Source organism: Bombus affinis, unplaced genomic scaffold, assembly GCF_024516045.1.
Source record: "Bombus affinis isolate iyBomAffi1 unplaced genomic scaffold, iyBomAffi1.2 ctg00000743.1, whole genome shotgun sequence".
NCBI classification, from domain to species: Eukaryota; Metazoa; Arthropoda; class Insecta; order Hymenoptera; family Apidae; genus Bombus; species Bombus affinis.
In genome coordinates, this window is record NW_026109326.1 from 1 (window position 1) to 51,885 (window position 51,885).

At 36.7% G+C, this 51,885-nt stretch overlaps 3 protein-coding genes and 1 long non-coding RNA gene across 4 annotated transcripts; 2 read left to right on the plus strand and 2 right to left on the minus strand.

The window, feature by feature from the left end:
* Window positions 1–13,190: 13,190 nt before the first annotated feature.
* LOC126928250 (immediate early response 3-interacting protein 1-like) lies at window positions 13,191–15,045 on the minus strand. Its single transcript, XM_050744075.1, has 4 exons — window positions 15,036–15,045; window positions 13,744–13,866; window positions 13,440–13,541; window positions 13,191–13,365 (listed from the first exon to the last, which is right to left on the minus strand). Exons 1-4 carry the CDS (start codon window positions 15,043–15,045, stop codon window positions 13,310–13,312), a joined length of 291 nt encoding a protein of 96 aa, XP_050600032.1. The 3' UTR covers window positions 13,191–13,309.
* Window positions 15,046–16,276: 1,231 nt separating this feature from the next.
* On the plus strand, window positions 16,277–25,265 carry LOC126928252 (uncharacterized). Its single transcript, XM_050744077.1, has 3 exons — window positions 16,277–17,497; window positions 22,433–22,594; window positions 23,503–25,265. The coding sequence occupies exons 1-3, from the start codon at window positions 17,278–17,280 to the stop codon at window positions 23,526–23,528; spliced, it is 408 nt and encodes a 135-aa protein (XP_050600034.1). The 5' UTR covers window positions 16,277–17,277; the 3' UTR covers window positions 23,529–25,265.
* Window positions 25,266–30,192: 4,927 nt separating this feature from the next.
* On the minus strand, window positions 30,193–35,864 carry LOC126928251 (neuropeptide CCHamide-1 receptor-like). Its single transcript, XM_050744076.1, has 6 exons — window positions 35,646–35,864; window positions 33,305–33,453; window positions 32,293–32,492; window positions 32,018–32,196; window positions 31,029–31,243; window positions 30,193–30,259 (listed from the first exon to the last, which is right to left on the minus strand). Exons 1-6 carry the CDS (start codon window positions 35,862–35,864, stop codon window positions 30,193–30,195), a joined length of 1,029 nt encoding a protein of 342 aa, XP_050600033.1.
* Window positions 35,865–48,166: 12,302 nt separating this feature from the next.
* Window positions 48,167–50,136, plus strand: LOC126928249 (uncharacterized). The gene is made up of 2 exons (XR_007716474.1): window positions 48,167–49,686; window positions 49,815–50,136. It is a non-coding gene; the product is annotated as an uncharacterized LOC126928249 (long non-coding RNA).
* Window positions 50,137–51,885: the final 1,749 nt, after the last annotated feature.

Consider the following 51,885-nt stretch of genomic DNA (forward strand, 5'->3'; position numbering starts at 1 on the left):
TATCTTCAGACCGCTCGTAAACTACGAGTCAGATAAAGGAGGTACTTCTAAACTCACGCGAAGATTATTAACGCTGTTTCCAGCAGAATTATCCAAAATCCGGAAGTACGTCAACGTGACAGTGTACTTTATCCGAGAAGAAGATTATTTTTTATTTCTATAACGTCAGAACTATCAGAAGAGCCAAGCGATCAATTCATAATTCTTCGTAGACAAATTTCGTAAATTTACAACGACGCATTTTTTAAAGAATATTGATTAATTTCAACTTTGGTTCATTTCTTTGTATTATATATTTTTTCATCCTGATTCCTTTAATACGAGTTTCATCTAATTCTATACGCGATCCTCGTTAACAGATTATTTGCGTTTATAATCTTCCAATTTCACGAGAACACACTAATCACCGTCTCTAGTCATTGATTTGCCATTAATTTATACATTTTGGAAAAATTGGTATACCATTACCGCAAGTGCACATGGCAATTCAAATGGTTCCGTACAATAGCGTATATTGCCTATTAAAGATGTTAATTTATATTTCGCCGGCAGGCTTCATTTAATTACTTAATGGAGATATTGAAACGTCATATTGACATGCAATCTCGGTACTGCGCCGAATATCTAAATTTTGTGGCGTACTAACCACATAAATGTTTTCTGGAATAATATCGCAGTCTAAACAACAGAATGTACACTGGTGGCAATGCGCAACCCTCTATTGGCAGTTATAGAGGGTGGATCAACGCCGCCGACGGTCAAGAGCAGCCACTTTCTCAACTTTACGATCCTCCCGCTCGATGTTTACTCATAGCCTGGTGAAAATAGCTTTAAGACTACCGGAGGCTTCAGTTCGATATTTTTATGGGGGCCACCCTCAAGAAAGACGAAAGTCAACCTTACCGTCACACTAATTACGCAAACATCGCTGATGATTCAGTTTCTTATCTAAAACTGTTCTTTCAGTAATCGCGAGAAATTTATTTTTACGGTTAATAATTTAGTAAACAATAGTTGTGGACTATATAACGATACATATATGTAATATCTAAATGGGTCTTTATGTTGGGTAATGATGGATTATTATTCGAAGCAACGAAATGATTACAATGCTGTCGTACGTCTTATTTTCATACGCGGCTTTCGACTTCCCGATTCACACTCTCCGGCTTCTACACTCGCTCGCTCTCGCTTCTCACTCACACTGCACGCTTTTTGCATTCGTTCTCTCCGGCTTCTCAACTAACACTGCCTTTAGCGTTTCTTTGTCTTTTCTCGTCCTATCGGACACGTGTCCCGAAACGCCCGTGACCAGGGTCACGCAGCCCCTTTCCGCGAAACTATCCACTTGAAAGGACCGCATTGATGTACCCGACGATGCCGCGGCTTTCGCGACTTTGTTTACGGTTCGGCCGATATCTTAGGCCTTTTGTCCACGATATTACATATATATTCCGAACGAAGTTTGTTAAATGTTACATAGGAAAAATATGATAAATGCTTTTTTGGTGATTTTCTAACTTTTACGCTACTTGATGATCAAAAGGAAACGCTTTAATATAACGGTAGAATTTTAGTGAAAGTAACGATTTTTCGAATTCAAAGAAATCTCGTTTGGAAAGAATGTTTAAGACACTGCCAAGATGTGACAGATGTACTACAAATTAAAATGCATTTCTAGATTCGTTAAATATCAACTAACAAGTCGCTTGTTATCAAAACGTTCGTGTTCACAAAGTAAATAACAATTGATTAAACTGTGTCATTAACTATTTAATCCGAGTTCTTAACACTTAACTCGATTCTTCGAACGAGCTTTTCGAGACGCTTTAATTAAACGAAAAACCAGTGTTCCGTATTCACGTGACTTTCTAGTTAGCTCTTTGTACAATCTAGAATGTATTAATTAAGCCAGAAAGCGTAGAATTTGCTTGTAACTTTTGTTGTAATGTAACTTCCTCGGATGTAGAGATGGCGTTTTTAATTTACCCCCGTCACGATGCTAAACCGTAAACTCATTTCGCTCGCGTTTCCCTCGTCCATTGTTAAAGGTACGTAAATACCACTGTAATAAGAAATTTAATTCAATATGCCATTCCCCCACACGTTTCATTATGTTTCGAGCTTTCCATTTTCGCTTAAAGATTCTACAATGTCAATGATGTCCATCAAATTTTGATAAACTGGTTGAGAAAATGAGACGTTTAAAATTAATTTATCAACGATAGAAATGATATTTGCTGAGGGATAACCAGACAGAATTATTGGGGCGGCTTATTCGATTTCTCGAAAAACATACTGCCAAGATGTTTCTATATATATTACATATTACATACTAGTTCGTTGTCCGACGAATACAAAGAAAAAGTCGAGCAAACCTAACTAATCCTTCTACTCGTTATGGTGTAGCACAGTCAAGCTCGTAAGAGGGGTTAAGAAGCTTAGGTTAGTTCAACTTTAAGCCTATCGACATATTTCCTCAAACCAAATTGTTTTTTTTAACGGCATGGTATCTCCGTGTCTTTTGTGATTCTTTCGAGAAGATATCATCGTCTTACTGGGATTAAATTTGTTTAACGTCCTCGGAACTCCATTTTATCATCTACCTTTACAGTGAACGCGTCAATCGAGAAAGGATTGATGGATTGAAAAAATTGCACTTGCGTGCGATGAATGGCGTTGACGCTTGACGGCCAAATATCGTGATATTTTTCAGTTTAAAAGGACCAACATCTTTCTCAATTTCCCGTAAACCTCTCTTTTTTCATTATAATATTCAAAATATTCGGACGTTGTGTTGTCACGAATTACTCAACATTTTTATCCTTAAATATATGATCTTTTAAGGTACATATAAAACGTCTGTGTCAACGATTTTGTGCCATAAAATCATAGAGAAATAGTTTTACAGGCCAGTCTCGTTTTTCTTTACTCGCGATTAAAAAAAGAAGCTACAGTCGTTTGAATAAAAATTATTTTATATTACAATTTTGAATTACGTATCCGAGAGATATAAATAGGTTACCTGATGACAAATTGAAACAATTGTATTCGAAATCCGAGAATTTCCGGAGTTTTTCTTCAATCAAGCTCCAAATAAGCGAATTAAAATATAGAATATTAAAACCAGCTGTGCCACCGTAATTATAATCAGTCCGGTCAAAGAAGCACCATTCATTCGACAGAATTATTAAGCTCCGGAAAAACTTGCACGATCACAGTTCTCTCAGATGATGACGGAAGAATTCAATTTGTTAAATTTGATACACACTGTAATCATTTTACCCATTTATTACAATTATCCTAATACGATGAATAACAAGAGATCAGAATTCAGGGGACTAGTTCAAAGGATAGGTTCCAGTACAATGGATATCGGCGAAGCTGGACGAGATTAGTAGTAGAAACCGATATTAGTCAGACGGAAGACAAAAGCGCTGACAGTGCCGTTTAGCAATGAAACAGAGGATTCTTTGTACCCAAGGGAGAGTGGACACTCGAAGACTGTAAATACTCGAAGACTGGATTACCTTCTCCTTTTCTTTCTTATACTGCAATTTCATAGAAACCGAGTCTGTAAAATAATCTCGGTTCTCCCATGCTGCTCTTATCTTCATATATCCTGTCGACCACAGATAGGAAATTTTGTTGCACACGCATATCGTCCGACTATAAAGATAGGTAATACAGTGGAATCTCACTTGTCCGAGTAGGGACCATGGGATTTCGGATAATCGAGCAGTTCCAATGAAAAAGGTTCACCAGCTAATCCTCTCTATTTCTTTTTATTAGTTTGGGTAATAGGAACTGTCCACCTTGCACGATTGAACTAATGATACTTTACAAGTGATCGATAATAATAAATTATAATTTTAAATGTAAATTTTGGAAATTGCATGTTATGCAATTATCTTATATCGCGTAAAACTGTGAAATTGTAAAAAATACATGTACAATTTGCAGCTTGTCAATTGGCTAATAGCATTAGGTTGCTAAATTATTCTGTATGGAAGAAAATTGCTTCCGCATCGCGTTCTTCCGCATCTTATTTACTTTTATTCTACTCGACAAGAACAATAATGCGGCGAGCAATAAACTCGATTGTGAATAAGTCTTCAAAATGAAGTCTCTTTTAATCGAATATTGATTGAAAAGTGTAATCTTCTCTGATGATTTGGAATTATACAGTCGCTGGAAAAATAAGACTATTTCTTTTCTGTTTCATCTCTATTCATGTTTCCAATCTCCATGGTTACTGACCGTTTACTTCGCGCGTTTACACTTAATATAATATTTAAAACAGTACTATTTTTAACTATTTTAACAGGAAGAAAGGAATCAAGGATTTTACTAATCGATTTGACCGGTTGTCCGCAACTAGCAATTATTTACAAATTTAGCAAGTGCAAATGAAACGAATAACGTTGCTTCGATTCGACCATGTGTCCGATGCATGATTATTTTGCCAACGCCCCAATTAGTAGCCCCCATGCGATTTCACGATTCTTCTTCTACGAAATCGAAATCGATCATCGGAAGTCGTTAAAACGTTGCTAATCTTGTGCGGTTCTTGATAGGAAATCCGAGTTTTTTCTCGCAATCTGCTCTCATCCATACCAACCACGTGTAATCCAATTCAATTTTCATAACTCGCGTCTTTGAAATAATTTTACAACTCACGGGTATTGTATCTGGTATAAAAGAACCACGTAATAACAAAACCTCTGCGAAATAACAATGTATTGTTACATCGGCGGGACGCACGTGCATCGTTTCGCTGGTATTGGAAAGAATCGTAGTTTGATTATTTCATTTGTGCCTGTATGGAGAACCACGAAACGAAGTAGAGCGGTGCAATGCAACGTTTTCAGAATTTTCCGCCGCAGTAATTAATCGATTTTCACCGGGTTTTATTAAAACTTGTTAGGTAACATGCGTGGTACCGTGCAACGCATTCTACACGTGCCTTTTTAAATGATACACGAGCAATTAATTATCAAAATATCCAGGAAATGTGGTGCTGTGAAGATTTCCATGGAAATTAACTTGCGTACAGGTGATACCGGGAAGATTGAAAATATCAATTCGACGAATTAATACCAACGATGTAAATTATTTTCCCAATCGAGTTCTATCTTTGCTTATTTAATTGAAAGTTAACTCGTGTGCTTCATGACGATCGTGATAATTCTAAATCCACAACTTTTCCGTTCTTCTGTGTGTAAGGATTCGAATATTCCATCATTCGACAAAAATGAATTCTGCTCTGTTATTTTGAGGGCTCTTCGCCCAAACTATATTTCTCTATTATTAGAAAATTTATCGAAAGTGAGAGAGGAATTATTATCAATAAGCGCGCCCCCGTTTCAATATACTATAATAATTTTTCCATATAGTTGAAAGTTCTTTTTTCTCGGTTGAAGCTAAAATAAAATTCAATTATCCAAAATTTAAACCGTAACAAAGTTAAATTGCAATGTAGAAAAAGCTCGAAAAATAAAAATTCTCTATTAGTTCCTCTTCTAAAACAAATAGGCGCGATTGTATTAATCGATAAAGCGAAATTTTTATGCCCCGGGGAATGACGTCGCAACGCCAACCGACTTGAAAATCGATAGTCGAAGCTTAATGACGCCAATGATATTCCACCAACGTACGTAGCACGTTCCACGAAACTTCCTAGTTCAATTTACGCACGAAAAAGACTGCTATATTCTCGAACGAACGAAATCGATATTTCCAAGCGTGAATCACATCAACCAGAGAAACTGTATCTATGCAGAATTTTATTAACTGCAGCCGTGAGTTGAAAGATAGAGAGAAAGAGAAAGAAAGAAAAAGAGAAAGGAAGAGATTGTCCAGAAGTATTTTACCCGTTTTAAATTGTAATTTCCATTCACGTTGCTAGATTGAACAACAGGCTTTTAGTAACAGCTGCCATGGACGCTAGTAAATTGATTAAACGAACGTTTTCTTCACGCATTCCCGTACCTTCATATTCCTGGAGTTTCATCTCGTTATTTTTAATGCGAATACTTACAGCTCGCCAGATTGTCGAATACTTAACCATCGAATAACGATCGTAATTTATTTTTCCACGTAAAAGTGGCTTGGAAAAAATATTCTTTGTCCTCGTTATTGTTGTTTTCTACTATATTACATTCTTAAAGTTTTGAAATTCCACTCAAAACGTACACGAAACTTTTTTCGAAATTAGCAGGTTCTGTTCTTTATGCAATCATATTTCGTCAGTGTTTACGATGTACTTTTGCCAAAATTACGAGACGCTAAGTGGTCTCTCCGCTTTATTATGTATTAATTCATGAAAAATGTGGACACGCGTTATACACAAGCTTTAGATAGCCAGGCCACTGTATATATCCTGTTTAATCCTATCACGGCCGCTATCGCACTTAGCCTCATTTAATGATCCTAAATGTCTTGGGCTTCGATTTACGAGGTGCTAGCTCTGTCTTGTCGCGTATGGATCCGGTCGTCGTAACGGGTCATCATCGGGAATAAATACCATTGTAACGTGATATCCAATCTGGCCAGCTTGTGATTGAAACCGTGTTATAAAAGGGTTTATAGTCAACCGGCTTTTATTAAATTATTTTTCCTTTTCCAGACGCGTCTCGTCAAATTCGTTTGGCCAAACTGTATCTCGCTTCAAGGTTCACGCGTATACGTACACCACGAATAAAAATATAGAGCGATCATAAAATGAGCCAGAGCTGAGATTTACACGTTTCGATTGCACGTTTCCTTGCAGATGTAAGGATTTTGGTAAGTGTTTTTTTAGAATGCGAGCAATATGAATTCGCAAAGAATGATATCACGATGAATTGGAAAAATACTAGAAACATACAAGAATGTTAGGTGTATTTTGAAAAACAGTTGACGAAAAACAGGTGGGAATTTTCGTGAGTCTATCTATTAAATTGTTTTCTAATGAAGAACGAATTTCATTCGAGACAAATTTTTATATTGTCTGTGCGTAACACATTATCGTAAATTGTGACTATACCGATAAGAGTCACTTTCGAAAGCTTTGATTTAGCATTCCGTTGATACACTGTTTGACTGCTGTTCCACACGGTTGAAGGTTCTTCCATCTTCGAATGAGATTTCGCGTCAACCGGGAAAGATAACGGCGTTCGAGCGAATCCCAGCGTGAAATTGTTGGATGATTAAAGTGGCCGGAGATCGGTTTACCGGCTCTCTGTCGAATTAAACGAGACACTTCGAGTTTAAGGGATGATTCAAAGTTTGAACAGTTTCATTACACCTTGTGTTCATCCGTTCTGAATATCTCGAGTGGGTAAAATAGTAGATAAGTGAATTCAATCGACAAAAGTTCAGTTAGTCGGATATTAAATAAAACTTCCTTCCAACAAATAGAGTCCAAGTGAATGAAATCCTGCTTCTACTTCTGCAGTTCTACTTCTGTTCCCAAAATTCTATTTCCAAAAAGTTTATTTATTTAAAAACAGAATAATATTTTCGAGTAATTTCTATATTTCTATATTTCTAAATTATGACACGTCGTTGAACCACTGGCGATGATATAAATTTTTAAAATCTGGGGCAGACTCTTACGTACGGCCTTAATTGTAGTTAGATCAATTAGTGACCTTGCTTAACGCTTTACGACCCTACTGAATTGTATTTCACCTACTACACTTATCGTAAATTGTCTCAAAGCTGAATGACGTCAGATTAATTGGCCCCCAACGACATGTTTTTTTGGAAAAAGGTACATTATTGCCAACGTACACATTGCTAAGGCGATAAAATCGGGAGAGAGAATGTAACGAGTCAACAATGGCTACCTTGGAACGATATCAATTGCGCTCGAGAGGCGATGAATCGTAAATTCGCGTGAACTATCCTTTACAGGCATAAATTTGCTTAAATTCCTTTGCCAAAGAATTGTGTACATGTTCGTGTGTAAACACGAGTTTGCATTGTCTTTCGTGGATCGAGGGACGCCAATAATCAAGTATGCTTTTACTATTATGCAGCTCACAAAAGACCCTTGCCTATAGTGCCTGAAATACTCGAATGTATTCCTTTTTCCACGACATTCGCGAGAATGCGCTCGCCTGGATTTATGTCGGCGCCTACTTGATTAAATTAACCGCATAAAATGCTCGCACATTTCCTTTGAATATCCTTCAATTGTGTTACATCCTTTAGGACATTTTCGTTCCAACCATTATTTTTATTGCCATGAAATTGGTTAAATATCTTAAGGTGAGATTGTCTCGTGTAACAACAACAAGAGTAGTGATTATTATGAATTTTCTTTTTAGTCTAACTATCGGTTACGCGGTAAATACTAGACCTTTTTAAGATATAAATAGATAGTTTTGAAGTACAGATGTAATTTGTTTGCTTTATTTTTAATTTAATGATAATTATTTTTCGGGTCATTATTATTTCCTTCCTCTACGTTAAGGCTGTCTCTATATAGTCGTCTTTGTCCGGATAATCCTCTCTAAATTCCTATAATCTTGGTGCTTTTGCAACACTAAACTCAAAGGAAACATAGCGACACATCTACTATCGATGCCATTAACAACCAAAGTTTCACTCAAGCTCCTCCTACTCATATTTTCTACGATACTGTACCTATTCGCGTAGGAATTTAGTAACGCACAATTGATACTGTTTTCTACGGAATTAAGAAATTTCAAGGTTCTCTTCTCTGATGAAATTTCCACATTGACTTTGTTAAGGATTATGATGGAATGAAACATTTGGTCAAAGCGAAGAGAAGTATCGTTAGCTGGAAACTCTGCTATCGGAAGCGATACCGGTGGAATTATAAGCATCAAAGCCACTCATTACGGTGGAATTATGCAGGCACGATAGAAAAAGGTATTACCACGAAAATCCACGTGTTCGGTTAACGAGGTCACCCAGCACCGCCGTTAACGTTTTTCACACGGCAGAAATGCACTCCTTTATATTCTCTTTCTTTCCGTGAATCGTGAATTTTTATTGATGGCGGTTTTATATAGCGTACATGAAGGTATAAGCAGCGAAAATCTCATTAGATCGCTGTTGGTCCATAGTATCCAAGTCGTTTCAAGTTGCTTGTTAAAGTGCGCGCAAGAATGTCGTCATCTCTTTGTTATCCTCTTATACATATACCGTTAGCTCAGCTTGAAAATAGATAAAAATCCATAATTGTTATAAAACTCCGTAAGTGCAATAATTCAAGTTCCGATAATTCTAATTAAATTTTGCCTATTCTCACCTATTATCGAAAGTGAGAGAGGAATTATTATCAATAAGCGCGCCCCCGTTTCAATATACTATAATAATTTTTCCATATAGTTGAAAGTTCTTTTTTCTCGGTTGAAGCTAAAATAAAATTCAATTATCCAATTATAGTTATGACTTCGAGATGGCATAGCTGTGGAGCCGGAGCCGAAGTCGAAGCCGCGATCGGCGCGAGAACGCGCCTTGTAAATACAATTTACACACGCTTTCCACAGCGTTCGCTGCGTCATCCGACAGTACGAGGAGGAACTGAACGCGTACATCATCGAACCTGGTCTAACAGTTACTTCAAGGAAGATCGAACAACTTATCTAAAAAGAAAAAAGAAAAAGTAATGAAAAACGAGGAATAAAAGATAAAAATGAGTTCGAGGAACGGAGCGAACGCTGACACGAAACACATACGTAAATACAAGAAACACAACACAAATACATTATATTTTTTATATGTCTTAAACGCTATTCCTTAACTACGCATCTTTTTTTATACTTGTATAAAGGCTTTTTTGTAGAAAAAAATAAAAAAAAACGTCGCCACCGTTGAAACAGCCGCCTGTGTTCTATTTCGACGTGTCTTTTCACCAATGACGATTCTCTGGTAGCTTCTCCATCTTTCGCTGTTCCTCTTCCTTGTCCTTAATTTCTCTTTTCCTTATCGATTTGGTCTCTTCCTGAATTACAACCATCAAGTTCTTACTCTAGGTCCCATGCCATTCGTGACCTCTGGGCGTTCGCTCGCAGCTACGTGAATATTCCTCCTCCTTTAAAGACGACCAATTTGTTTTCTTCTCGTTCAACAGACGCCTTTCTCCTTTCACTGTACCGATCAGAACCGACCGCGATGGTTCGTTCGCAGATCGCCTCTGGGCTCACGAGCTTCTCCAGCCTGGACATGACGTAAATTCTCACGAGCGGCGTTTAACAGATGCTCGTAAAGCGGATCGAAGAAGCCTGGACATCGGTCAGGGATTCGAAAGTGGCTTCGCTTCGCTATTCTACTCGCTCCAACGTGAGCGAGACTCTACTACGTGCGCACGTAGTGTACTCTTGATTTTGAATTATTACCGAATAATGTCGTACCTTTGAGAAGCAAATAATAATCAGTTAGAAGATTTCTAACGAACGTCATTAGAATTTTACAGACGATTCGACGAAATAGTATCTTGTGTTGACAGAAATTTTGTCTCGAGGTTTCAATTTTATCTCGGATAATGTATTTTTGAAAAACAAATAATAACCGATCAGAAAATTTCTACTATTAACGTCAATCGAATTTTATAAATCAATTCGACGAGATAGTATTCCGTGTTATCAGAAATTTACAGGAAATTTTTCAACTGTGACTCGACGTACGTAAGTCCGTAGCCAATGGAAACGTTTAGACGCTGAACAACGAGCCGCGATACGCCTCGTGAAATCGCTTACGCGTGTTTAGATTTCGTTGTTTGTGCAATCGGTACACGTAACAGACTTATTGAAGTCAGGCGCTAGAATTTCCTCCATTAGAAGAGCTGATGTGCCTGCCTTATGAAATCCATAATGTTCAATGGGAATGTCTGTCTTTTATGATGATCTTATTGCACTGTTTGAAAGCGGTATGATTAAATCGATAATATGGAAATTCTCACGAAATAGGAAATTCTTGTGGCTTTCGAAACAATTTCGATTTAGGATCGCCAGGAGTTCCGCGGCTCGGGTAATTAGAAATTGAGTAACGTGTGCTAGAATTAAGTAATCAGCCAGCGTCTCGACACAATGCGAGCCTGGTGCAATTAAACACGCCGTAATGAAGAATAAGTCGCGAACGCTATGCTACAGCTAAATTAAATCATCAAGCTGGATATTTCTCCGTATTCCTGCTAACGTCGTTGTGTTTAATCGAGCTGATTTTGCGCAAGAGAGCGTGTAACACATTACAGAAGAAAAATAAATATTTGATGTCGGCGAGATATCGTGGACAATAAAAAAAAAAAATACTATCGAGAGAGCGGAAGGCGTTAATAGTAAAAACGTGGAGGAGATATTGCGTGAAAAGGCTTGGAGCCTTTCATAGGATGTTCTTCGTTGCTCAAACACTACCAAACAACTTCTTTATACACTGTGAAACTATCATCTTCCATATTCATCTGATTGTTCAAAGGAAAAATATGAAATAGCTAAACAACAACAAGTTTGTATTCTGCGAAAAATGGAATAGGCACTGCCGTGTATCAGCGCAGCTAATCGAGCAGCTTCAGCCATTCGCAAGAAAAAATTAAAAAAAGAAGGAAAGAGAGATTCTCTGATGAGGGTCGGTTATGTAACTTGGGCAAGCATTACACGAAAGAGTCCAGGGAATGCAGGTCGTACTTGCAACTGTGGAACTTGCACGAGAGAAAAAAGCGGTGCAATTTTGATGGGCCCATACGTGCTCAGAAATTGTGTAAATGGCAGGGATTCGATTGCACAAACGTGTTTATCACTTCTATGACTATTACGGTGAAGGAGATCAGCCAGAAGTGATCCAGTCGTTATATTGCCTCACGATTTCCGCTCCAATCGACCGCGAAGGCGTCCAAGATTAATGGACACTATAAATTAAATCTAACGGAGGAAATTGAAACAGTTAAACCATTCTATTTATCGTTTTGAATATATGATTAAGCGGACGTAAACAAATGTGCGTTTCAGTGGCGATTTTCCGTGTTTAGTGAATCTATTTTAGACGTGAGACATGTATCTATATTTCAAGGTATAACTCGAGGAAAATAAGTTGATCCTTTAAAGATAGATATAAGATTTTAAAGTTGGCAATAAGAAGTTAAGAAATTAGGAAATTTGTTGCACGTTGCTGAAATGTGACAAAAATTGAGTTGTTGGTAGCTAATGACAGAATGCAAAGTCAACATGACACTTGTTTATTGATTGCACGGAGATGTGTATGTATATATGTTACTTCCACCCCGAGAAAGGGAAGAAGGGGAGAAAGTTACGAGAAAATCATTGGCTTCCCGCGTGCGTCATCGCGTCGTCTATGAAGATACGAAGACAAACAGACATGAGCATCCTGTCCAACTACTTACACCTCACACCAAGTCGAACATAATTTACAGTACGTTCGTCTGTTGATTTATGATTTAAATTATGAGTGAGAGAGTACATTCGAAGACACTTAACGGAAAGAGACGTCCTGTAGCGGAAGTTCGCCACATCTCTTCACCATGAATTTCCCCGTACTTTCAAGAATAAAATGTAAATGACTAATTGAGAAAATGAAACAAGTTCCGAGCACGTGTCTTGAGTGAATAGAATTTCGAAAAAAAAAATAAAAGTAAAAAGATATTCAATTCTTTGACGATTCTCCTAACGAAATATGAGATTTTCAATTGTTGGCGTCGATAAAAAAAAAATGGAACTAAATTGCAACTTACAGTTACATGTTGATGTCGCATGACAAACTTCCTTTTATAGAGTTGATGTTGCAATATGAATTTCGACGGTTGTTTCAAGTTTATTTGTAGACATTGGCAAAATGAAGTAAGTAGATGCTGTTTAGTGTAGGAAAAAGCAGATGTTTAGAGCAGATGGAACAGGAACTGCTAGATAACGTGGAAAGAAATATTCTAAAAAGTTCGAAATGATGAATGATATTTTAGATAAATATTTAAGTATATATGGAAATATATGTATTTTGATATGATAAAAGGTTTGTTGTGTATTACCACATTATAGTATGAAGAATTTTTTGTCTTCACTACGATGATTAGAAAAATATGTAAAACGTATCCAACATAATTAAACAATTGGAAGCTTATAAAATAATATAAAAATAAATAAGAATTGATATAGATAGAAACAACATATATAAATACTGCTATCTTTTAAAATACTTGCAGTACAAAAATATGCTGAAACACGATATAATAAAAAATACTTTACTCTTCGATACAAAGGTAAAAATAAAAGAATGTAATTTTGCGTTTATGTACATCACTTTTCACAGCTCATTGTCCTTTTATTTACACCATCAATCGTTTCTTTCACCCAAGCACCAGTTTCACAATTATTGTTACGATATTTAGGAATATCAATGGAACTGCAACAAACAACATATTTCTGTTATATTTAAATTAATTATCAAACGAATTAAAATAATTTGTTTGTAATTACTTCGTGCCACCGTTCGTATGGACCTAATAAGGTTCAAAATTTGTGACTTTACTGTAGGAGGTTCTCCGAAGCCTTGAACATTTTGCCACGACGCCCAACCAACTGTAACAATGTTTAAACAAAAATTATGTAATATATTCCAATATACAAGTAAAAACATATACATATGATTTATATATTTATCATACTACGCGATATATGTAAATACAATAGATAACATAACCTACAAATTCTTCATTTCTATGCAGGGAAAAAGTTCAGTATAAAAGAATAATACAAACAAAAATATGATGATATTGTGTACCTTTTGCAGGAAATCTTTCTTCGTTTAAAACGCAGATCGCATTCAAACACAACATAGTCGCTTCAAAAAGTGTCCAAAGTGTAAACGCCACATTATATCGATATGATGAATGATAACATTGAGAATATCACGCAGCGCCACTAGCGTAGGGAAAGGTAAAACAGCTTCATACGCATCAAACAATCAATTTGTATTGATTAGGAACCGTCCTGCCATCTTCCGTGTTCAGCTGGAAACTAGCAATTAAAAAAGTGGCGTTATGCGGGAAATTTGAATTAAAATTTATTTTTACTATGTCAAAATATATTTAGAGTAATCTCGAGCGATTTAAATATCGCTCGAGATTCCAAAAATAAGATAATCTTGGATTTCGTTTTATCGTTAACGTTTTACAAATGCTTGCAAAAATAGTACTATATGGAAACTAAGAGCCTTAAAACGATATTCGAAAGAATCGGTAGACTTTACAAGTAACTTAACAACGCGATAATACAACGGATGGTTGGGAGTATTATTCTATTTATAATAATTGAACGACAAAGCGCACCTTCTTGGCACTAACGCTTTTGGAACAGGAGTACGAGTGTTTCTAGACGATTCGACGCTCTCTTCTCAATTGAGTTACGTTAACGATTCATGTGTGCCGATTTAGTTATAGAACTTAGAGTTCATTTCATGCTACCCTCGATCGTTCATGACCTCTATCATCATTTTATCACGCGCCGTTCGTGGCACACGTTTATCACGTGTAAGGAAATTCGTGGATTTTAATATTCTGATATCGTTTTGCGTATGCAAAGAAAAGTCGGAATCTTCCATATCGTGATGAAAGTCACGGACGTATTTGACGTGTGCAAATATCTTTCTTGTTTGTAGACGATAAGTATTCAGCAAAAGCTATGCTAACTCACAGCCTCGAACAAGTGTTGTATTACTGCAAAAAATTGCAACACAGACTAAACTCGCGTCGGCGGAAAGTATGCGTGAATCACGTGTACCAAATGTCACGTTTATGCAACTGTAGAAAATATTGCATTATGCTAGGTTTAAAAAAAGTTTGAGACAAAACTATCATTAATTTCAGGAAAAATTTCCAACCTGTACAATGCACGTTTTATTTGGCAACAAGACAATATAGGAAAATTGTTCCAAAGCCAATGTTTCCTCGACTAATTTAGATCTTCCACGAATTCATTCAAATCATTCATCATCCCCTAACAGATAATAATATTTTTCATATACAACGATAACGACTGCCTTAATTTTAGCTATCTATATAAATCACAAGATACTCTGATTCATTTCTCCAATAATTACGCAAATCGTATGATTACAGATCTTCTGTCACATAAAAATGTGTACTTTTCAATAAACTAGACGCAGCAATAAACATACATTATAATCAAACTTATAGAATCAATTCTAAGAAATCGTATGATTCAAATCCACATCAGTGTGCGAACTATTTCCATAATTTATGCCGTATTAGACTGTACCTGCTGCAATTTCACAGGGTAATAACGCGTTACCATTCACCGACTGAATTAAATGACGCTGAATGTGAAGTACACGAGTCTGACCGCTCATGTTCGCTAAATATCATCGGAGAAATAGAAGAAACAAACGTGGACTTTGGTCGGTTAACGAACGAAGAAAAATGAGAAGGTCGATTTGTGAACGTTAGATACCGATCAAAGCAAATATTATTTCAATCGTCGCATAATTGCAAAAGAAATGATATTCAAAGCTTGCATCTTTTCATCCAAGTAGATTGTAAATAATTATCATTTGTTATTGCAATCCTGTTTTCAGTCCGAATCATGTATTATCTAATCTATTGCCTGCAATAAATAATACTTGGGTGACGTCGAAACTGTTACCCAGGAAGCAAGAGTAAAATGCTTAAGCCGTGCAATTATGAATTACGTGATACGTTACGGTAACAATTAATGAGGCATAAGGTCCAATGATGGAACGAGAGGAAAGAATGATTCTGGTATCAGTTCGTGTGAACTGAAGGCGTGTACAATTGTACACTTAAGAACGAAATTCTATGTTGTCATCGTTTCAAGAATTAATACGTTAATGGTCCAAATTAGACTAGTTTTTATAATACAATGTCTAAGTAATGTCTATAATAATGTCTAAGTAAAGCGATTATAGTTAATCGACCAAAATAAACGTAAAGAGCACTATAACGGTGATTCGAATTTGGTGGAACGTAGCTCGCGTCTGTCGAAATTATAGTTGAGACATTGTACGATGTTATATAATAAAGATTCTACCAGATTCCTCCATGACCGCTGTTGATATTTTCACGCAGATTTGTAAAATATTATGTAAAAAGTCGCATTGTCTAAGGTTGCAGTGGCCCAGTAAATATCGACGTTTTGTCCTCAAACGTAAATACATTCGACGTGTCCCCAATATGATTGCTGTATACTAGTAGTGGGGTAAGCGAATCGTTGATTGGCCAGTTTCAACAGAGGGAGCCTACCAGGTCCGTCTCGATGTTGCTAAAAGCTGCAGCAAATGGGGGAATATCAGTCGCTAGTACCTCCTCGATCTTACTAGAGACGACCGTTTTCACTTCACAATTTTACTTCGTTTTCACTTTGACTTTTAAACACTTTCGTATAACTTCAGTTACAGAACGTTAGGCGGATTTGCACGCAACATACAGTGAACAAAACATCAACAAACGCAGAGATTAGAATCGGACAATAGAGAGTCGACAGTTATATTCGAAGGTCTTTGGTGGATAAAATTAATCTGGTAAACCGGTTGTACGAGAACTGATTCTGCAGAGGCAACTCCACAGATTGTCCGTGTGAAACCACGTTGTCGTGGGCGGTAAAGGGAGAGAAAAGGAGCTAAAAAGGGTAAGGAATACCTTACATATAAATATACATAACCAAAGCAGAGTTGAAGTGGCGGCGAGAAGGGAACACCAGTGTGCTGGAAAACGGTGAGGCAGCACCGTGACTATGTAAACTACTAGCATATACTTGTGGCAGCGCGTGCGCAGAGTCGGACAACGTCTGTATCGACAATATTTATAAAGGTACATCGTAACGTGATAGATAGATCGGCGACGATCAAACAATCAAGTAAATCGAGGGTAAAAGAAGATTTAACCAAAGAAGAGGACAAAATCGGAGAACTGGGCTTTTCTTCGAGCATAGGCAAAGAAGCACGCAAACTGGCTCCAGAGGTGAGGATCAAGCAAATTGGAATGAGGGAGGACCTGTTGTCCATAATACGGCACACAAGTAGCGATCATTTTTCGGAAGAACTCTAGCCGAAGATTGAGCAGCAAAACGGGTAAAAAGGAGACTAGCAATAGACCACTGTTTCCGAGTATTTTATACAAATAGAGGGCTCTTGTTTGCTGGATATTTCAAGCAAAAGCGTTACCAGGATCACTTTCATTCTCTTCCTGTAATTATCGACTTCTCGACTGGTCTACCTATTGACTTGTGTTTTCCCGAAGGGAAACCAAAGACCCCAATTTGAATAGTTCATCGTCGGGTTATGCCCTGGGTTGCCGCCTGTCTCGACCTGTTGGCGGCACCGATTCTGGGTTACTGTCTGGCCGTGAGGAAACTTGCACTGCAAGCCGGCTTTTTCCAAGAAGAAACGAACAAATCGATCGTAACACAAGCGGTGAACGCTATCAATACGTCGACTATACAAAAGGAGACTGCGCCGTGCGCTGATACGATGGCACCAAGCGTCGAAGAACAGCGCCAAGGTAAATCGATTAAATGGAACACTAGTAATATGAGTTTCATCTAATTGATATTATTTACTCGTACAATCACACCATGTTCGATATATTCGATAGGTAACGATGTTATTGAATAGCAATTCAATCGGTAATCAGGTTGCGAAACATTCGATGGGAAACGTTATTTATTTCTTATCTATCGAAAACGAAAGCATCGGATTACTCTGCGTTATGCAATGCAACAGTCATCATAAAAAATTGCATGGAAATGCAATATGCAAACGAAATTAAAAAATGCCACCTGCGGAAATACCGGATGAAATAATGGCTTTTTTCATCGTTTGTTTTTCTCATTGAAACGCATTACGCTTTTTCGCTCGTTCTCTTTGAATTTCTCGTTTCGTGTCAGCTAGATCTTTAGCTATTACACCGAAATTCCCACGAAACCAGGCCACGGTTTCACGAATCTGTGATCTCCACTTGTAATAGGAGTGGTGACTATAAATAAAACACGATTTAAATAGATATCCGTGTCGTATGTTCGAAACGCGTGCGACGAATGAAAATTCAGCATGTAACAAATAACTTAAAATTGATAAACTTGTTGTTTTCATTGAACTCGCATGGAAAATGAAAACAATAAACAAAGAATGATTCACAGTATAAAAACGAGGAATCTGTACATAGATTTGCACTTGTCGCGCTATCTGAGAGATAAATTTATCGCGAGAGGTAAGTTTACGGCGTCTAATAACGGAGGTCTGTCGCCTAAAAAGTTAGTATGCATTGATAAAAAATATTTTGTCCTTTTCCATTTATCATCAGTTCAGTCGGACCAATTAGCGTGCACCTTTCAAAGAGGCGTTTCTGTCGCCTAAGGTTGTCCCCGGTTTTCTTTTAACGACGATAAATTGCGTGTCAATGAAAAACGCGACGGGTACAGTCACACAGTTCGTAAAGGCAGAAAAGATCCCGAAGGTCAGCAGGAGTCAGAGATGTAAACGAGAAAATTATGGTAACGACATGGATTATCATGATCCCTGCAATTATTGTAATCTCGTCGCAGGGGAAAATCGTTTCTTAACCTCTTGCGTTGCTACTATTTTTTATAACTATACATAATTAGCTATACGCGATTAAAAGATTCAATTATGGGAACTTTGCATTGCGTTCTTTTTGTATTCCTTTCATTTACAATTAAAGTCTCTGTATTCACAAGTGTGTCTGGATATAAGAAGATAAGGGGTTAATCAATACTGGAGAAGATATTGCGTGGTTCCATGTTTCTTCTAAACGTGGCCTCGAGCACAAAAGCTGTTATTCGTGAATGAATGGAGATTATTCAGTACCAGTCACCGAAGGACATCGAAATATCGTTTAACAAATTCATCTTATTGCTATTCGTAGTAACATAAATTAAGCACAACAAAATTATCGATGAGATAAATTAAACCTTCAGGTATCCTCGATCTTTGAATATTAATATGTGTCCGATATTTTTAAATCTGCAATCGGCATCGTACCACATAGAAACTTCACTGATATATTCTAAGACGCGCTATTAATTTCGTTATTTAATTGAACTTAAACATAGAATTATTTGAGACAACGATGTCTTTTGACAACGTGGATATTGCTGGTAAGAATTCGTTACACGTTCCAATGTTTACCTCGCGATAAACCGTGAAAGAATTTAATGAGACAGAGGAAGAGGGAGTGAGAGAGGGAGGGGAGAAACGAAAGGTAAAATTTCTTCAAGGATATCCCATGAGAGATATTATCTTAGCTCGTGAAACGGGAATGTGCACATTGCACATCGTACAAGTTGTACGCCAATAAGACTAAAAACTCCACGATCGAGGGTGTGTCCCTTGTGTTTCTTTGAACTGCTACTTTCATGATCAGCCGTGCATGTAGTCGTTACACGTGCATTATCATCAACACGCGCCAATTATTTATATTGTCCTTGTAGATACGCACAGCTTATAAATATACAGTGGGAAAAAAGTAGCTGTTGTCAGCTGTGAGAGAGTTGTATCTTATATCGTAATACGTTTTATACTCAGTTGACGCAAATGCTCCTTATCTCAGAGCACGGTGGTTTCTTATCAAAAGTTTCGTTTCTTTTTTCTATATCTCAGTAACTAAACGATCGTACCAGGTCCCACGAGTATCTCATCTTATCAAACTCAAGTGCTTTCGAATTTTATAAAGCTTCAATAATTTAAGCTCCTCTCTATCGTAAAATTCTGACAAGAGTTTTCGAGTACGATGAGTTCCAGAAATTGTCTTGTTTTATCTAGTTCAAGTAGCTGTCAGTTCAATTTTTCTTTTTCCTTTTTCTTTTTTTTTTTTTTTTTTTAACGAAATTCTGTGGCAAATTTGGTGAAATGCGATGTAGTGGTAGCTGCCGTTACAGCGCATGTTCCGATGCAACAAAATGGTTTTCTCCACAAGACCGATTATTGATTTTCTGCCGCTGAGCTTGTTCTTATCCTGCGCATGACAGCATATGGAAATGACCGTGATGAATCTTCGCGAAGACGTAACGCAATTTTCATAATTAATTACTGTATTCTGACGTTACAAATTTCATTGCCATTTGTTCATAGATAAATAAATATTATCGACACGATATTCCATGGAATAATTTAGTATTCACGCATACGTTGGTAGCCGTAGCGTGGCGAGAGTACATGCGTTGTTACAATTCAACGCTTGAATAATAAATCGAGTGACGACACGTTTCAGGTCAACGTACCAACTGTTAAAGCTGGTTTCATGGGGATTCTCGATAGGTGATAGTACATCGTTCGGTATACGCGAATGATCGGTATTGATCGTGTATCGCGTGCAACAGCTTGGTAAATACGACACTCGAAGCTGCACTTTGAATTATAAAACAATATACATACATCGGTATAGCATCCGATTGTTTGAGTTGAAAAACTTCCGTTTTCAATACGTTTTATTTTTCAAAGCGAAACGTGCGATTCGTTTGTATAATCTATAAACGTGCATCGAAGCTCTTTTATCCACGGATCAAGGGGTCTAATTCGTAATTATTTTGTTGACACGCGTTAAGTCGAGAAAAACAGACACGCAAATAAAAATGAAGACAGATATAGCGAATGACGAAATCGTTCCGTGGCGTACGTGCTTTTGCTTATGGTAAAAAATCTACTCAGAGATTCGTTAAATTAGTCCAAATGTAATGACCTTTATCGCTTTTCGAGCTTCGATTATTAGGCACAAGGACATGCCGATTCGAAACAACACGCGATAACGCATATTTCTATCGCCATGTCGAATTTCGTGAACTCAGATAATTCGATAATTCTTACTCCATTTCAATTTTTTATATTGTAAACAGCGAGTTAATTATAACGTTACAGACAGGTCGTCGTACGTATTTTCGTACTTGAACTTTAATCCTGTTTTGAACTTTCATTCTATACACCGCAATATATTGCGTACGATTACATATCGATTACGAACGACTACACGATATATTACATAAATTATCGCATGACATATAGAGTTTTGGAAAATATAGCAATCAAATACGTAGATCGCGGATATTTATACGGTTCTGAGAAATATAGAAAAATCCAAATAATTACACAATCATATAAAACATATATAAAAATATGAAGGTGTTTGAAAAGTTCGCAACATTTCCGAGAATTGATAAGCTCTGTAATCGATTGCGATAAAATTTGAAGGGGTTAATTTATACCTTTTATAGAGATTTCATAAATTTAATTTATATGAAGCAGTATTGTATTTTATATTCGATAGAATGTCAATTCTACGAAAATACATTTTATTTGAATTTCGCTACGAACTTTTCAAATATATGAGCTATAAAATTGCTACATTTAGCGAGTGAAACAAATATTTCTCACAAATATTTCGCATGAATATCCGTATTCCAAAAATGAGAATAGAATAAGTCAGAATGTCGAACAAACAAAAAACAAAGTTTGTTGTTGAGATTAATACCGCGAAAGAAGCGGCAGTCGCAAAAGTGTAGCCAAAAGCTCTCGAGCATGAGGAGAGAATTCTAAATATAAAGTTCACCAACGCTCGGTTTTTAACGTGGAACCCAACAGGAAGGCATCAGTACTCGGTTGAAATTCGCACTCTGAAGTTCGCGAGTTCGTCTAGCCGGTTGTGTCATTGAAACGCATTCTTTATTATTGATTCGTCGATTCGTTGATTGTCGAACAGTGTTGTTAACGGTACATTGTAAAGAACATGTGTGTGATCGGTAAGGATTATTCTTCCATCGATCAATAGTGAAAACGATTTTAATCTAAATGTACGGGTAAAAAGCAGAATGCTCATGCAAATGTTGCACGCAATATAATGCTCGCGTATATCTTTTATTTTCACTTTTACGTTCATTGTTTCGTAGAAACCTAAATATTTCATTCGACGAAAACAAAATAAAAATTTAAAACATCTTGTTCATAGCGCGCGAGAAAGAGTTCTTTTGTGAATCGAAGATGCGTCGGAGGGAAACGATAATTTTCTCACTAATTTCATTCTTACTATTATACGATCACATTGTTCGATTTTCTATCGAATTACGTCACATACGTTCACATTGTTAACGATCATTCGACTGTTGGCTGGCTTAACAAACTAGCTTGGCACCGGGTCAGATCTATCATAGTCGTTTGGGTGCATCTTTTAAAATTGGTCGTTATTATTATATTATTATACACATAAAAATAACCGGATGCTACAATGAAATGCCTTAGAAAATATCTGACTTCTATCGTAATCGCGTATTGGCGTTGGTAAATTTGTTCACGATCTGTACATTTATACTCGCGTCTTTGTTGCACAATCCTTTGTCTCCTTGATATTTATCAATGGCCATACGTCTACTCATCAAGCAAGTGAAAATGCAATTAATTACACGAGTATCATAGATTCTGTTGCTTTCAGAACCCAAGGATAAAATCACAATAAGGACGTCGGGGATAATGAAGTCTCCCCGAAAATTCTCAGGGGTTGTAATCGCGATGTGCGGTTTACCAGGTCGTGGAAAAAGCCAAGTGGCACAATGCCTTTCGCGCAGACTCAACTGGAACGGCGATTCCACTAAAGGTTGGGAATTCTGTTTTGTTTACTGCCAATTGCTACACTTAAAAACGAAACCTGTTCATTAAATCATATTAGTCATCTTAAATAAGCGGTTTCGTAGTATTATTTCCATTCGACCAACAATTATCTGTGTCTCTTCTTTTTTTTTCCTTTTTTACTTCCTATTTTGTGGTTGTATTATGTGTACAAGTCACGTGTCTGATCATTAATTCGTTAGTTTTTCATTTTTCCCGTTTTTGTTTTCAACACGGTCGTTAAGAGGATTTATTACATACGCTAAATAGACTTGTTACGTAAATCAACATTTGTGGCGCTTTGAACAAATTTTAATTTCTATTTTGTAATATATTACATTGTGCTCTTCCTAATTTTTACAACCTTATAAAATACTACAAATAGATATATTCTCTACATACGCATATACGTATACCAGATGGGGACTATATAACATGGTGGAAAAAAAAAACATTATTTCATATTGTTCCTTTGTGAAATGCTAAATAATTGTTCTATGTTATTACGTCCCGGGACCTATTTATATTTCATGTATAAATAAAACTATTCTTATATATTTTATACTGCATTAATTTCGTCATACCATTATAGTAACGATGGTAATAATAAAAAATTTATAATTACAATACGAAGTTGATGTGTACTTATTAACCGTGTACTATAACGAAACTTAAATCATACCATGATTTGAATATTATATCGCAGGTCTACTTTATTAAAGTTTATGTTTAAAATTAGCCATTGTTCCCTGACTTTGCATAAGCTAGGTTTTAATGCTTTGGGGACCTCGATGTACGAACCATTCTATGACTTAGGCAAAAGTCTATATACTTTAGTATATAGTACATAGATAGCGTATATACCTTCTACATCTCTAAATCAATGCTTTTGCGTAGGAATTTGCATGGCGCGATCAAGATAAGCTGCGCTATCGTTATCCATGGGGAGAAAGCTACATCGACGCCATGCACCGCGTGGAACCGGTTATTGCTGAATTACAGAGATCCAACAACATCTTGGTCGTGTCTCATCAAGCTATTCTGCGCTGCATCATTGGCGTTTTCACAGATAAAAAACCGGGAGAGGTGCCTTACGCTGAGGTGCCACTGCATACCATCATCCGAGTCAGCAGCCAGGGTTGCAATTACAAGGTGGACTTCTGCAAGTTACCCATCGAGTGCATAAACACGACTCGCGTGAAGCCGAATAATTGTAGCGCGGACAGAACCGCGGACGATGCTCTGCTCACAGTCCCAGCACATTTCGACATACCGGATCCTTGGCGAAATCTTGGCAGCGGACCCATTCTCGTACAACAACACTGAGAAACCGCTCGGAGATCCAGGATCATGTCGAAAATTCGATGTCTGTTTGTTTGTAAGCCCTGGAGCTTTCAGCAGTGATGTCTTCTTGGAATATTTTTGCTTTTGAATTCAGGCAGGGGATGAAGATTTGAAATATCATGCAAGTATGGATTGAATATATTATTAGTACATATATATGTATAAGTAGATCGCTTTAAGGTATCTTTAAGAAATACAGATTCGATGAGACGGAAGATGATGATATCGGAGTCAATTCTAGATAAATAGATTGGATAGATCGCGTGAAAGAAACGACACGTAAAATCAAATAATCGTTATCGAGACTGGATATTTATTTCTGAAATTTTCATTTTCTCATGAATCCCGAGAAACTTAGGTCGTTTCAACTTTGACTTGTTTATCGTCGAGTTCCGTTACCTTCGCGGGATGTACTCCGATTGTCATGTTTTTCCTCGTTGATTCTGTTCCCATTGGCAATAATTTAGTATCCTACTGCTGGAGCCCTCTATACGTTATGTTTAAGCAGTTTAATTTTAATAATCATATACAAGTCAAATGTTACATTAAGTCTAATATGTCGCAGATGACTATCGCAAGAAATATTTTAATTGTACATCGTAAAATTCAGAAAGACAGGCAATCTTTTAAATTGTAAGAATGCGAAACATGTCTTTCGTATTAAATTCTATTTCAAAATATTGATATAATATATACAACGAACACACGAAAGACAGTTTTTTTAGTATTGTACTATTTATAGGTGATAGAATTTTAGATTTATGTATTTTCGTTTGCCTAGTTCCTAGCACAACGATTGTAAGCCTCGAGATTTGGACGATATTAGGATTTTTATTACTGTAAAGTACAATTGAAAGATACTATATCGTAGCGTTATATAAAGTTTGACTATAAAACGGACCTGATATCATTGTTAACAAGGAAATAACGAATATTGTATTTCTCGAGTGTGTATGAGTGTTCGAACGATAGATGTATATTTCTAGGCACAAAATTAGCGGTATACTGTGCTACGGTCTCATTAAGAAATGTCAAACATTCGAGCAAAGTATTTTTCTCTACGAAGGAAAGCGCGAGAAATAATCAACAGAGGCGATTAAGAAAGAAAAAAAATCGATATCGAATGGTGCCTTCTTCTGTCGATATACTGTTACGTTTCACTTAGAGTTATATTCTATCTCGTGGACCGCATAAATATGCATAATATTTTATTAGGCATCACGTGGAAATCTCCGAGCAATCCATTTATCCAGAACAAGCTCGAGGATTCGCAAAATGTGAATAGAATAAAAAATAAATAAGCCTTACGGAACTAATTTATTCTGAGATGAACTAAGTATGGCAGGGGGCAAATTAATTTTCTATACAAGTATACAAATGGCATAAGTTATCTAGTCCATTCATTGCTGAACATTCTGGCGTTCTTTCTTTTCTCTTTTGCTATGCGGGAATCGACATAAAAAATTATACAGCGTTCTAAATGTTAAGTCGTATTAATACCTTTTAAACTCCTTTGTTTGTTTGTTTCTTAATTGTATATTGTATTTTCGAGCTATCGCGGGGAGACGCGGTCGTTAGAATACGCGTCAACGGGAATCGTAAATTCCCGTTACGATTAGAATAATCAACACCACGAATAGTTCGATCCCCGTATTTCGGTTAGGACAATCGGGGTAGTTGTTGCGGTATAACACTGGGAGTCACAGAGTTATAATAATGTATATTTCCAACACTTTATACAATCACACAAAGTAGTAACGCCGTTGATTAAGATACAGATAACGAAAAGAAGGATTATTCTTAGATGAGAGAAGAAGAGCTATAGGAGCTCTAGGCTCTTGAGAGCTGTAGGAGCTGTCGGACTTCTGGATACTGTGAGAGCGGTAGGAGACTCTAGGCCGTGTAGGCCTAACATAACTTCCGCAATTAACATTCAATGACTCGTGTATATGACTAGAATGATTCAATAGAAACAGGTACAGCTTTGAATAAGTTTGACTAGATAAAAAGTGATTATCAAGTAAACTGCGAACATGCATTTGTGAGAAACTTATGAACGTACGTAATATGCAAAAATATATAAAGTACGCAAAATAGAGTAGTCGTTAGAATATTTAGTAAAGCAAGTTTCTGCTTAGGTTGCATTCCTTCAGCAGTATCCATAAAAATATGAATTTGAATAAATATTCGCAGTTTACTATTCAAGACCCTGATGGAAGCTTAGACAAAGTCTTAACCACAAATCTTAAAAAATCAGCAAAAGTACAAATATTTCATAAAGTTTCACCATTGTTTCAATGTGAAACGACGAGATTCAATAAAATCCCGTCAGTATCCATTTTAAATGCCCGACCTCATCAATTTGGCAGTATAATCTCTTTGTTTACTCGCCAAATGGAGGTCCAAGCTTCTCAGCATTCTGTCTTGAATCTCTGAGGCACGAAAACTGTTACATATCGATTCCGGTTTGTAAACCAATTTTAAAGAATTATTATTTTCTATGATAGTAACAAAAAATCAAAATCAGTAAAAATATCGATTTCTACGTCCATTATGTTTTGATTCTATACTTTGTACGGTTCTGCCTTCTTTACATTACAAAAACAATATTTAAAAAATTGTTTGCTAATATCATAACTACATCACAAGATATTTGTTTGTTTCATTATTGTAGTATCGGAAAAAAGGACAGGATTAGGATAATTTAGATTTGTAAAATTCTCCTAATACTATTTATTTAAGATAAATAAAAATAACAGAGATTAATTGGACAGAGAACGATAAATGTTCAACTTGAACTAAAACACAAAAGTCTTATTCCACTCAAATCACTCTCGCGTCTCTTTGTCTTTTCTCGTCCCATCGAACACGTGTTCCGAAACCCCCGTGGCCAGAGTCACGCAGGCTCTTTCCACAAAACTATCCACTTGAAAGGACCGTCGACACATTGATGTACTCGACGGCGCCGCGGCTCTTGCCACTTTGTATACGGTTCGGCCGATATCTTAGGCCTTTTGCCCACGATACTACATTATTTTCTTTCACTTGTACTTAATATGAAAATTCTTCTGAATATCACTTTTATAACATGCAGCGAAAAATGATCGGAAACTTCTTCAAAGAATAAAATTCTTTTTACGATGTTTTTCAATACATGAGAGAAAATGGATTGAATCATTATAAATCTAATGCTTTACGTTATAAATTAGCTTGCAAGGAAGCTAAATAGAATATCAAGACAGTTTTCAAAAAACAGATACGAGATACTTGGGTTCCGGAGACGTTTCAAATTTCTGAGGAGCATAGGAAATTAATGATCATGGCAAAGAGGCCTCATAAAGAGACCAGAGAAGATGCTGGAAAAATCGAATAATAAATTTATAAATTAATGTTACCGAGATCGCTGGTATAGTCCGTTGTGTACGTTCCCTCTTTGATCTCTCGTTGCAGTTCCAAGATTCTGGCCAGCGCCAACTGCAGATACTCTCTGGCATTCGGCTCCTGTATAAACACCACATGAGTATACACGCTCTTAAGTACTTAGTTTATATCTTACAATTTGCAGAATCGATAATTCTCTCATAATCGACATTCGCGCCGCACTCATGGAATTTACCTTCATCGGTTTGGCCTTCTTGCTGTCGTTGTTTCCATCTGCCAAGCACGGAGCCTGTATCGTACGAATAGAACACAATTAAAAATTAAACGTGTACACAAAAATCCTTTTTCTCGAACCACTTACCGACGAATATCTTTTCATTCTTACTGAGACACAACAAAACCACGAAACAACTTCACCATCGATCCGCTAACGACCTTTTACGAACGACTTCACGCGATAACACTTTCTTTGTGGCAGAGAATTAACGGTAGTCAAAAATAAATTCCTGATCTCGGTCTTAAGCTTCTGTAGCTTTCCTCTTCCTCCCTGGATCAGAGATATTTCCCCTTCGCGTTAATGGTTCTTTCGTCCATCCAGATTCTTCTCCTTCCCCCGAAAGACGATTCTTTCCTCTTTCCAGAGTACGGTAGTTAAGAATGTAGGAAGACCGTTGACTGGCGTCGATGGGCATCGACTAACCACGTCCAAATCGTAGCAGTCCCTTGTTGCAGTAGAGACTGCTGCGAGGGTGACGGTTTGCCATGGCTTCACCCTCTCTCCGCTCCCCTTTCAAAACACCTAGAAATGTGCCCCTTGCACTGGGCCACCCCTGCAGATGCGAACCATTGTATCGGGAACCCCTGTTTGTTCGACGCGTGCCCTGTGCCCGATAAAAGCGGTTGGCACGCGCCCCTTACTCGAAACTCACAGCGAATACGTTACGGACATCCCGGAACAGCGGCCATAGAATTGCTGTTTGTTACCCGTTTCACCGAAGATTGCGGGGATAAGACTCTAATAAATCTTGCCCCACTGGTTACTATCGATTCTTACGCAAAATGGAAACAAAACTGTACAATGGAATAAAGAATGGTTTATTCGTGGAAGTTAGGTTGAAAGGACGTGGAAGTGCTGTGTTAACTGGACAGGGTTTTGGTTTGTTAATGTTATGGTAATTGGTCGTTGGCATCTGCATCAGATTTTTAAGTCTTTCGTATTACGTATACATCTGTTCATAAGTATTAGGATACTTGATACAACCTGACCTCAATTCTAAGCTGAATTATTTAGAAAATTCTTTATTTTTATGAAACACATATTGATTGCACACTTTTTGCTGCTAGTGCATGTCTGGTATTCGTATCTTACTTGCAGTCAACGCGGAAAGGAGATATTTGAAATTTCTTAGAAAAATACCTTTCTCGATAATTTCCACGTAAAGTTCCAACACGTGGCTTACCGTGCTTCTTTCAGGATTACGCATCGTTATCGATCACAGCATCATTTCATTTCCATTTTGCACGTTGCACAGAAATTTTTCTCGAGTTCTTCCTATTTTTGCCTTCCAAAACCAGCCTTCACCTGTTCCGAGTAAAACACGAGCTCTCGAAACGACAGGAACGTTTATTTTCTTCGTAAGGTCACTACTACACGAGCGTTGTAATAAATTTTTCAAATTCACGGACACTGTCAACACTCTACATGTTAACATGATTTAATCATACCCAATTACTAGTAGGTTGTTCAGAAAGTTTTGTAGTTTTGTTATTATGAACTTCTATCGAATAATGAACAAATACTGTTTTAAGTTGGCTATTAAAGAGAATCGAAGAGAAACATAGAAAACAATTAATTAAATAATAATAAAACAATTTCCTTTTCCCAGTGAGACTAGTAACTAGTATATTTCCCAGTGAATATAGTAACTCGAATAGCTAAGCATTAGGCGATATTTGGCACAGTCCGCGCAATGCTCGGTCATTTTTTCGAACGATCCAGAAAGCCAACTTAACACACAGCACGGTACGTCTAGTGGGAATAACAAACCCGAGTCCAATTTTTATTCACAGAAACACAGAAAGATTATGGTACAAGTCAGTTGGCTACAAGTTATGTCCGGGCATTTATATATTCCAACCTTGCATCGATTCACTTGGAAACGATTCCGTCCTTGCGTGGCCTAATTACAGTTATAATAGGGGTATCGAGAAGACGTCCAGACGTTATCTGAACGACGAGAACATCTATAACTTACGGAAACGCGACGGCCAATAGACGTGCGAGGCTAAATCCTGTTAACAAGGGTACACGTCAAACAGAAATTCTCGATTAACAAGCGAAGGGGGCAAGGTCGTCAGACAGAACACAATTAATGCACACAGTCCCTTCTAACGCCGTCTCTAATTAAATTTCACCACGCGATTCAGTAACGTCGGGATCCTCTCTTCTCTTACATGCGTTGTTCAATTTGCCCCGATACAATCCGTCCAAGGACCAGAACCGGTCCTTCTTGATACAGAACTGTGATAACTAATTATATTACACTATTATTACACTATTATTATATATATTACACTATATATTACACTATATATTATATTATATTATATATTACACTATATATATATATATATATATATATTACACTATATATTACACTATTATTTTACATCGAAGACAATTAATGATGTTGAAAATTCTTAAGTTAAAAGCTGAAGGTATACTTTACATCAAAAAAAAAAATTATCACGATTGCACATATAGATTTACAAATATTTATAGTTACAATGAAGAATTTGACACATGTATTCATTATCTCTAGTAATTCAATCATAATTGATCATTAAACATAATTGAAACATTCAACATAGATCTACTCTACTTGGGAATGGTTCTTGATTTTTAACAAAATATTCGCTGTGTTGACATCTAGGGATTGTTTTAAAAAATGAATTACGATCTAGAGTCTTAGGTCGGTCTTGTGTCTTCGGTACTTTTTAACTCGCGAGGAACGGTCGCGTTCAGTTCCTGTGTGTTTCTCCGGGACGTCGAGCTGAAGCTGGTTTCCTTGAATTTCCTTCGCCTAACCATTCGTTTCCTTTGTGAAAATTTCATTCGTCGATTACCATCGCTGCTCGTTCCTGCTTGACAGACGCTTGACTTCCTCTTCTTCAGAAAACAACAAAGATATCTGTTGAATCTGTAAGCAAAACGTTGTTCATCGATCAGTACGAAACTTTATATTCAGATATGAAAAGCTTTCTGTTTGTTTTTCAATTGTTTGTTTGCTTTTTTGAGTTTTCGGTTTACAAACCTGTTTGTTTACAGACGTGTACTCGTTTATACTGCTTTGTTGTTTCTTTGGTCAGTTATGATGTAGAGGTAGTGAAATGAGTATGGATATGTTATCATTTCATGCAACATGTAGTACAGAATGTAATATAATAATTAGAATGCTGATATTTATGCATTTCAAAATATTTAAATAACATGGAAAAAGATAGAAGGGGAGTGGAACAAAATTCTGTTTAGGTTCCATTTTTCTAATCGTGTTCGTAAGAACATAAATTTGCATAAACATTTCCATTCTATATATAGTATTTTAAGGAGAATGTGTGCTTCGACTTGTTATTTCGTTTTACTATGTTTTAGGTTTAATAGCTGACATTTGATAGGTCGCTTATCTTGTCATACTCACCTCACGCGAAATGTTGTGCTGGCAAAATATAGAACCAAAGGATTGACGCAGCTGTTGATGAAGGTCATGACAAAACCAATAATCCTGAAGATATGCCAATATTTATTGTAGTCATTCAGCGTTGATGCGAAAAAGTGAAACCAAATCATAAAGATGTGATACGGCAGGAAGCAGATGAAGAAGATTAGGACGATGGAGATCACCATTTTTCCAACCTGTTGATCACAGAGAACGAAAGATACGTATTAAACTGGGACAACTAACTTGGTACTTGGTCTAATTAGTTAAAATTTAATTATTAGAAACCTAGATTAGAATATTTTTTAGTAAGACAGTAAAAAATCTGAGATAAACAGTTAAATGTAGATTAGGCATTACAGTATTACTTCTTAAATTCTAGAATATACAGAAGATTTTCTCTTCCTCTCTCTTTTCCATCATCTTACGTGTAGAACAGACAAAGATTTGACATGACAACTAGCGCTTGTCAGCAAGTTTTACGATATGTCCGTTTAAAAATATTGTAGTATCGTGGGCAAAAGGCCTAAGATATCGGCTGAACCGTGTACAAAGTGGCGAGAACCGTGGCGCCTTTCAAGTGGATAGTTTTGTGGAAAGAGCCTGCGTGACCCTGGCCACGGGGTTTCGGGACACGTGTTCGATGGGACGAGAAAAGACAAAGAGACGCTAAGGGTAGTGTTAGTTGAGACGCCAGCGAGAACGAATGCAAAAGGAGTGCAGTAAAATTTACATCACAGTCTAAGTAACAATTTATTAGAATTTAAATTTATTTGCAAGTTGACTGCATATATAAGCAGTGTAATTTCATAAAAATATCATACAGGTAGCAATTTCAATTTCTCTGTTCTACACCTTTTCACTGGTATACCTGTATACCAAATATTTGTATACCAAATATAGAACTTTTGTGTCAAAATTAGATTTACTTGAAAATTGTATAATTTCATAATAATATCGATTCACTCTACCTTTCTGCGTGATCGAATTTGCTCCAGCCGCTGCATTGGAGATAATTCGCAGGGCATATTTCTGGTGGATAGTTGAAGATGTCGAACAATTTGAAAATAAAATACTGATATGATGAGTAGAGGAATGATGTAATAAGCCAGGAACTTGAACAGCACCACCCCTCTCCTATAGCTTGCCCCTGCGTTTCAGAACGAGAAATAAATTAATACGACTTCGTGGGTGTGAAATGAAAACACGGAGAAATGTCCAATATTTCAGCGTGTGAGATACTCACCCAATTCCACGGGGAAAGGGTTACAGATGTGGATGCTGGAGTTAGTTGTTATGTCGATGTCCATCACGTCAGAGAAGAGAGCAGCAGGCATCGACAAAACAATCGCCAGCACCCAAATAAGGCAAGCTATTAGTAGCGCCAATGGTACTGCTTTCATCCCGGCTACATGGCGCCGAAGAGGATTTACAACCGCGTAGTACCTACGATGCAACACGAGCATATCTTTCTTTTATTTGTAAATCAATTTTTATTGAAACCTTAACCCTGAAATACTATAGAACGGAGTAATTTATACCCCACTTAAATGTTTCATTTACAGATGGCTGTTGTGCGTGTATTTATTACTGTTGAGAAATGGTTGTTATTTATACGTTCCGAGCTGTCTCGTGCAACAAATGTACCAACTGTAATATTAATATGTTGGCAAGATAGAAATCTTAGATTATATATAGATTTCTGTTTTACAATTTATTTATTATTTTATTTTATTTGCTTTATTACTAAATTTATTACTATTGGACAAGGGTGTTTAACGCCTTCTGTTTTATTAAACGTCACTAACGATACTAATTCAAATATGCAGATAGATCCTGATAATTATTTGACATGGAAGAAATCAAAATTATTTAGCAACGTATCGTTTGTTGGAAATAAGCGTTGTGTTAATAAAATGATATGTAATTTTCAATATAGCGTTAATTGGATTGTTTATAAATGCAGTATTGCAGGGTTAAGATTAAATGATGTCTGATTAAATGAATTCTTCAGTTATACTTTATTTTAACGTTGAACTTTCTTATTAATGTAAATTAATTGATTTTCTTAATTAATAACGAAATTAATTAATAACGATTAATAGCGAAAAGGAAATTGGACGTTTGAGATTTCATTTCGATTACTGATTAAAGAGTCGATTGGTCCATTAATGGGGCGGAACTTCACTAAAGTTAGGACGACCAGCCTATCCCTGAGACAACAATTTCCTCAACCGTAACTGGGTTTGACAACTTACCTCTCGGCTGATAACGCGGTCAGAGTGAAAACTGAGACACCGACTGAAATATCCTTGACGCACTCCGATAATTTGCAAACTGTCTGTCCCCACGGCCATGAATCGAATGTGAATATAACAGACGTGAGTGGTACACTCGTTAGGATCACCTGAAATAAACGAAAATTAAAATTAAAAATATACACGTGTATTTTATTGTATTGTATTTCCACGGTCAATTGTACTCGTGTTATTCAATCTACCCTTTATCGAAATTTTATTCGAATATTTTTCTGTACTTTTGCGAAATTTAATTGAATTCTACGAATATATGGGAAACGTTTTAAAATCTGTTTCGTTGAAAACCCTTTATCGAAATTTTATTTGAATATTTTTCTGTAATTTTGCGAAATTTGATTGAATTCTACGAATATATGGGAAACGTTTGAAAATCTGTTTCGTTGAAAACGACGCCTTCGACATTTCGATAGGTGAGAGCGATAAAATAAACAATACTTGATATTATATTTGTACGGCATCGAGCATATAGTAAAATTATTAGGAAAACATTTATCAGGATTCATTGTTATCGAGAAAATTAAAATAAAAATAATCCGCGATTATGATACAGAAAAATCTATTAAAAATATTCGTGATGAATTCACATCCCACGTCCTTTTAACATACTGTGTAACGTTCACTCAATTTGCGAAAAAAAGATTCCCTCATTAACTCGCTAAATTTCGTCTGAAATACGGACGTCTCTGATGAATTTCGAGATAAAAGGGGGATATTAACAGGAACGTTTTGTATTGAATATTATAATAAAAAATGTAGATTAAGCGAATTTTCTGCAATTTCATGCGGGATGTAGAAATTTCGTCGTATGATCGAACACTCAATTATGCTGTTGCACTTTTTTCTCAGTGTTAATCGTGAAATACACATTTTCTTTTTGTTTAAGCATGATCGTTCGAACACTATAATCGAGAAAATATTTATTTATGATTTTCACAGATGATATCGTATGGATCGCATTAATCTTTGATTATTCTCCGTCCGGCTATAAATTGTCCATGGATCAAGATGTATAGCTACATATATCATAAAGTAAGCTCGATATCCACGAAAATAAGCGCGTTTATAATCGAACTCGCTATTGGTCCACGATTACGTGTCCAGAACAACGGAATTTTAACGTCTGATTCAAGGTCTCATATAGCATGTGCTTCTTTTAGAAATTATTTATGAAAATATTTGAATATTTCTAGAGATTTTTATGAACGTATTACGTGTGTGATAGAAAAAATTTTGAAATTTCGTTACTAGACTATTATGATCATATTGATAATATATGTAACAAACTAAAGAACATGTATAGAAGTTACAAGATATTTATTTCAAGCATACAATTCACAGAAATCGCTATATCATATAAAAATATATTGTATTATACAAGAATAATTATACATTTCTAGGAGACTTAAATTCTTCTATATTATATGTGATAATAAAGAGTAATGTCTGCGTATTTGTACGATATAATACATTTTATCAATATAACCACGACAGTCGACAATGACAATAAAACTGTCATAATATATATCCAGACAAATTTTCTACGATGGGCCCTCAGATGCTTTCGTGCGTTATCGTACCTAATTACATTCTACGCGAAATCGATGACGGAGAAAGTACCGGATGTTCTGAACTCGCTCGCGACAGATTTATACGCGCGATCCGACAGTCTGAATAAATTCGATATATTGCCGGGATACAAATGACATGGGGTCCTAGCAACATTTTCCGATTGACGGGAAATCGAAATGTAAAAAAAAGGATCCCGACGAAGGAAGGAAAGATTTTTCTCATCTATATTCGGAATATTCATGGCTTGTTAGTTTTTACCATTCCAGCTTTGTCGCAATTTATTTCCAACTTATTGGACATTCATTTTGATTTATTATATATATTTAGACGCGGAATACAATGGGTAGCAGATGGCTTTTTCAAGATGTATGAATCATAACCACAAGAAGTACAATTAAATATTTATCCCTTCCGTGTTAATAAGCTGATGAATCTTTTGATTGTAGCTTGCAAGAATAATAGTAGATTAGTTTAATTCTATCCAGTTAATTATTCATATAGAAATATGTTTTTACAAAATTTATGCTATGAAATTTTGAATACATTTTATATTTTACGAGAGGAAACTTTCGACACGTCTTGTCCATCTGAACGTTTCTCAAACGTGCACGAAATCTTTTTCCATTTTATTCGACGTCAGAGATCCTTTTTTTTAACGTCGGTCTTAAATGATACATTAGAGATAATATATGCACATATTGTCCTTTCTTACCAAAATATCGCCCAGAGCCAACGAAAACATGTAGACAGTGGATGTATTTCTTGCAGTGGAATCCGCACCCAACGTAATCATCATCATTCCATTTCCAAATACACCCACTATCAGGATTATTAAGAATAATCCTGATACAATGTACGTTTCTGGGCGATGCATGTATGGAACGAAAACACTCTCCTGGACCAAATTCGTCACATTCGAATTCATGGCCATCTGTAAAAGAATAAATCCACGTCTATGCGTTATGTATTTTATTTTCATTTTCAAACGTTGTATAAATAAATAAGTCTCTTTTATATTTATCATTCAAAATATTTTAGTTGGAAATGGAAAGGAATAAGCCTTGCGCTATAGTGTGATTTTTCATTTTCCGATACGCCGTTCCTTTTGTCCCATGCAAAACCCACGCGTCCATATCTGGATGCTCGATAACGAATCGCGGCACAATAAAAACTAATCAGATCGATCGCTTTGCTATATGACCTTTCTACCATTTTAAATTGATATAAACTCAACGACAGCGAGAACTTCGAACGCTGCACGGTACGGCATTTAGATGAGGATTTAGGACAAAAATCAGAATTTGCTGGCCGCGTTCGCACGCTTGCGGGCTACGTTTGCACGTTTGCAGGCCACTTTCTCAGGTTCTACAGTGCGGCGTTTGAATGAGGATTCGGGACAAACATTTTAAAAATATATATAATATGCAGTTTTCCAGAAACTTAATATCAGGGAATTCGATGTGAATAAAAGTCTGTTTACCAAATATCCCTTAGTATTTTCCCTACTTCCTGGTTCCGTTCAAATATTATAATTATTTATTGTTTTTGTCTAGTCCCTTTTCCTAAATTAAAAAAAATAAGATTTTTTGTCAGATATTATAAACATCTAGTAAAGAACAGAGTTTTTATGTAAAAAATTTTGTTGAGACAAGTGTGGTAAAGAATCAGCCTGCGTGACGCTGTTGAGAACTGTTCGACTCGAAAATGCTCGTCGATGCTATTTCGAAACTTCATATTCTGACGAGAAATCAATACAAAAGTAATTAGAATAGAAGCTACTATAATAGAAGATACAAATTGTTTAGAAAGTCAATTTTCCATGGAAAAAGGTTACTATTGTTGACATGTATAGCAGCAGTCCTCAACTACCTAATGGTGAAATGAACGAATGGTTCAATATAAAAATTTACAGCTGGAAAGATAATTCCAGATTGACTATCATAATGTAAGGGTTTATAATGTAAAGTAGCAGCATTCAAAAGAACAAATAATTCTGAAGGCAAGCTGAATACGTAATTCCAATTTCTAAAAGTTTTTTCAGTTTCGTACCAATATAGACGACTGTTATCGAACAAATTTTTCAGAAGTCGAACAATGAAAGTTGATAGAGTTGGTCAGTTTAATTTCCACGTGAATCGAATGTGTAATAGATGTCCTGATACTAATCGAATACTAACGATATCGCTTTAACGATACTTGAAAAGGAGTTCTAGCTCTTCTAATGAAGTAAAACGCAGATACACACGAATTAATGAAATCTCGTTCTACATCGTTTGATTTCCAAAGGAATTTCTTATCTTCTTAGGAAACAGTGTTTTATACGTAGTAACGATACCATCGATGAACGTATGTGTAAATTTCACGAGCTGAGTCGCGTATCTTGCACGATCGTATTCTTCGAAACTTTATGGCTCCCCATAACGATTCTCCCGTCTGTGAAACTACGTATTGTCTTGCTTCGTTACCGGCGAAGTTAAACTAAAAGTGGTGTCGAAGTGATATTTCACGGAGTTGATAAATAAGAGAAATGGAACGAAATCGACTGCGTTCGAAAGAAATTGCACCATCTGAGTTTAATTTATCCACGTCGCAGAAGCGCTGAAACCTCGTTATTTCACAAACATTTCCAACGATTTCATCACGCTTTCGTGATTTCGTGACTGGTAATATACTCCTTTCGATTCCCTGTTTGTCGAATTTTACGAAGATCTCTGCAGCTTCAGCGCGATGTTCTATGTCCCATGAATCAGACTAGATTTACGCCTGAACTTCGTGAACGAGTTTGAAGCGAATACAACGTGTGACGAGTTTCGTGCCATGCGTTAAAAGAGTCCAACTTAGTTTTCAAACAGTCAGTGAAACGTAAAGCAACCCTGGCCATGGTATAAAAGGATATACAGGGTGTTAAAGCTGTGGACGATATTTATAGGATTTTATATATTACATGTCAAACGTGAAGGTAATGAAAAAACGCTTATATAGAAAAATATTATTCGAGGCTTATTTTTTAATATACATAGTTGGTTAACGAATTATTTTCGAAATAAATATTTATCCAGGATAGTTATTCGAAAATCATTTTAAATTCACCGATAGCTGCATAGATCGATGAATCAGCTGATGAAACTTTCTCTTCATTCTATTCACATCTCGCGTTTCTCATTTTGAGTCAAATAGAAATTAAATATATAACAATGGAAATTCTATCGTCGTTTATTTTCTCAGGAACAAGGGACGTAAAGTTGGAGTAAAATAAAGAGAAAAAGCCGTAATTCATAAATTTTTACCGCAAAATTAAATTGTTTATGAATTGAAAAATAAGCTGTAAATCTTTTTGTGTATGAATATTTTGACCTGTTGAATGATACACTATAAATGTCGCCCACTTTTCCTCATCATCTTGTTACAAGTATCGTGTTAAAGATGTAGTCCTCAAAGTGTTTTTTTAATCGTCTACAATCCCAGATGAAAGGAGAACTATCGTATTACGTTCTCTTAGAGCAATTGAAAAATAACTCTCATACTTGCGATCGAAACATTCAATCTGCTAGTTTCAGACCCGTTAATGGCACCAGTACCATGCCCTCGACATTCGGAATATGGTAGGGTGAAATTGAATTGCGGTTTTGGAATTTCTCGATCGCAAAGAGAAATGATCGTGATAGAAGGAGTATACCTTGTGTCAGACTCTATCAGTTGAAGTAAATTTACGGAAAACAGAATGCCACGGAAATGTGTCAAGTTTGACATAATCCAATCACATAGACTATTAGAAATATTATAATTATTAAAAATGTAACTCCCTCCGATAATGCACTAGTAAAATCATCTTGTTCCGGTATGCAAGCGATACATAATTTTATAAACTATACTATTATCATTATACTATTCTTTGCATAAGTAAAATATACAAAATTTGGCAAATATCGACAGGCATTTAGAAATCGCCCTACTACTATAGCTCGCACACGGAATTAAAAGGATTGTCATTGCATTCATAGTTGCAGTAGTATTTGCAATAATTGATATTAATGACGTTATGCGAATATTATCCGCCTTGTCGCTGAAAGTGATTATTCGAAATTGCTTCGGACTGAAATGCCGTGAATTCGTTGCGACAGAGAGTAACAGGTGTCATGTTGTAAATATAACGCAGCGGGACGCGACTAAATGTAATTTTTTAATAACGACAATCCTGGTCGTACTCGCGACGAGCGAAATGGCGATTGCGATGCGCAGATTTAACGTTGTAAAAATACGTCTGTCATATACATATTCTATGGTGTGCCACGATCAACGGACTGAAACCGATTGCCGATGAAATATGGCCGAAAAATGGACGATGTATGTATAACTACGTTTCAACGATCTATTCTAATGGGCCACGCAAATTCATTCACGTTCAAATTCGACCAGTCGTGCGAAAAACGCGATTTTATTCTTTTATTCTTAAAGGCGATAATCTGGTTTCATGTATAGAATCAATACACAATAAAAGCAGCTGATATTACGATATTGATTTATCGTTTTCACGAGTGTTGGATTCTCTGTACCTGTTATAGGAAATTTGCCCAGTTTGATATTATACACGGATATACGATACAGAAAAATTAATAAACTAACTCGATAGTATTTCAATCTTATGTGTATTGAATGATAAATTTGTTTTTTAGCCGATCTGGAACGAATACCTGAATCACGCTCTAAAACCAATTATATTCATACTAACATACTCCACTGTAATTCTGTTTTAGAATAGTAAAAACTTTGGTCGAATATGAGAGATGTGCTTATTTTGGAGGTTCTCTGTGTACAAACATTAGAACACTTTCCAGAAACTAATGGACAAATACCTTAGAACGAGCTAGCTTATTTCTTAGAACGAGCTAATCCGAGTGATAACAACGGTATTAAAATATATCGATTAATTTCAAGTATATTCTACGAGTTAAATAATGACGTTGATTCCTGCTCATACAATTGTTACGTTTCTGTTTTTATTCGTTTTAACAAGACAATGGACAATGCGTTGGAATAAATATTTTTATATTTAATATGAAGGGAAGACATTTCTAACGAAAAAAGATGTATAATTTCAAATAAGATAATCGTATCGACGCAACGTGTATGTATAATGGTAATAACTATATTAAGATAAACCACAAATGAAATATCTTCAAGAGTGTTCTTACGCACCAGCGTATGGGAACATTTTAATCAATAATATACATATGTATGTAGAAACCAATACCTATATAGAAGTTCCAATACATTCATAGCGTTCTGTACTGCAGATGATATTGCAATGGAAACCGAATGGTGGCCCATTAATTTCGGGATAACCAGAAATTGGTATTCGGAAAGTCCAAGCTATGGTTTAGGTTCCATTAATTATTTACTAGTCGGAACTTGTGAGTTTGAAGCGTGCTCTTTTAGAAAAAAGTTCCTGATGTATTGTCGATGTCGTGTTTACGGATGAACTAGCATTAAGTATCGATAGATGAACATACTATTTCCACGTTTGCGATGCGGAGATATTCCACAGCTTGTGTAACTTTAATTAATGTCTCAGCTTCGATTAAACTTTAAAGCGTTTTGAATGGAATATTCACGCAAGTTCGCAAATGTTGTGTCGAATTATAATGATTTGTAGAACCACGCACAGTGTCGCGAGACGTCGTCCTAACGAAGAAGATGAACGATACATCGCCGCGTCGAAGGAAATGGGGGACTGTTAAGAGGTAACCATTACAGGGAAGATCCGATCCGAAATTCACTTTACGTATATTTATCGACCATATTCTCTGTTATATTCTTTTATGAGCTATGGGATCGTTTAACTTCTCCCTAACGATCGTCCCTGTGTCACAGAAATTGCATCGGTGGATCGTTTCCTTGGTGTGTAAAAGCTGAAAATTTTCTGATATGAAAGAGATATTCTCAATACACGTTCGTAATACGTTGGTAATAGGCTCGTAGATAAAATACTACGATACATTCAAGCTATTTGAGGCGAGTAAATGCACGATACACTATAGAAACATAATGGCGCTGGTTTCGTAGTTTTTCAAGGCAGGCTGTTTTCTTTGGTCTATAATTTATGGAATGTTCGCGCGAAGCTTCACAAAGCGGGACTCTAAGGCAAAGTTCGCGTGGCTAAAGGGTTTTCTAAAATGTAAATACCGCTTCCTGGAAGTAGAAGAACATGCGAAACCACTTAGTACACGAGGTAATCTTTTGGGTATAAATTATTAATCCTTAAATGCATAGTGTCATCATTTGATAATACAACTTTTTTCTTAACATAGCAAACATATGCGAGGCATTGTGAACAGAGATAGACTAAAATATATTTCTTCTGAATGTAAGTTTATGAATAAAATTATTATACTACGCATAGTTCGATCCAAGTAACATAAAAATACTGTCAAATTAGTTTATTTCATTTGTACGTTTGATCATCCTATTGTCTTCGTCTCTTGTTACAGTCAAATGTTTTAAAAATTGTGTTATGCAATCAACGAGATAAATAACTGACTATATCTTCGCGATAATCGACCTGCAATTTGCTTATACCTTTCAGACACGTTATAGCCATCTTTGATAACAAAGTACTTTCCCAAGTAAAAAATTAAAAAAAATAAATGGCGTGAATTCAATAATTTTTCTATGATTTTGTGGTTTGATTATATCTAAGGAGAAGAATCAGGGTTTGACAAATCTATTGCGACCATTTCTCTAACTCTTTAGCTACAGAAGTGTTCCACTTCGCATTCTTCCTTCTGGTAACGCGAAAACTCATCACGACGGATATCTTGAGGTACGAAGTTAACGAGAAACTTTATCCACTTTGTGACAATCTCCAGAATATAACTTTTTCAATTAGGTACAGAATTTGAACTTTCAAATCGAAATTTCCGTTCATTAGTTCGTGTACAAATGAACCGAACGGAAAGGAACAAGTGCCGTGCTGATGTTGAAGTTCAGCGTCCTACGAAAGTAATTCGTGAAAGTTGCGAACTGCCGAAGAAGTCGAAAAAGTTCTTAAAGGTTCGTGGATAATCTTAATTTAGTTCTAAAGCGCAAAAAACATTTGGATGCGATTAAAATTTCCGCGTGAATATAAAGGGTGATCGTTAGGAATTGATTTCTGCACGATGTCATAACGAAATTGAGAGAACATATAGAACCAAACCGAGCAAATACACCATTGAAATTGGCAAGCACCTGTCGCGTCGATATCGCGACACGCTTTTATAGGCTTTCCCCTTTCATTAGCTTCCCAAATTGCAATATTCGCGAGATTGGAATCAAATTAGTGTAGTATCGGAAAAAAAGGATAAGACTAGGATAATTTAGATTTGTAAAATTCTCCTAATACTATTTATTAAGATAAATGAAAATAACAGAGATTAATTGGACAGAGAACGATAAATGTTCAACTTGAACTAAAACACAAAAGTCTTATTCCGCTCAAATCACTCTCGCAACTCTATAACTCTAACAACTCGATCTCTCTACAACGCTAGCAACTCTACAACTCTCGTCTTCGGCATCTGCACTCGCACGCTCTCGCTTCTCAACTCATACTGTACGCCTTTTGCATTCGTTCTCGCTGGCGTCTCAACTAACTCTACCCTTAGCGTCTCTTTGTCTTTTCTCGTCCCATCGAACACGTGTCCCGAAACCCCGTGGCCAGGGTCACGCAGGCTCTTTCCACAAAACTGTCCACTCGAAAGGACAGACGACACATTGATGTACTCGACGGCGCCACGGCTCTCGCCACTTTGTATACGGTTCGGCCGATATCTTGGGCCTTTTGCCCACGATACTATATTAGAATTATATCTTCGACGATTATTAGAACGAGCGAAAATTTCTACGGATAGTGATCACAGAATTTGTCAATCAGCTGATAAACGTATTGAGCTAACATGATTTGCAACGGAAACCTTCCGTTTCCATATCAATTTCAAATCTATTTGGCTATGATCGCGCATCCCTCGATTGCCGCATTTTTATGGAAAACTCTGCTTCTCAAATGTACACAGGCGGGTCGAACGATGAACGGACTGTTCCATTATTCTTTCTAATAAAAAATTATTATTTTACTTTTGGAATGGACCATCGAATTCATTTATGAATAAAATTTGTGACCATGATTCTTTGTACACTTTAGAAAATTGTATGTTGACTTCCAACGTATTAAGTAGCACTCAAGTTTTGTTAATAGAATGTTCTCCTCTCGTGTCGTATTCTGGAAGGTGGTTTCATCCCTTGAACTCCAGTTATCGCGACTAACAAGGATGTGCAATTATAAATGTGACTGTTCTTCAAGCCCACAAAGTGCACCCTCGAGTTTCATCCAAGTTTTGTTATTGGGATCGAATGCAAATTTCGAATCTGTCAGATTTTTCTCTGTAAATCAGCTAAAATGTCCGAAGCTATTCTCTCTAGTAACTTGTAATAACTAACCCTTACTCGAATCTCTGCCCTGGGCAATGTTCACTCCATCGATCAGCAACTTCAGTTACCGCTCATCCTCACTAAAATCTTTCCATGGCTCAATGCCTCGTGGGTGCACTTCCAGCTCCAACTGTTTTCTTGGACAGTGTCCACTAGCTACATCGATGACGGAGAATAATCTGTCTCTCTAATCAGTCTCTCTGTAGACGCTGCCGTGTAAACTTGCAATTATTTCCTTGACAAATCACCTTCTGTGAACGACGTCCATTTCCTGGTTATTTAGTGGTTACTTTCACCAAAATTGTCGACCACTTGATCACTGCGAAACTTTCCGGGGGATTCTTAGTAGTTTCACCTACTTTCACAGACAGTGTCTATCCAAGATTGGTAAAATAAACAGACTATCGGGACCTTCTTTGGAAAGTAGAACGATTTTCGCTATCAGAGATGCAGATTCTATCAAGCAAAAGGGAGACACTCCGGAGAAAAGAAATTGACGCTAAAACATAGTTTCGCAATCTAAACGAAGAATGTCGAAAAAGGAATATGCTGGGACTAAAAAAATGTTAAAGGCATTAAGAGAAGTTCTAATAAAATACCAAAAAAAAAAAAAAAAAAAAAATAACAAACAAAGCAATAAAAAACAAAACTGACACGAAATTCGAAGAATAAGAATAGATCAAGAATATCACCGAATAAAATACGAAAAAAAAGGTAGAAGAAAAGACTGGATGAGAGCACTAAACTGAAGTTTTACTGATAAAGAAACAGGAACACCAAAGAGAGTAGTTCAATCAATAAAAAATAGCCTAACGATGCTAAAGATCAGTAATAAAAAAAGGTATACGAAGGGAGAGACGGAATTGCAGCACGTCTGTACTACCATTCGCGGTATGATAGCCCTGATATAGCGAAAACTTTTTACCTTGTTTTCAATTTAATCAAATTTTCAATCCCACTGAAAATTTTTAATTTCAGTTCATCCCTTAACTCGCACTACTTCGAGATTTTCTCGTTGATGGCTGTATACAGTCAAAAGCGGGGAAAAGCTAACCATTGGCAAAGGTTTATTTTTCGACAGAAAAAATCTCGTTGAGACAATTCTTTTTAATCATTGCAACGCCGAGATTTCCAACGTCATTTTCTGGTAATAAATCCAGCTGATATCAACTACTGGAATCACCGACGTGCACTAACACGTTCGTGATATTCATTTCAAAATAACGCGCGTGTGTTTTATTTTCCCTGAGCATATCATACTTTTTCATAACATCGTCGAACATTCGTCTGTTTACCGACGGAAGCAGGAAAACGAGGAAAAAATACGTAGACGAAAAGAAAAAATCTGTTTTAATAATGAACGACCTATATCTTTATTTGTTGTTGAATAAAAATTAACGCTGCTGTAAACACGGTTATCATGAGATCTACAACTTCACGATCTTATTAAATATACTTCTTTTACGATATAATCGCAAAAACATTTACCGGGATTATGTATTATAATGAATATTGTGTAAATAAGGAAATTGAAATGTATCGAACACAAATTAAAGATATTGAAATATAAGAGTCATGTACCGTAATGAATATTTTATTTAAATACGTTCAAATGTATCAAACAGAAATTAAAAATGCCGGAGGATAAGAATTATTTATTACGAGTATTTCATTTTACAAAATTGAAGCGTTTCAAACAATAATTAAATATGGGTGGAGAAGAAACATTTATAAGAGTTAGGTTTGGGTTAGATTTCTCTTACTTATCTCCCTGTCTGTCTGTCTCTCCCTCTCTTTTACTTGGGTTTATCTTAGGGGTGCTTTAATTTGTCAATACAGAACCTTCCTTCTACATCTATCTTCTTCCCAATTAGTAATTTCATATTTCAGGTAAATAATTTCACGTCCGCGAAAGAATAGAGTTACTAAACTAACGAATTACATTACTGTCTCGGCAAAGGCGTTAAATTCTGTCGATTCATCGTCTACGAGGTACAAGCGGCTGAATGACAGCTACTTTATCGAGGGAATTGCGTTATAATGTTGTCGGCAACCGGCAAAGAGCTTTAATCCATTGATTGTCATTCGAGTAACTGAATTCGGAAACAAGCTCGTGGTAATTAAAAAGAATGTATCGCTAATGTATTTAAGATTCGATAAAAAAGAAATTTCATTTATCCTCGCCGATAAGGATAAAGGTAAATATCAAAGAGGGAACGCGTTTCAGACGACAAACTCGATTTTGATCGACTGGTCATTGAAATTTCCTGTCACGTTCTTGTTACTAGAATTGACGTTTCGCCGTTTTAGTGCTTTCGTCCTATTATTTTCTGTTACTAACTAGATCTTCTGGAAATGGCAATTATTGATATGAAAAGCGACCAGTTGACCGTCGTATTTGATTTTCTCATTAACGAGGTATTTATCGATCATGTAACAAATATCTCTTAGCCATATCGCTTTGACACAGCTGCTGATCTGTCCTTTGCACCGTGTGTAGGATTTAGTGCAATTAGCATAGTGCTTTATACGTCTCTATATAGGATCGATTTGCATTTCGTGGTACGATACCACCAGAAACGCATGTTTCGTACGTACAATTATTTTGAATTATCTTTATCAACGACAGGAAACAATCTACACATTTTGAAATTTCGTTGAAACCACAATGAAACACATTTACACCGATTGTATCGGTGAAATGTTAAAAGAATTTGTAAATGTACGTAGAAGTTTGAAAATATTTATTGCAAGCATACGCTTCATAAACATGCTCGAAGTATACGATTAGTTATCGAATCATGATAATAGTGTTTCATTACATCTCATTACCTCATTAATTAATTACTCAACAAGTTTCGTATAACATACGATAAAAGACTTTCTCCCCTATCTACGAAGAGAATTTCTCGATGAGCCTCTACTACGTAATGCTCGTTCTTTTGGATGGCGCGACTGGTCCACAGAAAAATTATACGGTTCCGTTGGAAACCGACGAAAGCAGCTGACGCGCCAGGCAGAGAGCAGAGGGAATGAAATATCACGGAGATGAACCTTGATTCTTCTGCTTAGTGGAAAGGTTATCGATCGAGAGCAGGATCAGAGGTCTTCGTCTCACGATTAATTACTCCACGAAAATATGTCAAAAGGAAAGGCGGGTCTTTAGAAGTTGGTCAAAAGTCAGGGCAATCGTATAGAAAGTATTGAATTATTATTTCCTTTGAAACGTATGTAAAAATATGTAGAGATAAAATGTTATGATAAAAATCTTATTAATTTTACTATTAAATTTGTTTTTATTTAATTTCAATATTCGATTTAGATTTTACGGGTGTTTCAGGGCGTATTATTAATTTCACAACTTGTTTAATTTTCTTACGCTAATTAATATCGATTAAATGTTCGTCTTTCTCGCCCTTTCGTAATTGTAATTTTAATCTAGATTCGCGATAAGTTGTTTTCGACGAGGTAAATTCGCGAAATTGTTTTCTTTGAAACTCCATAGTTATCCTCAGTGTTGACCCAATATTAATCTTATTCGCTTCGTGCCACGGTAATTAGCCTTCGCGTCTGGTTGCTCGTTTTGAGGATCGGGACACAGTTTCTCATTTTTAACGGGCACTTTGCGCGGTCAATTCACGCGCGCCATTTCTCCTAGACGTGACCGATTCTTCACCAGACTTCTACTTCCATCTTTCTGGTGCCATCATGGCCAATGTGTTTCTTATTCTTCTCCAAAGACTTTCCACGTCGTCGTCATGAATTCCACGTTCGATCGATACTCGAGATCTCACGCTATTTTTCTTCCGTGCACCTATCCAAATATCAGACACCTGACCACCATTCGAAGAAACATGAACATCTCCATTCTGCGATTTCGATGCGAAATTTCAGTCAGTCAGAGCAATTTCGCTGGCCAGAAACACAAAACCAATTTGTTTAAATTTCCCACATTGTTTATTAGAAAATTAAACCACCTATTGCTTAATGTTCGTATCGGATATCAGTTGCCTGCATTATGCAACCAGTTTAACGTTACAATGCGCTTGTTAGTTCACGTTTGTAACAACTGTGGTCACATTTGCATACGATACGAGATTCCTCCCGGAAACTCTGGTTTTGGATCATTAAAGTTAACTCGATACATACACAGCAGATAGAATGTTCCTTTGCCTTCAAACGAAATCAGACTTTCAATTCGTTTCATATAACAGTTTGTTGCGATATGAAGCTCTTTGCTTTCGTCGAAACGGAAGTAGATGAGATACGTTCAAGTCAGACACGTACGCTTAATGAAGTTTAATTGAATTACGGTATTGTCGTACATACTTAACACATCTTTGACCGGTCACGAGTTAACTCGTGTTTTCATGGCCAAATTGTGCACCATTACACGCAGATGATTGTTACACTGTTTATCATACGAAAAAGAAATATTAAAAGTTGAAATAAAAATATATAAAATTTATTAAAGTTTATTTATATTGTTTTACTTTCACATCCAATTACGAAATAATAACCGATGACATGTGTTAAATTTTATTTATTATATATCCTTGCAGTGCAATAGATTATTTACCTAATTATTGTAATTACACGTCTACTCTTTTGTGTAAACAAGCCGTATTTTCTAGTCGCTTATTCATTAGATCGATTAATCCCACAAAACAAAAAATAGACAAAACTGATGAAATTATGTAAAATAAGCGTCGATCAAAAAGTGCTTCGGCACTAAAATCTCAATAATTTCGAAAACTCCAGCTAACCATTGCGGCCTAATTCAACGATGTTTCAGCGATACCTATTTCCACTATCTGTTCGTTTATTTCTGTCCGAAATTGTAGTCGGTCGAAGAATATGGAACATTTGATAGAACTCAACTTATGGTCAAGAGCTACCAGGCTACGGACTGGTGCTTTAATTCTCAAATACAAGAAAAGGGATGGAATAATTCATAAGGGGGTTGCCGTTTCCTCAGCGTTTTGTGCGTCCGGAGCTTCCACGCGGAATAGCTCCTTTTCAAGCGGATTATTCCACAAGCTACCAAGCTAATGCAGCTTCCAAGCAGCTCGTACCTTCGTCTAGCAGTTCCTGGTACGCCTGGCCTGTAATCCGTCACTTGGGAAATATTGATCCGCCATCGAACATAAAAGGGACAAAAAGAAAAACGTGGAGAGAAGATCACAGATTTTCCTGCGGCGCGACGAAGAGATCCAAGTTGTCTTCCGCTAGACTCAACCAACCAATTTCTGCTGGCTCGACGAACGTGATTAAGGAAAATTAATTATCTCTGGTCGACCATATGAAACATTTGTTTATCCTCGTCGAGTTAAGCTTTCGTGGACTTTGATAATTAATTAGCGACATCCTCGAAGACATTACAGTCGATTAATCGGGATAATTGAGTAACCCGGCTTTCCTCGTATCATTATCTACCATTTTGGAATCCTTTCTATTCCACACAACTGGTATCTGCCTCAGCTCTACTTCAATTTCCTTGCTCTCGTCTCGACTTATCGTCCCGAATTTCCGTCTACGCTTGCCAATTTCCGTGTGTCTTCTGATTCAAGATGATCTTACGATCCTTTGCTTCGTATTAATTAAATTGGCCACGATAAGCGGGACAGCGTACGTGATATAAAGTTTTCATAAGTATTTTGACATTTTCAATAGGAAACTTGTATGTCCATATTGTACGCGCTACATGAAACATTTTGAAATTTCATTTCATTAGCACTGTAACATGACATGATTATTTTTCTTCTTTTTTGACAATTTGGAAGGATTAATTTAATAGACCAAGTGTAAAAAGATTTCGAAGAAATTGCAATTAGTCGAAAGAAGAAGAAAATAGCAAAGATCTTTCGATGTCTGTTACTTGATTCCATTGATCAACCAATTTCGATAAAATGTTCAACATATCTGTAACTGAACAACGTCATCATCCTCCTACGTACATGAACTATGAACTTTCGCGCATTTAGAGGAAATTTAAAAATGCAAAATTGCGCAAAATATACATACATATATATGTAAACTCCCTAGAGTTCAGGTAGGATAGGGATTCTTTTCGTTTTACGGGTAGCACGACAGGCTGTGTTTCATGGACAGAACGATCTTCCTTTGTTTTACGGACGGCCATTTGAAGAAACACGTTCTTCCCAAACGAACGGACAGAGAGTTACATTAGAGACAGATAAGGTTACAGAATAGTTATTTAAGATTTTAAAGACTGAAGGAGAAATATTGGTAGCTAAGGACGTTGAAAATCGATTCTCGATTTTCAGGTAAACATTGTATCAAAGACTTGTTATTTCCCATGTAGATAATTATCGTTATTTATTGTTATAGACGCATATTAATTGTTTATTTTTGTATTTTTAATTACTTCATAATAAAAAAACTCGATTTTCAGACTTTAGAATCGATCCCTGAATTATCCAATTATTGAACCTTATAAATCGACTTTCCCTACGCCATGTTGCTGAAAGTTAACCTACGCGTCGTCATGAACGAGAACGCGAAACAGTAGAAGATAGAGAAGATATAGAATCTATCAGAAGACCAGAAGACGAAATATGCTGTATTTTCCCCCCGGAATATCAAGAAGAAAAGTACCATCAATAATTATTCAGTTTACCAATAGTGAAGAAGGTCGCAAACAGTCTAACCAAGGTAGGCCAATGTAGAAATATTAAACTCACAATAGATGACGAGACAGCAACATTGTATATCAATACGGATTCAAGCTTCGCAATTCGAGACATTGTCTTAGAGGAACCAGAAATAACTCGCACAAGAAAAACAAAGACGGAAATTGACATGGTAAAACTTCTAGAGACTCTCCGAAAATGAGATAAGAGGGAAATAGAGGAAATAAACTTCAATATAGAACAATTTGAAGGAACTCGAAAAGCCACAGACTGGATATCGGAGCATGAAGAGGAATGCAAAAGATACAAAATAAAAGGTAATGAGGAAAAAGTCAAAGGTTTAAGAAAGTATCTAGGAAAAACAGCAGAAAGAAAGCAGTACCAAAGGAATCTGCTGAAAGCTGAAGTACACAACTGGGAAGATTGGAGGAAGCATTTGGAGTGGTATTTGGCTTGTCGAGTGCCGCCACACTCCAATGCCCGGTTAACAGCTGCATGGTGTGATGATCGATGTCCATCTTCTTTTTGGTAAATAGCAGCGCACTCGGTATTAATTTCCTTGCGCCTCCAGTTCCCCCTTCAGCTCGTTGCCGTCATCCGCGCCGATCTTGGTCTTATGGATCTTGTTCCTCTCGTAAGTCTCTCCGAGCATCTTTATCTTTATGTAGATCGGGAGATTCCCGGTCAACACGCAAAGTGCCGCGTGGGAGACGGTACGGTATGCCGTCGTTGTTATGCACAGGGCCGTTCGTTGTGCCCGTTTCAGCTTCTTCCTGTTCTTATCGGTATTCGCTAAGCTAATTCTTCTTTCTGAACCCATACTGCCTCCGATGGAACTGGTCCGTTCCGATGCATCTCTCGATGATCTTCTTAAAGCATTTTTCCCAGATCTTGCTCATGGCTGGGAGTATGCTTATCGGCCGGTACGCGTTAAGGAGACTGGGATCCTTTCCCGGCTTCCTTAGCAGTATTACTCTGGCCGTCTTCCAGCAGTCTGGTTCCAGCTTGCTTCCAGCTCCTGCTTCCAGCAGTCCAGGAGTCTTCGAGTCTTCCATCGACTCCTGCAGCCTTCTTGGTGTTCATTCTTCCGGCGGCATCGACGACATCGCCTTCGCCGATGACGACGCTGAAGCTGATGTCTCCTACTTCTTCGCGGCCCTCGTAATGGGAGGGTCCGTGTCCCATGGTGAATAGCCTCTGTAGGACTGCTTCCACCATGTCGATCGGCATGTCGTTGGTTGGTTTCTTGCTTTTGCATCTCTTCATGACTGTGCGATAGGGTTTGCCTTCTTGCTTTTCTGTATGGATGGAAACGCGTTCGAAAAGTAGAACGGAGTAATTAGCGATGCACGGTCCCAGGCTGGTGAATATTTTTCCATCGGGAGAAGCCAGGTCGAGCGATACAAGATTTATATGCTCGTTCTGCCAGTTATTTCAATGTCTGTTACGCGATAGAAAATGAACATAAATGAATAATAAATGTATTACAGCCATAAAGATTGCTTGATGTACGCCACCGTTTTTCCCCTATTTCTCCGATACAATTTTCCTTTTTTTTTTCTTTGCGAAACACTTTACTAATCGGTACGTATTCGAATTATCCTCACTATTCTCGGTTGTTTCCGTTTCCTTTGGATTTACATAAGTACTCGTTTGATGTACGTGCAGAGTGAGATAATAATTATTAACAGCTATAAAATAAGAAGCGAAAATACGTTGAAACTCGACTTCTAGATTCGCGAGACTTTGCAGAGCCTCGAAACTCTCGTGTTTCAAACCTAACAAAAAGTTGTAGAGGGAGAATTACATTGCGAGATCTGTTAAGGAATATCG

What these genes read in the sequence shown, in the direction of transcription:
- LOC126928250 (XM_050744075.1), bottom strand. An exon ending in AGAAAGATTTCCTGCAAAAG is followed by an intron (nt 13,542 to 13,743) that starts GTACACAATATC and finishes ACATTGTTACAG; the next exon opens with TTGGTTGGGCGTCGTGGCAA. An exon ending in CATACGAACGGTGGCACGAA is followed by an intron (nt 13,366 to 13,439) that starts GTAATTACAAAC and finishes TGTTTGTTGCAG; the next exon opens with TTCCATTGATATTCCTAAAT.
- LOC126928252 (XM_050744077.1), top strand. Translation starts at nt 17,278, where the DNA reads ATGCCCTGGGTTGCCGCCTGTCTCGACCTGTTGGCGGCACCGATTCTG. An exon ending in CGTCGAAGAACAGCGCCAAG is followed by an intron (nt 17,498 to 22,432) that starts GTAAATCGATTA and finishes TGTTGCTTTCAG; the next exon opens with AACCCAAGGATAAAATCACA. An exon ending in GAACGGCGATTCCACTAAAG is followed by an intron (nt 22,595 to 23,502) that starts GTTGGGAATTCT and finishes GCTTTTGCGTAG; the next exon opens with GAATTTGCATGGCGCGATCA.
- LOC126928251 (XM_050744076.1), bottom strand. Translation starts at nt 35,864, where the DNA reads ATGGCCATGAATTCGAATGTGACGAATTTGGTCCAGGAGAGTGTTTTC. An exon ending in CCCTTTCCCCGTGGAATTGG is followed by an intron (nt 32,197 to 32,292) that starts GTGAGTATCTCA and finishes TCTGAAACGCAG; the next exon opens with GGGCAAGCTATAGGAGAGGG. An exon ending in AAATTCGATCACGCAGAAAG is followed by an intron (nt 31,244 to 32,017) that starts GTAGAGTGAATC and finishes TGTGATCAACAG; the next exon opens with GTTGGAAAAATGGTGATCTC.